The sequence below is a fragment of the Podarcis pityusensis genome (assembly GCF_964106645.2).
Source record: "Podarcis pityusensis genome assembly, chromosome: 3".
Lineage (NCBI taxonomy): Eukaryota > Metazoa > Chordata > Lepidosauria > Squamata > Lacertidae > Podarcis > Podarcis pityusensis.
The window spans coordinates 71,482,249-71,554,337 of NC_138026.1; the positions used below are offsets into that span (position 1 = coordinate 71,482,249).

At 41.8% G+C, this 72,089-nt stretch overlaps 1 long non-coding RNA gene across 2 annotated transcripts; it reads left to right on the forward strand.

Annotated features, from left to right (window-relative positions):
* Positions 1 to 9,227: 9,227 nt before the first annotated feature.
* LOC308474468 lies at positions 9,228 to 57,895 on the forward strand. Of its 2 annotated transcripts, XR_013984751.1 has the most exons (4): positions 9,228 to 9,704; positions 34,483 to 34,604; positions 55,913 to 56,081; positions 57,779 to 57,895. It is a non-coding gene; the product is annotated as an uncharacterized lncRNA (long non-coding RNA). The 2 variants fall into 2 exon arrangements; XR_013984750.1 differs by lacking the exon at positions 55,913 to 56,081 and having other exon boundaries at positions 34,483 to 34,666; positions 57,775 to 57,895.
* Positions 57,896 to 72,089: the final 14,194 nt, after the last annotated feature.

Below are 72,089 nucleotides of genomic sequence, written 5' to 3' on the forward strand. Positions count from 1 at the left end.
TTTTCTGCTGAGGCCTCCGTTAGCTGTCCAATTGCTTGTGCATTCTGTGCCACTTGTGTGGTTAATTTATTTAGACATTCTGTATTTTTATCAATCTTTGCTGATTGCGCATCTGCTTTCTTGTCCAAAGCTTCCAATTTTTCAAAAATTTTGTCTAGTACAGAAACAGATGCTCCTGAGGCCATATCTTCCAGTTGTAACTGCTCTGCTTCGCCCTCTCCCTCCACTTCTGAGGGCAAAGTAGGCACAGATGATCTGCGTGTCTGTGAGGCTGAGGTTAGAGTTGTTAAAGTTGTTTGTTTAGCTCTCCCTCTTTTTCTTGTGCCACTCATTCCAACGTTATCTGTCAGTCAAGGTCACACTGAGTTGTTCCCATGGGAATGGAAAGGTCCAGAGCAAGCAAACAGCAAGGGAATCGAAAGTAAAAAGTGTATGTAAAGTCACTGTTATAATCCAATCCTCTAGAGGGAGCTTAATCTGTCTTTCAGAGTCTAATTTAATGTCCAAGAACCTTCAAATACAAATGTTTAGCAGAGTTTATAAATGGTCACTTTGTTGCAGACAGTGCTTATTTATCTCCAAAAAGAATGTTTCAAATTTAAAAGGTCTCAATACCCTCAGATTGTTTCAAGTTCCAATATACAGTATCCAAATCTGCAGTGCTGACAGCTCCCTTAGTACTCAGGCAGGTCCTGACTCTGGGTTTCACCTTCTAGTTTGTAATCCAATAAGAGGAGGAAAGTCAAGTGCAAATAGAAATCCCAAATCTTTAACTTAAAATCTTTACTTTAAGATGCAAGTTCAATAGATGCTTAGATCTGTAAAACTTAGAGTCTCTTTCTTTCAGCCTCCACTCCTCCAGCTGATTGCTTTTTTTTCAAGTTCAATGGCTGCGGAAGACGGACTTCCTGCTTCCACGTCTCTCCGCTCTCAGCCAAGTTCAAGCCAATTTAAGTTTCCCTTTTAAAGTCTCAAATTCAAGTGATTCAGTCTTTTACTCACAAGTTAGTTGCTTTTTCGTCCGGATCCGTAATTTAGCAGGAAAAGGGATCAGCGCTCACCGACAGTAGCAGCGCGGCTTCGCTCCTCAGGCTGTGAAACAGCTCACAGCGCCGCAACCCCCCTCCGTGCTCCGGAGCCCCTTACGGGGTTCCTTCTGCACTTGGAGGGTCGCTCTAGGCGCCCACCGAGCCTCAAGACCCCAGGCTCTTGCCGCCTGGGGTTTTCCAAAGTGGGTCTCCGCTTCGCCGTAGCGGACGACCCGTTGCCTGCGGAGCCTCCTCTCCCGTTCAGAAGAGGACCGCCATTGCCGTTCGCGCCGCCCCCGGAAGTCCGAAAATAAGGCTTTGAATGTACTTTAATCTTTACTTTCTGTATTTTTGAAAATTTTAATAAATATCATTTTAAAAAAACAACAAAAAAACAACAACAACAGTGTAAATAAGTTTTGATGGAAGAAATCATGGAATACTGAATGGTTTAGTTTATATAAAATAAGCAGGGATTTATGCTATGTAAAATGAACCATGGAAAGAGAAGAAGGGAAGTCATGGATATTCTAAGGTTGTTTAAATGAATATTCTAAATTGTAAAACAGGAAAATATCTCTCCAGAAGCCAGCACTGGCTTCTCCATTGGTTGCAAAGGCAGTGGGGCGCCTCTTGATCATCCACCATCTGAGGTGGCTGCCTCATCCTACCTCATGGGTGGGCCGGCCCTGCATGCCACTACTAAGCTTCTTCCTAACCTTAACGGCAGCAGAGGTGGGGACAGTTTTAATCAGAATTGTGGGAGGGGGAGGGATGGTTCCAAACTTTCTTCTCCCTGAAATCCCCAGCTGAGAGTGTTGAGAACAGGGTTGGATGGTGGAAGAAAGTCCATCTTTAGCTAGGCCCTTTCTTCCTGCTACTGAGCTGCCCAATGGGAGTGTTTGTTGTGAGCTATGTAAGATGACACAGCGTGCCAAAAGCAGCCTGGGGAAAACAGATGGCACACTTTTGAAAAATAAATGGAGGGGGGAGGCATTTTTCTTGGAGACAATTATGCTTAAGGGAGAATGCGCATTTTACCCGGTAAGTGTACCAAATGCAGTTGAGATCTGCACATTCTCCAAGGCCTGATGGAAATCCTTATCTGTGATTACTGTGACTGCACATCTTTGCTCCATCATGTTCCCAGTTTACGTCAGAAGAAAGAAAAAGAGGCAGACCCATTGGGGGCATCAAAATAAGGCCATTTCTTAGAAGGTCTCCATTGTATGCGCATGAGCATATGTATGCCTGTGCCCACAAAAGAGAGAAAAAGATTCATGAGCAGCACAATAACTTTCATCGACAAAGAAAATTCTTTTTGGGAACTACTGGAGGCTTCCCAATAACAGTAAAAGCGCTAGCAGCCAGGCACAATCATGTTAATGCATTCACTATCTTCCTCTAAAAGGATGAAGACATAATTTAATTTGGAGGCTCCTGGTGTTCTGAATTCCCCTTGCACACTGACACAGCACGTTGCCAGACAGCCTTTTGCTTGCCTCCCTTAAAGGTGACCCATTAAAGAAGCAAATAACCAATTCTTTGGACAACTGCAAAGACTTCTAATCAACTGATGGGTTTTCTGGTCTCGGATGCTAGGACTCTTCACAGGCAGTGGGAGTTGGGCTCAGTCCTTGGCGTTTGAAATAAAATTCCAGGTGCCTGGCTGTCCCTCTCTGTATAGCCAGCTGCCACCTTTCTGCGTCCCTGGGAGCTTACCTTTCTTGCTGTAGCTATTTTTGAACTGCCAACACTATAAAGCTACATTCACAGGATGCTAAAAATTGCCGTTCCATTATGGGGAGGGGGAGTAAGGTGCCAAGCAGCGCTTTCCAGATACCTCTCACTGTAGCAGCTACACACCAGTAATCCTCAGAGAGGATTCAGTGTATCCTCTGAGCTTTACCACCACAATTCATCATGTTACCCACACCACTGGGCTATCTATACCAGAATCAAGAAGAGAGGACAACAGAGGAAAGAGCAGAATGGGAAACAGTTGAGACTGATTTCCAGTCTCTGAGGAGACTTCCTGCTTTCATAAGTAGTGACAGGTGGTACAAACTGGAGGTGTGGTAAGCTCCTTCCCCAGTAAATCTATTGTTAAGAATACAAGGAGAAAGTCTTCTGACGGACTGCATTTAAAATAAATAAATAAATAAGAATAAGTTGTTGGTGTTATTTTAAGTTGCTTGTTTTCACCATGTGTAGGTAGGGACAGGGAGAAATTCAGTTCCTAATATGTACTTCCCAAAACAATACACAAACCAAAATGCAGCCGTCCTTTGAAATTTTAACTTCTCCAAATTTTGCTCTCCCAAAATGTGTACATTATAGGAAAGTGTGCCTAAGTATGTATTTGTCAGTGAAAATAGCATACAGAGATGCATTATATTTTGCAAATTTGGTATACTAGGCATCAAAAAATGTGCATGTTAGAGGAAATGTGCAATAAAAGGATGCCCGTTTTTTTGGCGAGGGCTTCTTAAAATAACAAATTGCAAACAAATACTGAAACATGCCAAGGTGAATTCAAGACTAGAAAAATGAGCAACTAAAATGGAGAGATTTGTTTATCCCTCCATGTGAGGCAGCCTGAGCTCGTGAGAGCAGACATTCATTCAGATCATGCCAGAGCAACCCTGGCTTCAACTCTTCCTGAGCAGCAAATGGTTTGTATTGGGCTGCTATTTAAAAGTATCTAAAGGATAGAAAGACTTTGCTAAAATATGTCTTTCTCTTACTTATTTTATATATCAGATGCCATGGAAGAAAGCTATGAGGGATTTGTTGCTGGCATCCATCTGTGTCGAGAGACAATGGAGTGCGCCTCCGGGGGTGAAGTCAAACTATGAGTGATACTTAAGAATAAAATGCAGTAGAGACAGGCATAAAAATGGATAAAATAAGAGCCAAGAAGGGGAAAAAATATGAAATTGATAAAAATTGCCTCCCTTTCTTTGTTATTTTCAACCTCAAATATACCTGCTTTGTTTGGTGTGTGTGAACGTCCTGTTGCCTCTGTCCCCCTCATCATTAAAGCCTTTCATTTTCTGTTTACACAGAATCATAGAATTGTATTTTTTAAAAAAATAATTTTTATTGAATGATTTTATATTACAAAAAACATTACAACCATACTACCACAAAATATAATTGAGAAATAAAAATTACATACATCAATATTTTGTTTGTTATTTGTTATTTACCATCTTATTTCCTTCCAAACATCCCATACAACACACACACACACAAAGAAAGAATAATAATGATAATAATGAAAATAAATATTTTCCCCCTTTTATCTTAAAAAATATTTTCTTCAATTTTGACTTCCTGTCAAGTCCCTTCGCATATGTTTTATCATACAATTGAATGTACACAAAACAATAAACCTTTCTATATAAATTTTCCAATACATTCAGAAAACATAATAAATCCTTAATTGTTATCCACCTCCTGAATCATAGCATTGTAGCGCTGAAATGTACCTAGTCCAATTCATCTAGTCCAAGCCCCTGAAATGCAGGAATCACAGCTAAGTGATTCCAGCGTGATGAAGGAACAAAGTTATGCAGATGAAGAGATGGAAAATGGGCTATGGAAAATGGGCAGGCTGATTCTCAATGGCTGGAGGAAGCAGGGGCGGGGACCAGGCCCCACACCCATGTTTCCTTGAACCATATCCCTTGGTCCTCTGTAAGTAAATTGCTGTCATTCATTTCAGTGGAAAGAGAAAAAAACAACTGTTGCACTGGTCAATCTGCTCTCTGCACAGAACATATAGAGAACATCCAGCCCTGGGAGGCTTTGTAGGAGAGCTGCTCCAGAGGAAGAACTGTGAGAGGAGAGAGAATTTCTGCCGGCCACCAGGCAAAGGCTTCTCCACCTGCCTTGCCCCAGCCTCCAACCCTGAGAGCCTTTCTCTGACCATGACTTTGAGAACAGCAGAAGCAGCTGGAAAAAGAAGAGTTCAGGGATATATTTTTAAAAATAATTTTACAAGTTGTGTGTCCTTGTTTCTCAATTTGATCCTTTTACATGGTTTTGTATGCTTTGTGGTATTTTATACATTATGATTTGCTGTTATTTTTATTGATTATAAATTAGTAATTTTTTATTGTAACTGATAAGTGCAAACTGTTTAATTATTATTTGCTGATGTTGAATTTTACTGTTTACTATCAGATTTTAATGGAGTATTGAATATTGCTTTATTTAATATAAGTTCCTTATTTTAAAGTAATTGTGATTTTTTTATTGGATCAGATTATTACTATTGTCTGATGTTTTATTATGTTTTTATATGTTCTGGAAGCCGCCCAGAGTGGCTAGGGTAACCCAGTCATATGGGCGAGGCATAACAAAAAATATTATTATATTATTATGTGCTGTAGCCTGCAATAGTGGGGTAGGAGAGCTGAAAATAATGGCAATATATTTCACATCTGGCAACCAATGCGCCCCTTTGCTTTCAGATAGCACATGGGTAGACGAGTCTAAAAATCCTGGGATATCAATTTTTTCATCCTTCTAGTGGCTATAGTGGCTCATTTACCAGAAGTAATGTATTTAGTGTTAACTCTAGAGGTGTATACTCAATCCTGACCAAACTAAGCCTCCTAGGGCACAATATACACTTCCATAGTTAATGCTAGAGGGCTGAGAAAATTTGTGTCCTGGGCTTTTTAGACTTGTCTACCCATGTACTATCTGAAACCAAAGGGGTACATTGGCTGCCAGATGAGTATTTTTCCAGCTCTCCTACCCCACTAAAATAGAGTCCTTATAGTATGTAAGGTGGTCTTTAAGGTATTATTCACAGCTTTATACACTAGTATAAGAACTCTGAACCTGACATGGTAGCAGATGAGAAGCCAATGCAGTTCTTTTAACCCCAGTGTCAGGTGTTGTCTGTAGTCTGTTTCCATCGCCAGTCTAGCAACAGCAATCTGCACTGGCTGAAGCTTCTGGGCCAGACCCAAGAGCAGCCAGAGAGTATGCTATAATATCAGAGTGTGTTATAATAATAGATTCAGTTAGGTAGCCGTGTTGGTCTGACGCAGTCAGAAAAAATTAAAAAATTGTCCAGTAGCACCTTAGAGACCAACTAAATTTGTTCTGGCTATAAGCTTTTGTGTACATGCACACTTCTTCGGATACCTCTAAGGTGCTACTGGACAATTTTTTAAAATTTGTTATAATAATAGTTTAGCTATTTTAGCTCTTTTAAGTTTCAGAACAATTAACATGCATTATCTGAGTTAAACACTAGAATGCTTAACATTCCCTATAGAGAGAGCAGACCACATCACTTCCACAGCACCTTGCAGCCCTGAGGTTATTAAATAGCACCAAACAAATCCATAATCTCAACCACAAGCCCTTTGCTCAGCTTCTGGTTCATCTGGTGAGTTTTCTTCTGATACCAGGAGCAGGAGGTGGTTGTTTCTGGGAAAGCCATGCCGGAATCTCAAGAGTTAAGCATTCTCGGCGGGTTTAGAAAAATGCCTGGAAACCTAAACTAAGCAATCTCCACCACCAAAAAAAAAGATTGATAATAAAAAAAGACATTTGGGCCATTTGATCATAAATAGTAGAGTTCACTAGCACAAGAAATCATGCAGACTGTGCAGGGAGACATAAAAACCACTGAATTATGTATTAATATGTCATATAAAAGGAAAAAGCACTAAAGAAATATTGTAGGAAAAATAAATAAAACAGCATTAAAAGTGAACATGTCCCATTTGGTCAGTTATTCCAAACATAAAACAACAAAGAGCACAGTTTGGAAGTTAACAACACTTTTAATTTTAGTACTGACTTCCCCCTTGCAAACCGTGCGGAGGTGTGGTCAGAGCGTAGTCCTGAGGATTGATTTTCTGTCAGAGCTCATCTAAATCAGCGTGCGTTTTTTTCCTGGTTTTTTAATACAACTTGGAAGCCGAGAGATGTATGAGCTTGCTGACATTAAATTAGAACTGACACAACCACAAAGGGGATTTCTGGATGAAAATAGCCTCAATTGAAAACTTCTGGCACCAGTGTGGAGCTTGGCTTCCCCCGCCCCCGATGTAAGGTTAGCTGTGTGGGGAGGTGTTCTGAATGGGTGGGTATGAAAAACGGCATGCAAGTTTATCCAAGGCTGTCTGCACAGAGACAATGATATTAATGAGTTCGTCTATACCAGACACAGATAAAGTAGCACTGGAATAACGGAGTTTGACTGATGTTGCTTCATCATGTCTATGCTTGTACCCCAATCCAAAGCCCCACAAGTGCTTGAGTGCATATGCAGATGTTCTTTGGTGGATGAGGCAATTTCACAGGCATGCAAATCAAGGGTGGGGTAACATTTTTTTACAGCCTGAGGGATGCATTCAAGGTTGGCCAGTTCTTCTGGGGCCACATGCCAGCGGCGATTGTGGCCACAGTTGTCACATGGCTGTCACAACACATAAGGATTACATACCCCTGTAAACCACATGTGCACACTCACCACACACTCTATACACACAGAACCAGAAATAAGACACACACAGCACACATTATCAGAGAAGCAGGGGGTGTATTTTCCTCCCCATTGCAGTGCTGGCCTGAGATAAAAGGTTCCTAGTCACCCAGCACAATGCTTTGGTGAGCAGGGAAAATGTTTACTATGCCCAAGACCAATCTCTGAAGAGTGGACTGTTTCCTCTCCTTCCAATCACAATGCCGAGACCACAGCTGGGCCCTTAGGTCTGGCCTGAGGATCAAAGGGCCAGAAGCCAATGGCATCATTGAAAACGGGCTGGTGATCAGGTTTTGGATCAAGCAGATCAAGAAGACGAGGCAGTGAGTCATCTGACTTTGGGGCAAAAAGGCCTGGCATGTCACAATTGGCTCATAGGCCAGCTGACAGTATTAAGACTGGGGGCGGGGCGGGGGGCGCATCTCATTTTTATTGTAAACTTGCCCTGTGATCCTTGGATGAAGGGTAGTACAGAAATTTAATAAATAATAATAAATGCCTAATTGTATTCAGGTATAAAATTCAGCGTCTTGATCCACAGAGCCTAATCTGCTCATGCCCTGCCTAAATCTGTTCTAGGGGTTCACCCTCAAACCTCCGGAGCACATTTGGGGAGGGGTCATTGGGAAAGCTAGTTGAATACAGCCCTCAGATTCATTTTACAAGCAACCCCCCCCCCCATACGCACATTCAGTATGAACATGGCTTTGTATATGTGCATTGCGCTGAACCTGGAAGTGACCCAAAAATGTCACAAAAATGTTACAAAAAGAGGCAGAACGGGGCAGGGCAGGGTGGAGGTGGAATGGGGTGTTTGCAGGCTTTTTTATTGGTGTTTCAAATATACACAATTTCACTAACGTATGCAGTGACTCGGAACATTTAACATGGGGGTTGCCTGTATGTTTGGCATGCGGTCATCATGCAAGTCCAGTACAGTCTACGTATTAGCAGTGGAGTACCTCTGCCCTGAGAATTTCCCCCGTTTTCTGAGTGACCAGATCCAGGAGGTAAGGTGTAAAGAAGAGGCAGGGATGCATACAGACTGGCAACTGGAAGCCCTGGTTTAGCGCCTTTCCCTCCTAGTGAAGCTGCTTACTGACTAGCTCAAATCCGTGCAATGAATTCCGTGAGTGGATAGGATTTTAATTCCAAATTATGGATGTACATCACCATTTCAACTGAAGTTCGGGAAACAACATTCCCTGGCCCTCTGAGTGTGTCTCTGCAGCACTGAAATTGGAAACGGAAGAATCAAATTAATTTGAACAATCTGTTCTTGTCTCTTCATCTGTTATGGCTAATGCTGAAGGTAATTTAGGCAGGGATCATTCAAATAAGGCAAGCGCTTGTTAGTTTTTTGTTTCAATCGGAGTGGCACTCTTGTCTCTCCTCAAAGGGGAGAAGGTGGTGATTTATAGGGAAATGGAGATGCGCATGTGGGAGGGGCTGCTTTCTGTCACGCGTTCTCTGACTCATCGGGCTTAGGACTGTATAGGTGGGAGGCATACAGATTCCCTTTCTAGACTTGAGCTCATAAGTGTATGTCTGCCTGGCTCTGGCATGGAGCCGGTGTATTTATTATTGCTCTCTGCACTTCCTCCTGGAAATGACTCTTATTTTTAACTTTGGCAAGGCTGACTCTCTACCTCCGGAAGCAGATATGTGGGTTGTCGAGTGCCACTGGACAGATGTCAGCGTCTATTGTTATTCCACTCTAACTGCCCCTGGGATGAGATTAGGGGCCATTTGTGGATATTCTTCCAAGGAAGTTGCCAGCTTAATGTCTGGATTCAAGGGAAAACTGGATAGGGCCAGGCATCAATAAAATAACTCGGTTGTCTTCAGTCTTTGTTCATTGAAACAGAACTGGCAGGGTTCTTCACCATATGGTGTCTTCCCCCAGTTCTTCCACTGGCCTGTAATTGTCTTTCCAAGTAGCTTCTGCTGTTCTGTATTCTGGTTCATTTGACAATCTCTCTCCAGCACTTTTCCAACTCAAGTCTACAATTCACCAATCTGGGCCAAGTTCATTTAGGGAAGAAAACTAGTAAAATGCCTGGGTCTTTAAACTTGGCATTTTACACTTACAGATGGAGGACTTCCTGCAGACTGCATCTGGCTTGATACTCTTATTGCTGGAGTGAGGCCTACGTGCAGTAAGTATTACTTGGCATTCTTTCTTGCTCGTTGGAAATGTCTTTGTGTCAGTGCAAGAAAATGTTCAGAGTCTTGGTTTTGATTGGAAACAAAGCCTGGGTTTAGAAATGCCTTGCCACTGGGAGTGGCCGGAAATGGTGATTCTTTTCAGCTTGTTGTGGAAGTCCTGCAGAGGGATGACTCAATGCCTTTCAGTAGTCAGCAAATCCTTTCCCAGTTCTGGCACCAGACATCAGGAGCAGCCAAACTCAATGAGTAAAAAGAAGGCAGAGCCGTTGCCATGAAAACTAAGTTCGCCTCAAAAGCTGTCTTGGGTATTGTAGTGTGAAAGGCGAGAGGAAAGATGGGAAACTGAAGGTCATAAATCAATAAGGAAGAGGATAACCATCTACGAAGACAAGGGGCTGCAGAGGATATCAATTCAGGTGCGGAAACTAGAAGCTTTGAGCACATCTATAGGGCTGGGCTGGACATTAGGACCATAGAAGACTGCTTTATCAGACTTAGCTCTGTATTATTTACAATGATTGGCAGTGATACTTGAAGGTTTCATACAACTGTTCTGAGTTTTTTTTTGGGGGGGGGGGATGGAAATGCATAGGCTTTATGCCTGAGCTCCCTTCTAATTCCCGAACCCAGCACACATACAATACCTGGAATAGCCAGGTTAGCTTCTGGGTCAGGTTATGGCCCTCTAAGTATGGGCCATTAAGGCAACAAGGAAAGTGGCTCTGTGCCAGACAGCAATTGGGTTGGTCCCACTCCCTCAATTTGCTGGTAGTTTAAAAGGGCCAGTGCCGAGAGCTGAGGTGTGTGTGTGTTAGAAGATAGAAGCAAGGCTGTTGGCTGGGCAGCTGGGAGACAGAAGCATGCCTATTTTTTGCTGGAATCCAAGGCTGTGGCTGTGGGAGAAGCAAGACACTGTTGGAGTGCTCATTCTGTGAACCCCTTGCATTGTAGGCTCAGGTTGTATATATGTGCCAACAAACCATATTTCCTAAATACACCACAGTCTCCACTGTCCCTTATTCAAAGGAAACTGAACCCTGAATAAGCACCTGGAACCCCTGGAATCTCACACCGCTCAGAGGTAGGGTTGGCATGCAACACAGGGGTCTCTTTGAGCCTTACTTGGATATGCAATTGTTTGAACTGGGGACCTTCTGTATGCAAAGCAGATGCTCTGCCACTGAGCTATGGTCCTTCCTCTAACACTGGGATGCCATGCAACTTAGTCTTCATTATGATGTATGGAAGTGAGAGCTGGACCATAAAGAAGGCTGATCGCTGAAGAATTGATGCTTTGGAATTATGGTGCTGGAGGAGACCCTTGAGAGTTCCATGGACTGCAAGAAGATCAAACCTCACCATTCTGAAGGAAATCAGCCCTGAGTGCTCACTGGAAGGACAGATCGTGAAGCTGAGGCTCCAATACTTTGGCCACCTCATGAGAAGAGAATACTCCCTGGAAAAGACCCTGATGTTGCGAAAGATGGAGGGCACAAGGAGAAGGGGACGACAGAGGATGAGATGGTTGGACAGTGTTCTCGAAGCTACCAGCATGAGTTTGACCAAACTGCGGGAGGCAGTGGAAGACAGGAGTGCCTGGCGTGCTCTGGTCCATGGGGTCACGAAGAGTCAGACACGACTAAACGACTAAACAACAACAACAACATTGCTTTCCCCTCTGCAGGCATTCCTTATTTTTCTCGTCCTGCCAATGCTGCCATCATCCCGGAGCATAGTTTTCTTTACTTCACCCACCAAAATGAACTATGAATATTTTCAAGAATGGAAGTGGATCAAGGTCAATCGGATGCCATCTTACTTCTGACCATAAACACAAAGTAATGACGCAGTGGGGTTTTCATGCTTTATTATAAATTCTATATTAAAATATTTTTGGATTCATATACTTTTGGTTGTTGTTAGAAAAACCAGATGCCGACATTCTTTCGTTACAATGCAGAAATGATCACCATCATGTGACACAATTGAAGTAGTCATCTGCCAGCTGTACTGTGTGTGCTGTTCCTAAATTAGCACAAAATGTTGAATTTGCAGCATTTAATGTGTGATGATTGTATTTCCTAGAGACATGTGACGGTGGAAGGACATGCTGCAAAAAGACGCCAGCAGTCTGGAATTACAGTAAAAGCCACAGTCCAGTATCTGCAGAGTGCAGAGCATGACCTGGGCAACAGGGAACCAAAACCTCAATTAGTTGTATTGGGGAGTCCAAATTGAGCAATGCTTTAAAAATCAACAGGATCTTAAAACGAATCCCACACGTAACCTAGCAGCGAGCAAGAAAAACCCTTAGACGCAGCAAATAAGTTGTTTGAGAAGCTTCAGATTGCATTAAAGCCAGGACAGCTGGATCCTCTGCCACTTTCCGTCTGCACAGGAAGGTATTTGAGCAATCTGGTAAATGCTTCTGCCTGTTTCTTTTGCTATCTTTAAATAAATATTGCCTCAGCAACCTTTTTACCCACCAATTTAATAGTCACAGAGGGCCAATTTGCACAACTACTTTCCTCACTTCCTTTTTGGGTCCAGATTCCATTTTATTGGCATCTTGTCTAAGACAGTGGTCATCTGAGGTCACAGAACGCAATTTGGCTTGCTGTCACTAGTAAATTCTTCCAAATGTCAGTTGAGTGATGGTTTTATGCACGTGAGCGCCATCTACAGGCTAAAGATGGGGACAACCCCTATCCATGTCGCATGGATTAGCATTTAGAAATAATTCTAACTAACCAGCAACTAAGGAAGAAAATCTTGTTTCTCACTTTAGAAGTTGTGTAAGAAAGATTCAAATCACAAAACCATTGTGGGTCAATATTCAAGATCCAAGATTCAAATAATTGTTTGGGCATCAAGATTAAGCAACAACAGGGTTGTTTTGTGTGTGTGTTTACCTTGTTGGAGGGTCTTAGTCTGTGCTGGTATACAGTGCATAGTACTGGGGGAAATGCTGGAAAGGGTAACCAAGATCATTAAGAGGTTGGGACATCTTCTCTGCAAGGATTGTTGTGGGCATCCGTCTGTCTTGCTCTGCAAGGATTGTTGTGGGCATCCGTCTGTCTTGGGAGACAATGGAGGAGTGCACCGTTAGGGATGAAGTCAAAATGTTGCAAGGTTGTAGCACCTGCTGTGGCTGTAGAGACTGATAGGGGAGAGACATGTTTTGTTGCAGTTGGGGCAGATGAAGGCTTCTTCTCTCTCTCTTCAATGAAAGGTTAAAGCATTTAAAGAAAAGACTTTTTAGAAAGAAAGATGAGTAAGAAGGGACGTGATAGATGTTTAAAAGTTTATGCATGGTGTGGTGTGGAGAAAAATAGATAATCTTCTCCCTCTCTTATAATATTAGACCTTAGGGTGACCCAATGAAATTGAGTAGCACTGGATTTGAAGAAAAATACGTATTCACAGGTCCACATAATTAACTTTCTGAATTTGCTACCACAAGACAATAATGGCCGCTCCACTAGCAAAGATGATCTTGAAAGGGGATTAGAGAAATTAGAGAAATTGATGGAGGAGAGGTGTATCAGTGGCTATTAGTGATGACAGCTGATTGGTTCAGAGTCCATAGGCCTCTGAATACCAGTTGCTGGGAGGCAAACAGCAAGGAAGGAGGCTGCCTTCCTGCTTTAATTATGGGCTCTATACCAATCTTGGTCCAAGACTGCAAGTAAATCAGGATGGCCAGTGTTGGAAAGAGGATGATGGACTTGATGGGCATCTGCATTGATCCAGCAGGGCTCTTCTAATCGTCTGTTTATTCTTGCATAGTGACAGCTCACAGGGCACCTGTCTTGGCTTGCCAGTTGCAGAGTCTGTAGTCAAAGTATGCAAAAGTTAGGGAGTACAGCAGTGGGTTCTAGCAAACGGAGGCTGTATTGCATTGGTAGAACATCTGCTTTGCATGCAGAAGGTTCAATATGCATTAGGTCCAGGCAGAGATATACAAGTTCAAAACATCTGTAGAATACCGGGGCTAGATCTAGACACATCAAAGAAGTGTTTCAGAAAAATGCGTTGTAACCTTTATAATGAGAAATCGCGTTGGCAAAAACGGAACTCCACAGCGCTGTCTGGTATCACATATAAAACACATATAAAGCACTTTTTCTTTACCAATCTAGCTGAGTCCTGGGTTAGGGAAGTCTGCTGTGCAGCATCCTACACTATACAGCTTTCTACGGTATCACAGTTGCATACAGCAATACTAGCCATTCTGGCTCAACATCTAGAAGGCCTTGGAATAGGTAGGTTTTCTGTAGCCCTCAGAACGTCTGCTTCCTTGCCTCTTCCAGGTCTGCATAAAAGCTTTACATTGCCATTACACTGCATCCAGTAATGATGACGCATGTTGGGATGTTTCACTGGCATGGTAATTCTATTATCTGACCCGGCACATTTATTTCCCACTATAAAGGCTCAATTTTCAGGTCACAAGATCTCATGCTTACTATAAAGTAATGCGTTTATAGCAGCATATGAAGTGATATATGTGCAGTTGAAGCTCCATACCCAGATTTATTAAGAGACATTAATTTTTTCTGTAAGAGCATGGAATATGGTCATAAAGGTCGTGTTCCACATCTCTCTTTTTCTCTGTGCTCTATACCCCCTGGTGATGCAGGATTGGGGAGAAAAGGGCATAAGACACAGCAATAAATCTTTAAAAATGTGTGTGTGTGTGTGTGTGTGTGCGTGTGCACGTAGAAGAGCTAATATATTATATTGTTTTTAAATCAATTTAAAATTGATTGAACTTCAGCTACAATTCAAAGATCCTCTATGCGAACAAATGAAATGCTGAAAAGTTCCATATTTAATGCTACAAAAATTTCACTTAAATGTGTTTGGCAGACTTTTGCTCTGTACAGGAAAAAATACATTAGAATTTGAGCACTGTTTGCTTTTAATCTCTCGGCTGAACTGCTTCAGTGACATGGCCAGAAATCACTATCTGAAATTGACAGTGATCACGACATCTATGTCTCCCCCTACTTACCTGTATTTTCTCAACTAGACTCTGGGGAAAACATTCAAATCCAAGGGAGAGAGAAAAGGGAAAACATTTCTCACTGATCTGCACTGTAAAAAAAATCCCTGTTGAATATGTGAGGTGCATTAGGTATATGAAGCTTCCATTGATGGAGAAGTTCTGAAAACAGTGTAATGGTTTCTTGCATCCCACACCCTGTAAAAACAAATTCTGCCCTTGAGAAGGGTCAGGTAATGGAATTACCATGCCAGTGTAACATCATATCGTGTTTTGTCAAAATAAAACATACATTTGAGCTCTCCCGAAAAATATATCCTTGATCTAAGAAAAAGTGTGTCTTGTAGATACAGTTGTAGCTCAGTTTTCAAATGTAATCTGTTCTGGAAGACTGTCTGAGTTCCGAAACATTTGAAAACTGAAAACTCAGTACGGAAGCCACGTGGCATGTTTGACTTCCGAGACAAGTTCAACAACCAAAGCATCTACTTCCGGGTTTACTGCGTTCAAAAACCGCAATGTTCGTCTACCAAGGAACCACTGTATATAAATATAATGAGATAAAAAATGATTGACATATCAAGTTTCTCATTTCATGGTGGAGGAAGAATGTATAGTTAATTCTACATTACTGATGTGGTACTGTGATGTACAATGATTTTGCATTTGATGACCTTTAGTGAAATTATCATTATGAACAAAACATAACTGACCAATTTCTACATAGTAGATAAGCTAAATTCCATAAAAAATTATTCAAAGGAAAAAAATGTAGACCATGTATTTTATTGAAAATGCTGATATTACAGTACTTGACATGCACTGAATGTTAACACTATGCTTGGCAGCAGTACACAGAGCAGTGAAGTGACAAATTCTCTGCCCCAGGGAGTCTGCAAATCACAAAGTAAGAAATGGCACACATTCAACAAGGGTGTTGAAATTAGGCAACAAGACTTCAAGCTCCAAGCAGACAGGTATAATATGAACTGTTTCATGGGCCACACTGGCAAAATTTTTCATCATCCATCTCAGCTGTTTCATATTGGGCTCTATTTTGCTAGCTGTCTAGTTCATTTCGAGGCCTGCTGTAGCCTAAAATCTCCTCACTCTTGGAGCATGGGGCTTATGCCTAAATGCATCAGTGCAACTAAGCCAGATTGCAAGCTAATGCAAAATAGATGAACGCACATCATGAGTACATGCTTGTGAAGGAATGGACCTGCATAATCAGTTATACTGCACAATACTTATTCTGACCTTCCTTCAAGAAAGAAATTAAAGTTCTGTTAATGTACAACACGTTTGACATGTACTTGATCAGGCTTTTTGCCATGCCAGAGCTGAATTCCTGAGTTTCAGGCCTAAATGAATTCATTTTTTACATCTCTGTTGATTCAGCTAATGGGTCAACTATTGAAGGAGAGTTTGGGGCTTAACTCCTGGGGGAGGGTACCTAATTGGGCCAAATCAATGGTCTAAGTTCATATCAAGTGCGAATTAGGTAGGGTCTCATTAAAATGTGAACCAAATGGAATTTCCCTCCGCATGCCTACAGGATATGTACGGTATGTGGAGGGGCTGGTAGTAAGGAAAAAATGGCACCATCTTGTCAGTTCTTGGAACTTTCTTAGAGATCCTCCTCCTACTTTGAGAATCACACACCACTCCTGAACTCCAGAGTATATTTCTGCGCTATTTGATCAGCATGAAATAATGTCCACTTTGCCCACTAACTTGCAACTAAATGGGAAACTGTCTTTGAAAAAAGAGGGGAATTTGGAATTGACAGAATTATAGGCACCTGTGTGGTTCTTTAGTCAGTTGTTCTGTGTTAAACCTTTTATGATTCTTCTAAAAAATAAACTGCACACATTTATAGTGCTATGCACTGGTGAATACTTTTGTCAGAGTTTAAAGCACATAAAGTGATCTTTGGGATCAAGTTACCCTTGTGAAAGTACCGTGATCAAGTAACCCATGTGAGAGTGTTGTGAAGTGTATGTGAGTTTCTATGAGGTGAGACACATTGATAACAGCAAGGGACTTTATTGAACTAACAGAACAGAAGAACAGGGGCAAAGCAACTGCTTATGTATTTTTTTGAAGGCCTGGGCCACTCTCTCTCTCTCTCAATGTGATTGGCTGTCTAAACTCCAAGCTGCGAATCATAACTCAGGGCTTAAGAGCCAATGCCAGTAGCCCAAACCTTGAAATGTTCTGTGATTGGATATCATGAATCAAATCAGAACACAGGGGCTCAGAATCTTTAGTCCAGACTCAAGCTCAGGCAAACACAGACCACTGAATACATAACAAAGTGACTAATTATTGTCGACCCCCATGACATTCTCTCTGTATGAAGGGAGTGGGTGGTGCTGTGGTCCTAACCACTGAGCCTCTTGGGCTTGCCAGTTGGAAGGATGGCAGCTCGAGTCAACGTGACGGGGTGAGCTCCCATTGCTCTGTCCCAGTGACACTCTTTCCCATTTCTTTTTTCAGTTCCATATGCTTTTCAAGGCTCAGATTATTTCCACTGAATCCAGCTTTTACACAGAACCCTTGGAAAAGCAAACTAAGTATGTGTGTACAGTGGTACCTCTGGTTAAGAACTTAATTCATTCCGGAGGTCTGTTCTTAACCTGAAACTGCTCTTAACCTGAGATACCACTTTAGCTAATAGGGCCTCCCGCTGCTGCGTTGCCACCGCACGATTTCTGTTCTCATCCTGAGGTAAAGTTCTTAACCCAAGGTACTACTTCTGGGTTAGCGGAGTCTGTAACCTGAAGTGTCTGTAACCCGAGGTGTCAGTAACCTGAGGTACCACTGTTTTTTATTTCTGTCACTCATGGAGGGAAGACTGATTGGAGCCGGGAGAAATGCACAGAATGGGTAGTGCCCACAGCACTTGGTAAACAATCCAAATGTGTCCATGGACCTAAAAAGGTTGGCAACCATAAATGAAAAAAGACAAGCCTATGTCCAAAGCAGATCACAATCTGAATTCCAACAAGGATGAAGAATATGACAAGGGTTGCAGATGGATAGATGCCAGCTAGTTAGATGTACTAACCTTCCTTTTGTTTGACGTCAAGGAATATGTTATAGTCCAGCCTAAGCAATGTTTGTATAAAGTGTTTGTAAGACAGCTCATGCTAAATACCGTTTTTTAAAGTCCCTAACATGCATATCAATTAAGTGTTTGGGAATTGTTCCCCCTGCAAAACAAATATATCTATAAAATTTGATATTTATTTAAGGTCTAATTTCTGAATTCAGCTTCTGGTAGGAAAGAAGCTTGATTTCCTTTGTTTCCCCCCAATTATTCTTAGACTGAAACTTCCCAAGTGTATAATTGCAACTGAGTCATTGATGCATTGCAAAGTGACAGCCATTGAGGCTTATTATGGGCTAGAATTAGCCATAGGTCTCATTGTTTGAGTTTAAAAGTAACATTTTAAATTGAAAGTCCCAACTATTCATTTAATGTAGATCTAATATGACAGATATTTGTTCATTAATGAAAAATACCCACCACTACATATCAAAACATATTGTTTTGAGTGTGTGGAGAGGTTAGGCTGAATGCCTGTAGCCACTTCTAATTCCTGGATCTGGCACAGATTAAATTGCTGGAATAAGTGGACCATCCTGATAATGGCCTGCTAAACATGGGTCAGTAAGGGAACAAAGGAAGTGGCTTAGTGGGAGAGAACAAATGGGTGGGCCTCCCTCTCTCAACTGTCTGCTAGTTAGAAAGACAAAAGGTCAGAGGGGGGAGTTGAGTGATGTGATCTAGAAGCTGGATGCAAAAGCCACAGGATGGAAAGGCAGGGCAGATTTCTCTTTGAATACAAGGCCATAGCTATGGAAGAAGCAATACCCTTTTAGAGTGTTCATGCTGTGAACCCCTCCAACACAGGATCGGGTTGTATATATATGTAAATAAACCTTAAAGCATAAAGACACCACAGTCACCACTGTGCCTCATTTCCAAAACTAAACACGAATCATGGGTAAGCACTTGGAACCCCTGGAATTTTGCACTGCTCAGAGATTGGAGTGGGGTGCAACAATATTAATGTTGGAGTTCAGAGAGATAGATCTACAGTCATACCTTGGTTGACGAATGCCTTGCGACTCAAACGTTTTGGCTCCTGAATGCCAAAAAGCTGGAAGTGAGTGTTCCGGTTTGTGAGCATTCTTTGGAACCCGAACGTCCGACACAGCTTCCACAGCTTCCAGTTGGCTGCAGGAGCTTCCTGCAGCCAATCAGAAGCTGTGCCTTGGTTTCTAAATGCTTTGGGAGTCGAACAAACTTCCAGAACGGATTCCATTCAACTTCCGAGGTACCACTGTAGTTGATTGACCAACTCTCCATTCAAAATTGGCATTAGTAAAAACTGGTAATTGAAAAAACACTTAAGGTTACATCCGAGGGAGGAATTCAGTATGGCTCTATGGCAATTGCTCCATCAGCGCAAGCATTTCTGCTTGCCAGATAAAATGATCCCCTTCTCCGGGGGGGGGGGGGGATGATTAATCACATTCAGGACCATGGAGCATAGCAAGGTATGTGTGTGTTAAAACTTCCTCTCATCTATGCCAAGGTCCCAATTAAAACTGCTCCTGAATTTGCTCTTTGCCCTGGGAGAGAAATTGCCTCTTACCCCAAGGTCAGATTCCATCCCAGAACAAATAGTTTCAGGAACAGGGGCAGTAATTTTCAAAAGGGCTGCGGCAGATAATAATTTAATTATTTAATATTTATATCCCGTCCAACTCCCATTTCTCCATGCTGTGGTCCTGATCCTGACTGTCCCTCCCCTCTGTGTCTGCTATTTCCTCTTTTTAAAAGTGACATGTAAAATTGAATCAGGCTCCTGTCATTCAGCTTGACCCTTGGTCTACTCTAAGAAAGGTAAAGGTAAAGGACCCCTGACAGTTAAGTCCATTCGCAGACGACTCTGGTGTTGCGGCGCTCATCTTGCTTTACAGGCCGAAAGAGCTAGCGTTTGTCCGCAGACAGTTTTTCCGGGTCATGTGGCCAGCATGACTAAGCCGCTTCTGGTGCAATGGAACACTGAAACCAGAGCAGCGCATGGAAACACTGTTTACCTTCCCACCAGAGCGGTACCTATTTTTCTACTTGCACTTTTTGGCGTGCTTTCGAACTGCTAGGTTGGCAGGAGCTGGGACAGAGCAATGGGAGCTCACCCCGTCATGGGGATTCGAACCACTGACCTTCTGATTGGCAAGCCCAAGAGGCTCAGTGGTTTAGACCACAGCACCACCCACGTCCCTTTGGTCTACTCTAATGGAAGCTAAAGAGGAATTGGGGAGTGAAATTAGGGGACGTTTTTGAGCTTGGGTCCAGCTTAACTGGCACAGCCATTAGCTTAGACCATTATCTTTCCTTGCACCTGAGAAGGGCTTGATTAAGGGAACCATTGTGTGCTGTGATTAACAATAGCCTTGCGTTTCGTTCTACAGCTCCATTGTTCTTTTCTAACCCTCAAAACCAGTGAGGAAGGAAGAGAGCCAGGGGAATTGTGCAGTTTCATGCTTCCTGTCAAACATCCCCTGCTGGCCTCCTTTCCCAACTTATGCTGAGGCATCTGCTGCAAAGGGATGAGTGCCCTGCTCTGTCTCAGCAGATCAGTGAATGCCCCAGCAGTTTCCTGCCCTTGTATTCAACTTTCCATCCTGCCTACTTACTACCCAAGTTCTAAGTCAATGCTGGGGATGCACAATGAATCTGATTTGATGACATGGCCATTCTCTTGTGTTCTGTGAGCCGCCAGACAAGTGTTTCGCATGATCTTGCCTCAAGGGCTGCAATGCACTCTTGTTGTACCGTCTAGTAGGCCTGTATTATTATAGCTTTTTTATCATGTTTATTTCACTTTTCATTCACATCTCCTCCAATCTTTTTGATTGTTAGCCTCTGGGCAGATTTCAGTTCTCTAGCCAAAGATGCAGCTTTACATTGAATTAATGGGTGTCTCTCTGCCAGTTAAGAAGTTAACAAAATAAAGGAGTAGGTGTCACTCTTTTGCTTATGGTGGGGAATTGACGACATGCTGAACCAAGCGCAACCACACTCCCCGAATCTTAACCAACCTGATTGCACCGTCGACACTGTTATTTCGACAGCCCTGCTCTCCCAGCATCTGGCATAATTGGAAGCAGCAGCCAGCAGGTATCAAATGTCAGTATGAATTGTCTCCTGCTGCGTGAGCACTGACTATGAAATTGATTTGCTGTCTCCCCCCCCTTTTTTTTTTTGCAGAGTTTCGTAATGGCAGTAATGCAAAAAGTCCAGCCTGGGCAAATTTACTATGGGGTAGATGTGGTTAAAAATACTTGCATGGTAATGAATTAGAGGCCAACCTCCTGCACTCAACATGTTGTCATAATGAAATTGTCATAAACAAAAGTGGTGTTAGGATTTCTGAACATGACACATCCTTTTTGCTCACTAATAAATTGCACCAATGAACCTCCAAACAAGTCCGGATTAATCAGTACACTACATACGCTGTGTATCACAGGTGTTCTGCAAAATCCATTGAGGAATTGAGAGCTGAATATTGAAAGAGAGTCTCCCTGCTCCTCTCACGGAAGAAAGAGAGAAAGAAAGAAAGAAAGAAAGAAAGAAAGAAAGAAGGCTGTGTTGTGTTTCAGAGAACTGGGAAATGAAGGAAATAATGAGTCTAGAAACAGTCCCAAAGAGACATTATTATTCTTATTATTTATTTATGTTGTATACCGCCATTCATCCAAAAATCTCAAGATAAAAACACAAAATAAAAACACAAAACGAGCAAGAACAAGAACAAGAACAAACCAACAATCCCCTCCTCCCACAAACACATTTCAAAGAATATAGGATCTCAATCGGCCCAAGGCCTGGTGAAAGAGAAATGTTTTCACCTTGCGCCGAAATATATGTAATGAAGACACCAGATAAACCCTGGGGAGAGCATTCTACAAACAGCCAAGCTAGAAGGCACTCCTAGCCACTGAGTTAACTTGTGCATCTGGCAACACTGATGGAACAAGGATCAACCCATTTACATACCTGTTCCTTCAGAGGGAGTGCAACCCTATTCAGGATGGGCCAACCTCAAAGTTTGTGGATTTGAGAGCCACCGTCCACAGCTGCACCTGTTATGGAATTCTGGTGTTTACAGGAGTTTTTCCAGCTGTAGGCCTGGGGGAAAAGGTTACCTGGCAGAATACCTCCCCACTGCACAGTCCATTCACCATAGGTGCCAACTCCCTGTGGCCCTGGGTGCCCGAGCACCCACAAAGTTCCCTATGAAGGAGCCGGGCATCCACAAATTTCGGTGCCAGGGTCATGCACACTACATGGCACCCACAGTTGTGGGACCTAGTTGGCACTCCTGCCATTCACTAAGATCTTCAGAGGAGGCTCACAACGACTTAGATTAGGGCTTTAGATGTGTTGATGAACCAGGTCCACAGTATAAAACCATGTTGGCCCCCAGGACATCGTTCTCCAAATCTCTCAGAGTTCAGCAAAAAAGAAAAAAAAAAGAAAAACAACAACAACAATCCAATCTTTTTTGCTACCTCTGAAGTGTTACAAATTATCAGATTTCCAGTGCAACCCAACACAGAAAGCCAGATACAGTCAAACCTCAGTTGTCCATTCGGCTTCCGAAATGTTCGACAACCGAGGCACAGCTTCCAATTGGCTGCAGGAGTTTCCTGCACTCAAGCGGAAGCCGCGTCAGATGTTTGGCTTCCAAAAAACGTTTGAAAACTGGAACACTTACTTCTGGGTTTTTGGTGTTCAAGAACTGAAATGTTCCAAAATGGAGGTATTTGGGAGCTGAGGTTTGACTGTAGTAGGGTTTGTTCTTCAGTAAATGAGTACCATATCGAAACCTTATTGTCTGCAGCTGCAGCTGCTTCCGTGGGTCTGAGATTGCCATGAGTGGGGCAGGAGGAATCCATATTGCAACCTTAGCTACTAACACAAGGGGAGCCTGTTTGGCCTATTATGCATATATAATGTATGATGGGATATCTAATGTATCCCATCATGCCCTCATGTATTGCTTTGCAACTGATTGTTGGAGCAGAAACACAATTAAACTCTGGCAGCAAGACCCCGCTGAACACACCAGATGTTCTCATCACTTTTCTCCACTGTTCTCATTTTCTAAACTGAGAGGAAATTCAATTATCAGTGCTCGCTCTCACTTTTCTGAGGCATTTTATAGCTGTTCCTGTGGAATTTGATTTGTTTCTATTTGAAGGTGATTTTTTTTATTTTTTTAAAAAATTCACATCATTCAAAATATAACAATGCACATTTGTAAAGTTTCCACATGAACCAAAATAATGTGTTTTATACAAGAGAAGATATTGGTTTCTGTCTCTTGGAATACAAATTGGACTAATGTGTAAAAGAGTTTGCATAAACTATGACTCCGAGTTCATGTTATGTCACAGAAATCGGTGTTTCAGAAAGAATGGGGATTCCCATAGTTCTCTGGCTATCTTACAGGTCTGTGAACTAGAATGTATCCCTCACTTCTTGCCCTTATGTAAGGTCTGTGTCCTGGCCATCGCTGTCAGACAAAGAATTCAAACTCCCACCTGTGTTTCTGCAAAAGGCTTTAATGCGTAAATCAAAGCAGCACCTAGGGAAGGCACAGGTTGCAAGGTGCACCAGGTACATCATAGGTATAAACACATGGCTAAGCACAAGTTAAGACATTGATCCAATGAGCGGCATCTCCTCACCTTCACCTTCCATTTGAAGAGCAGGGTGGGCAGAGCTCTCAGCATGGCATGCAGCCAGAGTCCTGGGACTGGGCAAACAAATAGACACTCCTTGGTGTAGGCTAGTTCTGTGAGGTTTGCCCATTCCAGCACTGGAATCTCCATATCCTTGGAAACAGAGGTGGTGTCAGTGCCAGCCCAGCACCTGTTTTACTATTTTACCCAAAAGAGCAAGGCTCCTCAGTGAGAGGAGGAATTAGGGGTGGGTCTTTTCTGCAGTAGCTTCCCCAAATTTAAGAAATAATAATAATTCCCCAGTTAAAACTGATCCTGGACCAGGGTTGGTTAGCCATGCAGACCCTTGCATGGCCAATCCCAGGCCTGGACTATTGCAATGCACTGTATATGGAGTTGCCGTTAAGGTTGGTTCAAAAGCTATAGCTGGTGCAGAATAGAGTAAGCAGGTTGCTAAGTGGAACATCCTCTTGTACATATAGGACACCTGTGCTGAAAGAGCTGCACTGGCTGCCAAGTAGCCAGAATGTTTATGGGTTTTTTGCTGACATATAATGCCCCAAACATTTAGGAATAAGGTTATCTCCCCCCGATACAGACCTGCCCATCCATTAAGATATTCAGAAGAGATTCTATTCGTTGTATTGTAGCCTGTGGAGGTTCATCTCACAAAAACTTGGAACAGGGCCTTTTGTGTGGTAGCATCTTGTCTGAAATGAGCTTCCCTTTGAGATATGACCTCTTGCTCTAGTGCCAGGATTCCCAAACTGCTCTGTGGATCACCAGTAATCCGCAAGCTTTGTTCAGGTGGCACGCAACATACCTGTTGAAATACAATTAAAAAAAATAATAATCACACCACTTCTAGCACAGAACATTACAATTGCTACAGCAGGCAATTTTCAAGTGGTTCATAGGGGAGGGAAGTTAGGGAACCATTGCTCTAAGTGTCTTTTGGTTGCACTGTTTGCTCTTCAAGTATCGGGACAATCGAAGAGGGGAAAGAGGGAGGTCCTCCAGCCCTTTTCCTCCTTGTCCTCCTCCTTTGTAATGGTTTAAGGTATCCAGATCTTTTCTAAAGGGATTTGTTTTAGAAATGTTTGTTATTACCAAATGATGAAAAAAGTCCCACAGCAGAAGTACAATAAGCAGCTAGGGTGAAATTTATAAAGCAATGAAAGAAAAACAAATTTAAAAGCTCAAAATGTAATAATCCAGCAACAGCAAAAAGCAAGCAAGCAAACAAACAAACCCTGTACGATATTTTATAACCCATTTAACTTCAGTCACATCTTAATACACTTTTATTATTTGTTTCACTGGGTTCTGATTCCGGTCAGACTCGTTATGCTGCAGCTCTTTGTGAAGTAGGACTGTCAAATAAGCAACTGGTTTTATAGCCTGTCCCCACTGCTACACCAGATATTAATTCAGTAGGTGGTTACTTGCTGGTTCAGACCAACATCACAAAAGTGACTGTCAGTGCCGCTGCTCTGGGGACCTTACAGGGGAATTCACATAAGCAAATGCTTTGATGAGAATGAGGGATGAGTGGGTCTGTGCTGGAATTAAATATGGAACAGAGCTGTTGTGTAGGAGTTTCATCACATACCCAGCAAGCAACTCAGCCCATATTTATTGTGCCGCTGAAGAACTCAAGCAGTATGATATGTGTAGGCCAAACTGTATTTATCAGTTCTGCTCTTAGCCCACCCATCCTTCGGTAAATTAATGCTCATGTTATTCTCATACCAACCCTGCAAGCTAGATTAGGCTGAAAATGAATGAGTGGTCTAAGGTCCTCTCGACCCACAGTCAGCTTTATTGTGGCTGAGGTAAGATTTCAACACAGGTCTCTCTAGTTTGTGTCCAATTCTTTGTCTAGCATATTTGGATTCAGAGGTACAAGGAGACCAATTGCCCACATAGCCAGTACAGGCTACCCTGACAGGCAAAGGTTATATAAAGCAGAGGTGGGCAACCTGTGGCCCTCCATATTCAACTCCCATCATCCCTGACCTTATGTTATGCTGGCTGGAACTGATGGGAGTTGGTCTTCAGTGATATATGGAGGCCCACAGATACCCTGCCCTGTTCTAGAAGATCAAACAGGCTCCAGAGGCAGGGTGGTCTGTACTAGGAAAGGGTCTGATTCTGTATGAGACAGTTAGTTGTTGACATTTTAACCTATGTTCTGCTTTGTTCCTGTGTAGAACAAATCTGCACATAAAAACGGTCAACTCCCCTGCCTCAGCTGAGGTGTACTTATAAGGTATACTAAGGGCTGTTCTTTCTTTTTTTAAATTCCTTTAAACAGTGTGAAGCGCTTGGAGCAGCTTCAGATCACAGCACCTCCACCATGCCAGGTAAAAAAATGCTTTTAAAAATGATGCAGGAAGTGACCATACATTACTTCCTGTGTAATTCTATAAACAAAGGACCATTGCATGTGTAACAAAATGTTGCCCCATGTCATACAGTTGGTGGCAGCCATTTTGTTGTATGTTCAGTGGCCCTACACAGGAGTGTCGTGGACACTTCCTGCACCATTTAAAAAACATGTTTACTATTCTATGAAGCTGTTCCAAGCAGCTTCACATCTATAAATACAGGAGGGGGAATACAGAACAGCCCTCAGTACATCCTGTAACTCAACGAGCTCTCCAAAAGATCTGAGGACTAACGTCACTTCTACACCATATATTTAATGTACCCTTATACCTCATGCCATAGAAAAGAAGAATCCTGGGAACTGTAGTTTGTTAAGGGTGTTGAGACCTGTAGGTCTATGGTGTTGTCAGTACCCTTAATAAAGTAGAGTTTCCAGGATTTTTGATGGAAAGCCATGACTGTTAAAGTGACACAAGAGTGCATTAAATGTATGGTGTGGATGTAACCGAAATCTCAGATCTGCAGTCCATGCTGATGACTGGTTTGACAGAATGAATCGGGGGAGAGGGGGTGTCACCATAAAATCTGGCCTGGATTACAATTGTGTGCCATCCTTAGCTAGCTGTATTGGTACTTTTTGAGAGCCTCTCACTTGGGATGCCAAAGACTTTATTCATTTTCCCTGTCCCTGAGTGATGTCCCCTCCCTTTCACTGGAACATTTTACTAGCAGAAACTAAGTAGGTCTCACTCTCTGGAGATTTCAGTTCTATTTTAGCATACAGTATGTGGTATTTTAATGGATAGTTTAATCAGCTGGTGTTATTGGATTGCTATTTAATGTTTTGTTGCTCGTTCTAAACCTTTTAATTCATTTATCAGATTTATATACCACTTCCCGTCCTGAAGGCTCTGAGTGGCTTACTTAAATATTTAAAATTGTGTGTTTCTTTTTTTAAGAAAAGAAAAAACAACAACCAAGAAATGGAATCTCCCTGAATATTTCTGGACACCCTCCTCCCTAAATAGCCAATGCCAGTTGAGGCAGTTGTGTCACATATTCTCAACTGAGAGGAATGTGGTGTAACCTTCCAGTAGCTCTTAGTCCTCTGACCAGTGACAGAAGCCAGCCTGTCTTTCCCCCTCATTTATAGAGCCACAGGGCAGGTGGAATTCTGACAGAATGCTATCTGAATTCTCCCTCAGTGGGAGGCTGAGAAAGCTCACAGCAGCTATTGCTCCTCTGACCAGTACCCTGGGCCTGCCCGATCTTTCCCTGGCTCTAAGGGTGAAATGGAAAGCATGCCCTAAACAGCTGGAGACCAGGATAGCCTGCTGGTCTATTCCCCTATGAACCCTTACAATAATGCTCGGAGCAGCCTCCACCTTCTGAGGTGTGATAGGTGGCAGGCAACAAAGAATCACTCTTGTGAAGCCTGGCCTCTTGACTACCCATCCTCCATCCATTCCCCAGCCCCCCTGTTTGCCATTCTTCAGAATAATACAGGACCTGTGAGGACTTCTTCATTTCACAGAATGGATTTGGATCCCACAGAGGCTTCTCCTAACAGAACTGGATGGCAGCTTTCACTGATTCCCCAATCTGTCCTCTGTGTCACTTTCCACATAAGGAAATAAGAAGAGCTTGCTGGATCAGGCCAATGAACCCTGTCACCCCCTGTGGTTTCCAGCAACTTGTATTCAGAATCATGGCTGCCTCCAACTGTGGAGGCAGAACATAGTAACCACCATGTGTAGCAGCTTTTGATCGCCCTCTCCTCCTCCATGAACTTGCCGAATCCTCTTTTAAAGCTAGCTAGGTTGTTCCCACACTGTTCGTGAGGGTCCCCCAACATTCCAGAGCAGATTCTTGTTAGGGGTGTGCGGGTGGCTGCAGGGGAAAGCGTGGATCAGCAAAAATTGCCGGCCCCCTTCCACGAATGGGAGCTTCTTCTGAACCCAACACCCTTTTGCAAATGGAGAGGCAATTTTGGATCAACCCACTGTCTCCCCCCGCAGCCTTCAACACCTTTTGCTGCAGCAGCTGAATCCATATGATAACATGTCAGGTCTTTCTACTGCAGAAACGTCTGTCGCTTTATGCATTTTTATGATTCTTAGTCACCTTATGAGTCAGTATGATGATGAGATGGGGCATAAATATTTAACACACAAAGCATTATTATAGGATGCCACCTCTCATTTCCCTCTAGCCTATCCTTGTCTCCGCTTCTGCAACCACAGATTTCTCTTCCGGGAGGGAGGTGGAAGACGCTCCCTGCAGCTGCCCCATCCTATGACCCTGGCAGGGTTTTCTTTCCTTCTCTTTATGGGGCAGCCGGTTAGAAATCTAAATAGAATAAAATGTGTTCTCTCCATGGACCTGTTCCCAAAGCGCAACTGGCATTACTTTCAGAATCTCTCGCTTCCACCATTCCGTATCCCTTCAAACCTATCTGGGTAATAATTCCACAAGCAACAAATTGGATCAAATTCAGTATTTAAATCTATCATGGCAAGTAGAATAATTTCTAACAACAGCCCTGGAGAATCTTAATGCCTCTTGCCCTAATTCTCTCGGATGACCACTCAACTGTTGTTCCTCTCTTCCCATTGCAAGATTTGTGGAGAAGAATAGCCCTTCCTCACTTGCACTGCCTCGCCCTCTTAGATCCTTAAAGGCAGGCTGTCAAGGGGATTAGCCTTAATGGAAGTTGCACAGCTGAATACGCATCTGTGCTTCTTGCTGAAAGCTTACCCCTCAGCCATTGTTTCTCTCGCTGTGCAATTTCTCCAAGTGCAAGGGGAGATTTCACACACACACCTTCGCTCCTTCCAGATTCTTAGTTCTCTGGGGCACATTGGCAGCACATGTGCTTCATTTCAGATTCCCCTTGTAAGCATTTGATTCCTGGTGACATAAATATGACACATACAGATGCAGAAGCTCTTGACCTTTTTCTTTGTGTCTGTGACCGGAGCGTGCAGTACAAAGAGCTTTCTGCTGAACTCCATGCAGCTGCCTTACCAAAAAACCATGCAAAGGGAGCTTTATTTGCCCTGCTTCCCGTCTAGGATTGCCTTGGAACCGCCCCACAGCATTCCTCAGCAGGCTGTGGTCTATGATATCACCATTCAGGCTTCTGAAAGATCCCAGCCTGTTTGGACATGGCATCCATGGAACGGGACTATATTTCAACGTGATGTTGGTGGCGTTTGTTACTCCAAATAAATCACTTTCATAACTGGCCATAATCTGAGCCAGTTTATTTGGGTTTAGTTCCAGGATTTATTTCTCAGCTCTGGATTTCTGAAGTGCTCAAAGCCACCCTTGAGCATGTGCAGAGCGCCTTTCGGTTAAGTGCAACAAGGTGCAGCAACATCTGAATTATAGCATCTTCCAGAATAGAAATGAACTGCTGCTTCATAATAATCTGGCATCTGGTGTATTAGAGCAGCTTCTGTGATTTAGAGCCCCTGTGGATCCTGCTGCCTGAGGTGGTCACTTCAACTTGCCTCATGGGTGGGCTGGCCCTGTCTCAGTGCTCCAAGTGGGATGGAGGAGGGCTGTGGGGTGGTTTTTCTTTAGATTACACCAGATTTGAAAACAAGGGAGATGGTTTTGGGTCTTTTTAAAACAAAGTGAGGCAACATCAGACTCCCTTCTGTCCCACTTTCAGCACTAAGTGTACCATGCAGATGGGTTGACAGGAACACCGACCAGTTTTGTAGCACCTTACAGACTAATTTATTATGGCAATATGTTCCATAAGCTGCATTTTCTAGCATTTTAATACAATTTTAGGAATGCAACCTCAAAGACTTGACAGTGCACTAGATTTTCCAAAGATCCACACTAGGCCTAGTCCTCCTTAGCACCTGTCTTCTAATTCCCTATTTAGAGATGCTAATGAATTAGCCTGCAGAAGAGACGACTGGGTGGCAATACGGTGGCTAGGTTCAAATATCTTAAGGGCTGTCATATGGAAGATGGAGTAAGCTTGTTTTCTGCTGCTCCAGAAACTGCAAGAAAGGAGATTCTAACTTAATGTTGGGACTAACTTTCTGATGGTGAGAACTGTTCAACAGTGGAACAGACTACTTCAGAAGGTGATGGACACTCATTCATTTGAGTTTTTTTAATGGAGGTTGGATGGTAATATGTCTGGGATTCTTTAGTTTTGATTCCTGCATTGCAAGAAGTTGGACTAGATGTCCCTTGGGATCCCTTCCAACACTACAGTTCTATGGTTCTATGCATTTCTTCCAGGCTACGCTCAAAGAAGAAACTTGGTGCCTAGTAAAAAACCAGCCATGAATGAGGTGAGACCATCTTGGCTGTGAGTCTGGAAGACCTGCTCCATGCCTTGCAGGCCTTTTCCCCATGTGGCCTGCAAAAATGGGGATCTGGACTGACTCCGTCTACAAAACCTGAGGCTGCTGAACAGACTCTTGGGCTGGAATGTTGTTTGCTGTTGTTGCTGTACGTTTTTTTGTCTCTTTATTTTAGATCTTCTTGTGATTTATGTGGAAATGTTTCAGTTTGGCTGTGTATTGTTTCAATGTTTTATTTACTGTTTATGACTACCTTTTGTTATGCTGTAGTTATGCATTATTTCATGCTGAAAGCCACCTTGAGCATGCTTTGAACTGTGGAAAGGCGGTATACAAATAAAATTATGTATGTATGTATGTATGTATGTATGTGTGTATGTATGTATGTATGTATGTACAAGTACTGGAATTCTTCTGTCTTGGAATAAAAACTGATGGCAAAGCGTTCTTGGTTTCTCTTCCCCTTCTCTCTCATTCAGCCCCCACCAAATCCCACACACCCTTTCCTTTCCCGATCTTTTCTTGAATTTCAGGTTGCATAAGAAAATTATCTGTTTTGGGAAAGAACCCTGATCCATTTCTGATGTGTTACAAGGTTAGCAGGCGAAAGCGATCTCATATCTGTTCACTGTATTGAGAAACATGATGCCTACCTGGACATCTTCATAATCGCATTCCCACTGTTGTTGTGGCAGTGGCTAGCTGGTTATATGTAAAAAAGGTATTCAAAAATTGTTTGGTGTAATTTTAGATGATATGATGTCCCAGTTTAAAATGCAGAAGGGAGCCAGCATCATGTGACAAAGCAGCTGCCTTCAGACCACAATTTGGGAACCTCTGTTTCAGGGGATTGGCAAATAGTGCTGGAAACTTTGAGGTCAGTGGCTGAAATCTACACAGCGGTGTCATCAGATGTTGGTCTGCAAATTTTGCTAATCATTAGATGTCTCTGCCCCTTTACGCCTGAAGAGTTTGTTGTCTGAGACTGTATTCTTTTTTTAAAAGTTTTTATTTGATTTTACAAATTCATTCACATTCATAATCACAAATAATAAAAATTATACAAGATTCTTCTGAATCTTGAGACTTCCCTCCTCCCCTCCATGGGTTCTTCAGGTAGGTTTTTAAACTGCCTATTATAAGTCCTTCTAATTTACAATCCTCCATTGTATCCAAGGTTAATATATCATTGCAAGAGTTATTTAAAACCTGCCAAAGAGTTCAAGTGTTTACTGTGATCTTTCAGATATGATATAAATTTATCCCATTCTTTACTGAAGTTTTGATCCTCCTGATTTCTGATTTTCCCGGTGAATCTTGCCATCTCTGCATAGTCCAAAAATTTCATCTGCCAATCCACCCTGGTAGGTATCTTGTCATCTTTCCAGTTCTGGGCAAGGAGCATCCTTGCAGCTGTTGTAGCACATATAAACGGTCTTTTCAGTTCCTTCCAGACTGAAAAGTCTGGGACTGTATTCAGATGAACAAATGCAAACTGCATTAGATGCTTTTGCATGGGGGTTTGTGTGTGTGTTCAGGAGCCATGCAACTTACCTTCTGTGCTGTTCACATGTGCATTCTATATACAAGCATATTCCCTACTTTTTCATCACAAACAGTAAAAGACATGGGAGTCCTGCTCCAGATGGAGCATTTCTGTGTCTTAGATATCAGAACGGGGCCTTCTTTTTAATCTACAGTTTGTGGCCTCTATCCTTTATTCTACCCGTACAAGGCATTTTGTACAATGTTCCTTTCTGTTCTGAGTCATATAATCAAACCCACTTTTAATCTGCTGTTTTCGCATTTCACCCCCTGTGGCTAGGGAATCTGAACACAATTCTCCATCCTACCCATACTTTTGGTTCCAAGCTAATCTACAGCATGTTCCAGTTTTTGGAATGCTTATATATACTTTATATATACAGTGGAACCTTGGTTTTTGAGCGTCTTAGAAGCCAAACTATTCGGAACCTGAAGGCTGACAACCCGGAAGTGAATGCTTCTGCTTTCAAATGCGCCTCGGAAGTCAAACAGCTTCCGAGGTGGGTTTCTCCATTTTCTCAATGGAATTTGTCAACCGCCCATTGCATCTCGGTTGTCAAACATTTCAGAAGTCGAACGGTCTTCCAGAACTGATTATGTTTGACAGCCAAGGTTCCATTGTATATACAAATGAGAACGAGCGAGCGAGCGAGAGAGAGAGAGAGAATGCAGTACGTGTACACTTTTGAGAAATGAAAACTTATTTAGGGCAATTTGACTACAAAAATCACTAAGTTAATTTTGTGTAGCTGTGTTAGATATGTCAATGGCAATTGCTTAGTAAACTGACTATGGAAAATTAAACTATTGACTGTGGAGGGATGGCCCCACGTATTTCTGCTTTGCCTCATTTTCTAAAGTTCTCACATTGGCTTTGCAAAGATCTACTACTCACAGATCCTTGTCACCTTCTGTCTTTCCCAGGACTTGCAGAGCAGGCAGGCAGGCATTGCCTACCGTGTATGTTCTACTTATCTTCAGCATGCAGCAGTCAGGCTTCTGCCTGATGAAGATGGCAAAAAATACTTCAGCTAGTGGGTTCTTTTTCTGTTCCCTGCTTAAGTATCTATCTTGTCAAATGGGACACTATCAGAAGAAATAAACCAGATGAAAACCAAACAGGTGAATTTTCACTTTAATTCAGAAAAAATACTGAACTCTTCCTTTTTTAAATTCATCATGACTGAAATATTTTAGCTTTGAACTTTTCTTCCTTCCAAACCAAACTTTAGTAGTTCTGATTTAGGGATCTCTATTCAGTTTCCAAGAGCAGATTTAGGTAAGGGTAAGAATTTTTTTGCACCCCTTTAAAAAAGAATACATATTGGAATACATATTGAACTATTCCACTTTGGAAGGGTTTTTTTTTTTTTTTTTTAATGCTTTCATCTCATCAGATCTTTGGTTTCTGCTTCTTCCCAGGACCTTTTGAATTCCTGCTCTCTGGAAGCACAACCCATTATGAAATCACACAGCCTTCATTCTGGTAGCCTTTCCCAAAAAGTATTGGCTCCAAGACACTTTCCTCTTTGAAGCATGAAAATATTTAAAGAATGACTTCAGCGGGACATTTTTAAATGAAAGAGCTTGCTGAGAATCCATGCAACCATGGAAGACCATAATTACAACAGCAGATTTCAGACCAGTCAATTTTTACAATCAAGGGTCCACAAATGCAATTATTGGCAGGAGCCAGGTGTTTCTAAGAACATCCTCAAACTGTGCTCAATGCATATTCATATATATATATATATATATATATATGCATGTTTCTGGTTTTTTTCTAGTATTTGTTTGCTTGGATAAAGAATGTCTCCATCTGGTTATTTTTGATAGCCTGATTATATTTATAGCTCAAAGGAACTTCACTTTTGAAAGTCGGATGACTTCACAATTTGCATGAATTAGAACTTGAAAAACCATCCATCAATGATGACAATATCAAGTGATGATTTCTAGCATGTGAAACAGCTATTGCTGTTAGTGATGAACAAATCTGTTTCATCCCATTTCTGAATCAATCTGCATGAAAATTCAAAAAAAATGCATTGTCTCACAAAATACGCATTCAGATATGTATCTTATCTTAATATATACATTCATAACCTATTTCATTCTAAAATACACATTTTAAATAACATTTTGGTACATTTTTTGAGTTGAGATCTGTTCACCACAACATTCAAAGAATGAAATCCAAAGCGTAATTATGATCTGATCCACACATTATTCCAGGAGCTATAGATCAAGTCAGTATGCATCAGAGTTGACTTTTATTGAATTCTTCAAGCTTCCCTATTGCTAGTCAACAGATGAAATGTCATGACTGATGGTCACCGTTTATCATCACTTCTCATTGCATAGTGATTCTCCCATGATAGACACATTTAATGAATCAGTATCATTGGCTGGGGTTATATACAATCACCACAGCATTGTCCTCTCAGAAGAATATTCAGGAGAACCTGAATAGGCCCCAAAGAGGTGAACACCACCTCTCTTGTCCTGAAAACCCATCTGAGTTTTGCAAGCTGTTTTGGTTCTCACTCATGCAGAAGGCTTTATTCCACAATCTGCTAGCATCCAAATGTAAGTCTGGTCACAGGTTACTAAGTCAAAAAGCATGGCAGAGCTCTAGAATATATGGCTATGCAGAAGCTAAGATGTTGACTCAACATTTCTCTCTCTCTCTCTCTCTGCCATACCTGCCATCAGCAATGACTGTTCGCCCGACACACCCACACACACCCCTTTTGAAGAGCAGAGTGGGCACCTTCATTCATGTGGCTGACGTCCTGAGGCTCAGATCTTGGCAAGCAAGCAGCCTGCCAAATAGGGTGAGTGTGTGGAGGAGGCAGTCTGTGCTGGTGCACTCATCTCCTTGTCCTTGATGATGGAGGTAGGTACGATGAGACCAGCTCACTGTAAGATTTATCTTTTAGTCTCTCCACTCAAGGGAGTGATTCTTTACTGGCAGAGGGGTGGTGCTGAAGGCAGTGTTTGATCAGCTGGGATGCTGCACTTGGAGTATCCAGTGACAATGCAACCTATTTGCCCCTTGCCCTGGGTCAGAGATCTCCAATGAGTTCTGCTCACTGCCCCCCCCCCCACTCTGCTGGTCCCCTCCCCTGGGTTGAGTCCCTTCAGTTCTCCAATCTTGTCCCACTTCTCCCTGTCTGACCACTCTCACCAAGGCACCTCCCCGTGGCCCATGACACAAGCACTCCTTGTCACAAACACTCGTAAACTCCCTACTAATCTGCTTCACAGTATTCAGCAATCTGCCAGTAGTTCCCTATCCATCTCTCTCTCTCTCTCCCTTTCCCCCATAGCTAGTGCAATAGCTAGTAGAAGTTCTCTCTGGCCTTCCCAAACCTTGCAGTCCTTTTAATGGAAGTTATCAGAGAATGAACTGGGATTTCCTGCAGTCCAGGAATGCATTCTACCGCTAAGCTAATCACCATCCCAGATGAGCTAACGGTATAGGATAGTTTACTTGCTTTAAAATGCTCTAATAATTTGTTAATATTATGTAACATTAGTCAGTCCTCTACACATCTTATTAAAGCAAAAAACAAAACTGCAGTAATGCACAAGCCATTCTTCCTCTGCTACACCAGAAATGCTGCTGATGGACAGAAGAGCATGTTACTGATTAGATCTGGACCAGCGACTCACAGCCTGGGATTATAGTTTCGGCAATTTGCTTGAGTTTGTACAACCCAAATATCAGATAACATTAAGGTTTACATTTTCCATGGAACGCTGTCTCGAGAATATATTGATTCCTAGAGTATCAGATTACTCCAGAGCCAGAGTAGGCCAAAAGGAGAGTTTTGCTTTCCCCCCCCTGCTGACCTTTGAAAAACAGAATTGTATGACTACATACAGAGACCCGAGTGACCTTCAAGAATCCAAGCAGGGCCTCATGAATTACAGTGCACTTTAAGTGAGATTGTAAACAATAAGGTGAGGAGGGAAGAATAAAAACCCCAACAGAAGCAGAATTTTAAAGGAATTCCCCAAATAAGAAGAAACTGCAGATTAGCAGTGTGATGCTATATACCCCCACTTAAAATGAAGTCCCATTGAGTCCAATGGGGCTTACCCCCAAGAAACCAGGTGCAGAATTGAAGCCTAACAGCAAAATCCTAGACATGGTTAGTTAGAAATAAGCCCCCTTGAATTCAAGGGGGCTTACTCCCAGGTTAGTGTGCAGAGGATTGCACGGGCAGATTTTCCAACTCAGACGCTTTTTATATGCAGCCCTAGGAACAATTCAATGGGGTTTACTTTTCACATTGTTTGCAATTTTGTTAGTGCTAAGATTCTTCTTTCATCTCATGCAGAGAACCTCTGTTTTGCATGTTACCTCACATCATGATATCTTATTCTTACCTCATCAGGAGACCTTTATAAATAAAACTCACAGTTCACTGGGTCCACTTTAAATTCACTTTGGTAACTTCTCATCATGAGCCATTTGTACGAATTGCATGGTTATGTGCCAAACCAGACTGATGCACACTGTTCTGAAGCTTCAGGTAAGTTGACAGTGCCAGGGAAGAGAGCTGGATTTTTGGATGTAGTATACATCTCATAGAGATGCCTTTAAAGGCCTACACATCTTGGGATGTAGGCAGCATATACACCATACATTTAAAGCACCTGGCTTCTCCCAAAGAATCCCAGAAACTGTAGTTTAAGGGTGCTGGGAACTGTAGCTCTCTGAGAGGGTGGACTATAGTTCCCTGGATTCTTTGGGAGGGGAAATGTGCTTTCAATCTAATTTCAATGTGTGGTTTGTAGTCAACCTTAGGTACCGAATTCCTACATCAGTCTGCCCCTGTGTTAAGATGATTGGCAAAGGCTGTTCTTCAGATACCTCCACTGTCTGAGATGAGGCAGCTGGTGACCACAGGTATAGCCTTCCAGTAGTGACAAGGAACATTGTTAAATACCTAAAGGGCTCAGGGCATGAGTCCATGATGCAATTTTCCATAAAATCTGCACATCTGAATGTATATGTAAAGAGGCAAAGGAAACAAATGCATAGTCCTAAATGCTTTTGAAATCACAGTCTTGCACTGACTTAAACAGAAGCTCTCCCATAAGTGCTGCAGACCTGTATTTCCTATGGAAATTCAGCTTAGAAGAGGTGCAATGCGGAGCTTCCCAAAACAGAGCCATCTTCATTAACGTGGCTTCCCTTTGGTCTGCATATGGAGAGTGTTGGCTTCTTATATTGTACACCAGGGTGTCTAGCAGCAAGTGCTTTGTTTAGAAGTCACAGTGGGCTCCTTGTCAATGTGCAGCTATGACTAGATCATGATGCAGTTTCATATCCTCCGAGTGTCCCAAATATGCTGGAATGGTCATGAAAACCGTTAAGTCATCACGGCTTCTCATTTGGTCACAGATAGCTTTCCGGTTTAATTCCCGAATAACAACTGAGGTAGTCATTGCCTGAAGCAATGACTAGGGCTGGCTGGGGCTGATGGAAGTTGTAGATCAAAACATCTGGAAGGCATCTGGTGGAGGAAGGGTGGCCTGGAGGAATGCTCAAGCATCCAACATGTTTGATAGAGATGTTTGAAGGCACATCATGGACACAGCTCCATTAGGCATTAGCAAAACAGCTTGAGCAGTAGATACAACACCTTCCATAACATTGAAATGAATTTCATGAATTTCAATTCATGAAATTTCAAAGCATTTTCCAAATGGAAGTTTGACTTGAGTGGTTAGATCTCTAGTTCTTGCTCTTGGTGGATTGCAGATCCACCATCTGGCAGAAATACTCTGTGGGTGAGGGATGGAATTGGGTGTCACCAAATCACATGGGTCCATTGTCAAGAGCTGGGCATTTCCTACCACCACGAAACTCTCATTCAACATCTCATTCCGCTTTTGAAAGTTCTGCTATGTATCATATAATCAACTGCATTGTGCAACTTGTTAAAACTAATGTGAACTCTTAAAGCTTGGGGGGGGCGCTGTGCTTTTTTTATTATTATTAAGGCATCTCAGGGTGGTTTTTTTTGTCATTTCAATTTATAATATTGACTTTCTACCCGTTGTCTAAGTATTTTATTTTTTTCTTCAGAGGGCTGGCACTAACTATCTCTGCAGTTATCTTTTTTTATATTATCGAGTAACTGCTTTTCCCCATAATGATGTGCTGTGTATGCCACGGCTGGGCCTGAAAATACAACAATGCCATAAATTAGAGAAAGCCAATGATTGATTTAGGAGTCCTATTATTTTTACCATAACTCTGCTAGTGGAAATCCAGGACTGCAGTCTTCCACTAGACCTTCCACTGCTATCAATGTCTTTGAGATAAGCTTTAAATAACCACGGGATAAAAGCACACACATGCACCCTGGACAGCTTTATGAAGATAATAACAGCAATTAAACCATGATTCTTTGGGGAATCTCAACCTTCTGCAAATCACTGATGCAAATTTTTAAGTGAGATATCCTTGGAAAGATGTAAATTGCACAAAAAATAAAAACCAAGCTGATGAGCTTCCGGAGGACAAAGCCGTGTGTGTGTGTGTGGTGGGGGAACAGTCATTGCTGACGTCTGGTCCCAGCAGGTGTGGCAGACTTGCTAATCAACCTGATCACAATTACAACTCAGTCATGTCCCTAGAATTCTTCCCTCTGTTTTCCTGTTGCTTTCCGACAGCTGCTATGCTTAGCTGCCCTGCTGCTTCCCAAGCTACCATGAAGCCCTTCTGGCAACTGAAGGTAGGCTCAGAGGCTGTAGGTCGGTGCATGAAATTGGAGCAGCTGAAGACAGCAACTGTTGTGAGGAAGCAGGGCTTTGATAGCCATGGTTTCTCAAAACTCACCACTCACTGTGCTTGCACACAGAAAACTGTTCAGTTGATGATGGCTGGTGGGAAAAGGTCCCATATTTTTATGTTGTGAACTGCCCTGATATCTGCAGGCTGAAGGCTGGTGTACAAATTTAATAAATAAAATAATAAATAAAGGCAGAGGGGATGGAGAGATCTTTGTTGTTGGCATCTATCTGTCTTGAAAGACAATGGCGTGCATCTCCAGGGGTGAAGTCAAACTGCTGTGTTAGCAGCACTGAAGTGACGTCCCTGTGGCACAAGCCCTGGCAGAGTGTATGAAGGTCCTGGGCTGCCCCCTTTGGCCTTGCTGATGTAGTTCAAAGGAAAGCAGAGCAATATGTTTGGTACCAGCTTGGCTACAGGAGCTGTTGGGAGGTGGCATCCAAGATGCCATCCAACCATCTTAAGACTCCATTCAGGATTTGTGTAGGGTCTACTGCTTAGATCTTTCTTCTTCCGGAGATATCCCATGAGGCAGCGGAGGTTTAGGATTATAGTTTTCCTTCTCCTAGATTAGCCACCTTCCCGGGATGATGACCTCATCTGCCCCTCACTTCCCTCTGCAGCATGTGTAGAAACCACTTTCTTGACTATTGGACCCACTATTAGTCCGGTCTGCTTAATCCTCCAGAGCTTGGGGAGTCCCTAGCTCACTGAGTGTTTGAGACCCATCGGCTACCCTCACCTGGTTTAGCCAGCCAGTCAAATCCATTCCCAGGGTGTGGCCTCTGTCACATGCTGACAGCTTCTAAGAGCCACAGGTGAGAGCTGAGTGTTGGATGGGGACTAAAGGTGGGCAGACTACCCCAGAAGGAGCACAACATGTCCCCTAACACCCCATACACCCCAATGGAGAGACCATTTTATATTTAAACTTTTCTGCCTTTTTCCCTAACAGGGACTCAAAGCAGCTTACAGATAAAAACAAGAATAGCTAAAAACATAGGAAAAGCATGAGCCCTTTCATTAAAACCAATTAGTTCCCCAAAACCTGTTGGAGCAAGAAAGCCTGCACCTGCTGGCGGAAGGGCAACAAGGAAGGAGTCTTGATGGACAAGTCTTGAGGACTGGTTATTTCTTCACACTTGCCCATCAATTTCTTGAAGTTATGTACAGTGATGATGATGCCAAACCAGTTAATTATAACTGTTTGTAATGCGAATCTAGCCTGTTCTAATTCCCATATGTATAACGACCCCTGACTCTAAAGTTCCAGAACTGTAACAGGCTCATAATTAAAAATGAGGTTTCTTGTTCTGCTTTCCTGTTTTATGGTGGCTATATGATGGTTCTCCCTCTTTGTCTGGACTGCTGGAAGAGAAACAGATCACTCTTGCTGGAGATCTGAGCCAATCACTTATAGAAAGCTTGCCCCCCCCCCCGCTAAACACACATTTAACCAAAGTACACTTCAATAATGTACATGTGTATAAAAAACAACCACCACCATGATTTGAAAGCTAAAAAGAAAAAGAAGCACTTTTACTTTTTCATTCCACTGGGCTTGTAAATATGTCTAATTCTGAATCCCAACATGGTTAGTTATTTAAACATACTTTAGAGAGCATGGCTGTTTGGGAAACAGTGGTCTTTGTTCCTTGTGTTATTTGTTTTGACCGTTAACTCATTAGCAGGAAGATATATATATCAAATAAAAAGAATTATAGCAGGCAACAGGCAGCAGATAGGATAAAGGTACAGATAATTTCAGACGATAGTTTGGTAATTTCCTTGACAGAACTAGTAGAGTCTTCAAAAGAAGTATTGAATGAAATCCTCCGCCAGTGTAGCAAAGCATCATGCTATTTATTAAATGAAACCAAATTTGAAAAGCTAGGTTTGCGATACAAAAAGCTCCAGGAGACAGTCCTGTTCTATTCCATCGAAAGAAGTCTCAAATAAACATTTGGGCATTAACTTATCTGTGGATTTAAAGACTCTGAGAATAATTATGATCCATAGTAAAGAAATCAAGAAGGATATCAGGAGATGGAATGAGATGAATTTATCATGGATGGCTCAGATAGATGTAGTAAAATCTAATGGCCCTTTGAAATTGCCTTTTCTGTTTCCCACATTACCTATTAGTGTATCAGATAAAATATGTTTTTAAAAATGGAATAAGATGTATTAAATTTATAAATAATGGGAGGGGGTAGAATTGAAAATTCTTGCAAAAGAGAGATCAATATAGGAGTTTGAATATTCCTGACACCTGGAATTGGTGGCAATCATATATTGGATTAGGATGCTGGATTAGATATCGTTGATCTGTGGAACAAAAAGGTAATGGGATACCCTTGGAATTCACATTCATGGTCAGAGCAAAAGAAAAGACCAAGGAATATTGATAATAATCTAATACTATACTTCTTATTTTGGAACTTGGATGAGATTAAGCAGAAAATTGCTTTTGATTTATCTCTAAAAATGATAATATCTTCAATGAGCACTCTAAGATAAGAGGTAGTTCTATATATATGATGAGTTATGTGTTAAAATTATGGAATTCCCTCCCAAAGGTTGTTCATCCAGCTTCTTTTATGGTTGTTTTCGAAACCTGGGAAAGGCAGCACTATTTTAGAGAATTTTGGAAGTTCTTTGGACGGGGAGAAGGGTTGTTCCATTTGGTTTGATTATTTCCTGGATATAATGCTATGTATTTTTTAAAGTTATATTGTGTACTTCTCTGTTCTCAAGGCAGCTTGAGGATTCCATGATTCCAAAGGTGAGGTATAAGTATTTTAATTTGCAAATAATGCCCATTGGTTTTATTTCATTTCTTCCCACAGGTCAGGGAGTGGTGGTGTTTGGAGACCCAGAAAGCGCTGGATCCTTTGCATCCTTGCCTACTTTTGTTCTGCCTCCCACCAACATGCCCTCTATCTGCCCATGACATGCACCTTTTCTGCCTTACTGATGTTAATGCTCCAACAGAAGATCAAGGACCTCTGAAAGTACCATGGTGTAAGGAAAAGGAGACATCCAACACTGGCTGTTCTTCTCTAGAGTTTAACAACTTTTTGTGGCCTTAGAGAAGGAGATCTAATGTTTCTAGCACCCTCTGGGATGGCTGGGCCCATTGAAAGTATTTTAGGATCGAAGGCTAAATCTTTAGCTGAACATAAATTTACACCTGAATGGGGAAGGAACTGAACTATAATATCATGTTGGATATATGTATATATTTACTCAAGAGGGTAAAAAGTATATAGCTATTGCTTTAAGAGAAAAATAATTTAAATGATGAAAAATGAAAAATAAATGAAACAATGACCAAACAGATCTTAGCTCGAGAAAGATATGTATATATCATCAGCCCTTTGGGGCTCTCTGCATTCGTTGAAAAGCAGTAAATAAAGAAACATTAATTATTATAATATTATACAAAATAATCCTTGTTGAAGATTTGGACAACCTCAGGCAGACAATGGTTATATTTGGTGGGCCTGCCCTAAAAATGTCTGGTTTCAGCAAGCTATAACTGTGATAATAAAAGACAGACCAAAAGTTCTCATTAAATCCAATAGTTCTTCTATGTTATATGAAGGAATCTTTTGAGACAGTAAAATGAAAAATAAATGATTAATTTTTTCCTAAAATCCAGGACTGAAACAGAATCTAAATAGAATACAGTGGTACCTCGGTTTACAAACTTAATCTGTTCCGGAAGTCCACTCTTAAACCGAAACTGTTCTTAAACCGAGGGGCGCTTTCCCTAATGAGGCCTCCCACCGCCAGTCCCCTTCCACAATTCGGATTCCATTCTTAGACCGAGGTAAAGTTCTCAAACCAAGACACTATTTCTGGTTTTGCGGAGTTTGTAAACCAAATAGTTCTTAAACTGGACTGTTCTTAAACCGAGGTACCACCGTACTGGGGAAAGGCCATAGCTCATTAGTAGAGCATCTGCTTTGCACACAGAAGGTCCTGGGTTCAATCTCCACCATCTGCAGGTAGGCTTAGAATAGATCCCGGTCTACTGAAAAGCTACTGCCAATCAACACCAACAAAACTGAGCTAGATGATCCAACTCAACAGAAGTCAGCTCCCCATGTTCTTATGTTTTATCTAGTGAAGCTTGGCTAGGAAGATGATGAACTACATTGCTGGTGGCAAAACTTACCCATTTATGTACTCAGATATAATCCCCATGGAATTCAATGGGCTTACCTCAATGTATATAGGATTGTAGCCTTCCAGAGGGAAGGGAAATAAACTCATACATGGAGAACTGGATTTAGTTTTTAGCCCACTGGAGATTCAGAAGAATTGTTAACTAGGGTGAAATTATTCTGTTGATTTTCATCAAGGGATGTGCTTGTTTATGTACTATATGTACACATATGGAAATATTTGAATAATTTTCAAAAGCATGTGAACGATGTGGATGGGAGAAGGGAGCTAAAATCAAGTGGGCGATTCCTTGTGAATGGCATTGAAACATGTCTACTTCTGAACAGCCTGCACTGAGTTCTGTGAGGTTGTCCCCCACCCACCCAGGATTAAGATGAGTAAATAAGAAACGCTTCATTGGATGAAAAGGTATTTGTGTGTCCCAATCACCTCTGACAGCTACAGCCCAATAAGCTAGGTGCTAGCATCTGAAACCAACTTGCATTAGTGATGCTCAGTGGGTGGCAAGTCTTACAGCTGGTGCTCTACTTGAGGAAGGAAACTAGCAGTAAAAACACTTTAAGCATCGCAGGAACGTAGCCCACAGGAGGGCTGCATGTCCCAGGTCCAACTGTCTGGTCCCATCTAGGACTTTATTAGTGGCCACCCACTGAGTATTGCTAAGGCAATTTTGCTTTTAGCATTTTGAAACTCTTTGTTCGCCAGTGTGTTGATTCAGCAAGTCATTTGAAAGAATAGGGCAATAGTGGTGAGGAAATTAAGAGTTCAGTGTTTGGGTTGAATAATTAGCACAGTTTCCTTTGTGATCTTTTGGCAATCGATTATTTCCTGCTCTTCATCCCTCTTGGGGACCCAAACTGTAGAGTGAAATGAAGGGTATGGAGGCAGCTTTGTAGCACTGCTAATGGTGTGAACCAGGCCTGATCTACATTTCATTCCACTTCTGCCCGCTTGATAAAGCAGCTATGTACTGCCCCATAGATAAAGATAGCAAATTAGCCCCTAATAAGCTTGAAGCAAATATTTTATGTCTGTATTTACACAATTTATAACCCTCATAATCAACAGCTATTTAGTGTCACTATTTAGCATCTACTGATAAATACAAATATACATTAAAAATACATATATCCTCTGCAGTGGTCCCACTCTGGGTTGAGTTCTCCATGCCTGCAATTTGCATTGGGAGAAGAAGCTCCCATTGGAGTGAATAAGCAAATAAGTTGGCTGTACAAAGCTGCAGGCGCCACTCTGTTGTGTTCCTCATTAAATCTGACAGGATTCTTGGTCTATCCTGTAAATCTGTTCCTTCATATTGCTACTGGTGTGGAAACCCCCAATACATTGTGTCCAACCCCCCCCCCTTGCATCAGCGCTGCATGACTTCCATTTATGACTCACGTTCTTTAATAGGCCTGTCATGTTTCCACTCGCAAACTCTTTCGACAGCCTCTTGCTTGGATTCTGCTTCATGCTTCTATGGACTCACTATGATCTCACCTCTATCAGGATAAATGTAATATATACATTTATATGTATTTTAAAATTGTGCTAGTAGTAATAAATACAGGCAATACAGTTGACATAATGATGGTTAACAGATGAGAAGGAAAATGCAATTAGCTGCAGCGAACCTCATGAAAGGATAAATTGTCAAGAGCATTTAGAAGAAATTAGCTGTTCACATGCCTCAGAGTGCAATCCTATGGTTCCTCAGAAGGCATCTCAGGAACGAAAGAGATTTTGTTGATCTCTCTCCCTTTGGGTGGTGGTCTGCCCTAGGAAGCCCCCTCCTAGCTGTTGAGGAAAGTATCTCTGCTGCTAGTGTCCCACCATTAGAAAAGGTGAAAAGAGGGTAGAAAGGTGGCAACCCAGGGGCATGTCAAGGACTGAGAGTTGTTAAGAGCCACCTGTTCCCCTTACAAAGCTACAATTCCCAGAGTTCCCTGGGAAGAGGGGTTGACTGTTAAACCACCCTGAGAACTGTCATGCTATAAGAGGAGCAGGGATCTCCTAGCAATTTGCAGCACCCTTAGCAAACTCCAGTTCCTAGTACAGTGGTACCTCGGGTTAAGTACTTAATTTGTTCCGGAGGTCCATTCTTAACCTGAAACTGTTCTTAACCTGAAGACCACTTTAGCTAATGGGGCCTCCTGCTGCTGCCATGCCGCCGGAGCACAATTTCTGTTCTCATCCTGAAGCAAAGTTCTTAACCCGAGGTACTATTTCTGGGTTAGTGGAGTCTGTAACCTGAAGCATATGTAACCTGAAGCGCATGTAACCTGAGGTACCACTGTATTATTTGGGGGAAGCCATGGCTGTCTAAAGTAGGATCATAGAATTGTAGAATTGGAAGGGATCCTGAGGGAATGTCAACTTTACATGGATAATGCAGATATGACCTGAGTGTTAGGTTCATCACTTGCAACATTGCACTGGACTTTGAGGCTTAATTTTTTTCATTTCACTTTTAATTTGTGTGCCGTCTTTCTAGTTTACAGTACTCAAGGCGGTTTCCAAGCTGAAGAAACAAAGAATGTACACCTTACAACAATCTAACCCAAGACAAAAATGTGATAATAAAACAGTTGTTTATGGAGTTTAATTCCTGCCCCTACAGGCTATGAATATTGTAGACCTTAGGATACCTGGGTGATCTCTCTGTTTCCTGATCTCTCTGATGCAGCATAAATATGGCTAAAAGACCTATATGGTCTGGAGGGATCAGAGAATCTAAGTGAATCCTGGCAAAATGAACCAAGTTCAACACAGGATAATGTGGGACTTCTGCAAAACAGGGTTTTTTTCTGAATTGAGTATCTCCTCTATTTCCACCACATTTTTCACTTTTATAATATTCAAACCGGGCTGGGCTGAAAGATCCATGCCCCTTGGTATTATAAGGTCACTTGAGAAGACGTTTAGAAGTTTTAAAAAGAGACTTCCAATATGACTAAATAAGCAGGAGAAACTTCAAATGGGTCTTTCAGGGTGGTGATGAATTACTGTTATGCGTTTGTAGGGATGAGATGCTGTCTGTTGATTAATGACCAAGTGTGGTGCATCAGATTTAGTTATTGGAGGGACTGCTTCATAACCACACTCCACTCTTGTAGAAACGGGCCTTGTTTTGCCCCCTTATGAGATGAATTCATCCATCAAGAGGGTTCTTTTTGTCAAAAACTTAAAAGGAACATATGCCAAATGGCTGTGGGAAAGTGGTAAGTGCACTCTTTAAACTGATTTATTCAGTCCCGTGCATAATCAATGCAGTGGACATTTTGTTCTAAGTGTGCCTAGCTGGGTGACTATGGATTGCCAGGGTATTGAACTCTGGTATAATAAGAATTTCCCAAAAAATAAATTTTAAAAATAGCCTCTTAAATCTTCCCGTTTTCCAGGCTACCACTGAGACGCGAGACCAGGAGCATTCAATTTGTGTCAGAATCAATTCCAATCAGCATTTAGATGGCTTCGGCTGTAGGACAGTGAGTGGAGTATGGAAAGGATTCCCCCCCCCCTTTTTATTGATGACTTGGTTATGAAACATGGGCTGAGATCCTAAGTACACTTGCATCAGGAAAAGCATTCTCCTGAAATCAATGGTGTTGACTTCCAAGCACTGGCAGGAGTGCCAGAATATTTAAAGCTAGGGTAATAGTACCACTGCCTCTCATTACATCCAGTAAAGTCAACAGTGCCTCTGGATAATCCATTTGGACAGTAAATTATCGTGCTTTTCAGGGCATGTCAAAAGTACAAATCTAATACAATTTCAAACCTGTTTAAATGTTGCGTTACAAGTTGCCAGCATGCAGCTCTGTGCTGGGGTTAGAAACCTCTCAAATAAATGCCTTAAAATTCAGCAGAACGACAGCAGGTAAAGGGAAAGTTAAAGGACCCCTGGATGGTTAAGTCCGATCAAAGGCGACTGTGGCGTTGCGGCACTCATCTCGCTTTCAGGCTGGGGGAGCTGGCATTTGTCCACAGACAGCTTTCCGGGTCATGTAGCCAGCATGACTAAACTGCTTCTGGCGCAACAGAACACCGTGACGGAAGCCAGAGCACACGGAAATGCTGTTTACCTTCCCGCCATAGGGGTACCTATTTATCTACTTGCACTAGTGTGCTTTCAAACTGCTAGGTGGACAGGAGCTGGGACAGAGCAACAGGAGCTCACCCCGTTGTAAGGATTCAAACCGCCAACCTTCTGATCAGCAGGCCCAAGAGGCTCAGTGGTTTGGACCACAGCGCCACCCGCATCCCTAGAACTACAAAACACACACACACAGAGGGAGGGAGATTTGAGGGCTGGGAAGAGAACTTTTATTTGAGAAGGGTGCCAACTGCTACAGTACGTCTCATGAATAGGAGTCTTACTAGCTCCAAGGACAAATTTGGGAGAGATGGTCAGACAAAAGATGTGTTGGGTTTGATAGTGCAGAACATTGTCTTGAATTTTTCTAAAGAGCTTTTTAGACTAAACCAAATGGTCCCACTTAAACACAAAATGAAGAATCTCAGAACATTTGTGCCTTTGACAATACAACATAAATGATCTTAAACAGATTATTTCCAGCTTCATTTTAAACTTTCTTGCATTAAGAATTGTGCCAAAAAAACCTCATATCAAAACAAGGTTCTCCTTTGATTTACTGTTGGTAAAAGTGTTTGTCAGAATCCAAAGATGTGGGAAGGGTACATTTTCCCAAGGCCTAGAGATCTTGAAAAACCAAGCTGCCACTTCACTACAATGGAAGGAGAACTGAGGGTGAATGGTAGATTAAAACAACCATATAATTTGTCTTACATTCAGTTCAGTCCTAAAATGTGTGACACTAGAGGCTGGGGAAATGGAAGAACCTTCAAGATATCTACTTCGCAAATATCCTACAGCTCTTTTAGAGAGGTTTCCTTGTGAAATATTGAATTTTAAAACAAAATGAAGTCTACTTTGGAATAAGATTTGCAAAAAAAGAAAAAAGAAGAAAAAAAGAATTACAACTATTTTTTTAGTGAACTGTGCATAACCTACAGATCTTTTGCACACTGCCAGTGTTTCTGGCAGAAGCTAAAAGGAGCTTTAGTAAACTAGAAATCATCAAATACTACAGGAGATCTACTATGGGCAAGAGCAGTTAAGCTGTCTAGCTATTTGTCTATCAAATCTGATCTTGTAAGGAAAACTGACTTGGGGGGAATAATCCATGATTTTGCAGTGAAGGTCAGAAAGCCCTTTCCTTACAATGCAGTTGTTTATTTATAAAAGGTTTGCAGCTGCAATAGTATAATTTTTTTTTTAAAAAAACCAAAACTTTAAAAGGATAATCATATCTTTATTAGGAGCAAACAAATTACAAGGTAATCTGTAAACTCATATTCAGGCTAGATGTTATGTTAAACAAAAATAGCATGAGAGAAAAAAGAGTGTATGAGAGAGAGACAGCAGGGATGTGTTGGGACATAATAGAGAAGCCCCAGTAGCTTCAGAATTAAAATAGAAAATTTTCTTTCAGGACTTTCAAGATTGAATGTGTACAGAATGGCATTGTGGCAGGCAGCACTCTCTTTAGGATATGTGGCGCCAGGGTGCAAAAATCTGCCCGGCGCCCCCAAATTTAGTTTAGCCCCCAAATTAACTTTTATTATGCTTATGTCAGACACCTGCTTACGCCTTATCTCTTGTTTGCGAAAGTTTATTTACAATAGACTTATATTTAAGTATACAACACCATCAAACTTATAAGCATTGTTGAGGCACCTGCTTAGGAGAAACACCAGTTGTGTCAAAGGTGCTGCTGACCCCGCTACCGCATAGCAGCTCAATATAATACGTAACACAATTGTTTGATGTAAGAGTTAATTGCAACGTGCACGGTGCCGTTGTGAATGACAAGTGTCGCTGTTGTGAATGACAAGCGCCGTCGCTGGCGCAGCGAGTCTTTGGTAAATGAGTGCACAAAGTCAAAAGTCCTTTAGTGAAACAGTAGGTATACATTTTGGTAATACTTATGTATATATGTGTTTTGTTTTCCTAGCTTGATCAAAATTAAGGTATTTATTATTTCATAACAGGTAGATAGCTAAGAGCTTAGGCGGCTTCAGCGGCGGGCGCCTGGCACCCCCCAGGATTCGGTGCCCGGGTGCCCCGCATCCCTTGCACCCCTAGGTAAAGACGGCCCTGGTGGTAGGTCCAGCCCACAGATGAGGCAGGGTGAGGCACCTGCCTCAAGTGGCAGAAACCTAAGGGGTGGCACCTCCCTTGCCTCCACCACTTGCCCTGCAGCCTCCGCTGCCAGTGGTGAAGCAGCAGCAGCAGTGGCACTGGTTTCTTGTGAGACGTCGTGAGACTTTGGCAAAATCTAACGAGATCTTGCCAGAAGCTGCTGTTGCTGCTAGCACTTCACGGACAGGCGCTACCTCCACTTCACAGGTGCCACCACACAATGCAGTCGAGAGAGCTGCATTGCCAGCAGTGGGGTGGCAGCAAGGGGGCAGGGAAGCAGCAGGGGGCACATTCCCATTTCGTCTCAATTGACAAAATGGGACGCATCCCCCTGTGGTATGTGTGTAGGTTGGAGCTCATGTTACAAGTTTGTAAGGCCCCTGAAAACAATCCCTTAAAAACTGATGTGTCAGTGATGATGAGTCAATTTCCTGATTATCATTTTTAACTTGAATTGAAACAGGTATTCATCAGAAGTAAAACACAATCTAATTGTTATTCAAGATTTATAACTGACTGAAGTATCCTTTATGAACCCTGTTCTTTAAAATGATTCTAAGTTTCATGAAAAATAAGATGGAAAATTCCTTGTTGAATTCCACCCCTGAAGAAATCAGAGCGAATAACAATGATAAAGAAGGTAGCTGAGACAATTTGGATTACATAATCTTTCTTCTTTTTGCTACACTTTCCTTTGGCTCAGCCAAGCCACAAATACACTTTCTCCTTGCATTCGTTTAGCAGAGCAATCTCTGTGCCGCATTGATTTTCAGCATGTAAGTAAAAGCTTGGTAAAATATCACCGTCTCTATTAGATCCAACATTTTGGCTTCCAGTCTTGATTAGAATGAATTTGTGGGTAAAAGAGGCATCGTTGCTGGAGAGATGGAAGAGATACTGTATTGGGGTCTGATAATAATGGCGTGGGGATAGAGATCATTACTGCAGAGGTGATGAAAAAAATACCAAAATTGGTATGATATTAGAGGAAATGAAGCAGAAATTCTAATTTATGTAGGAACGATCTCAGATGGATAGGAGAAGAATGAGTTGTTGCTGCAAGTTCGAACATGAGTTACAGATTTTCAAAGCACAGTCAAAAGACCCACAATAAGTGTGTGTGAGAGAAAACGAGAGAGAGAGAGAGAGAGAGAGAGAGAGAGAGAGAGAGAGAAAGAGGGAGTTCAGATGTAACAATGTTGGTATGATAAATCAGGTACCAACATGATAACCCTTTGGCTCTCCGTATCCCTCCTCTACTTATGTGCCAATATGGGAGTCTCCTAACAACTCTCAGCATCCTTAGCAAACTACAGCTCCCAGAATCCTTGGAGGGCTGTTTAAAGCAGTATCATAGTGCTTTAAGTGTATGGTGTGTGAATGTGGCCAATGTAAACTCAAAACACAATGGATGGAAGTTAAAGGTGGTCTTCTGTTCTCCAGAGGCACTCATCCATTCATAGAAGGTTCAGTTCCATCCAGGCTTTGATGCTATAAAGGTTTTTGCAAATGAGACGGTATAAGTGAATGTGCATAAATATCTCTCTCTCTCTGTATTTTCATAATTCCCCCCCTTCTTCCTGAAGCTTCCCCACCTTGGAGGAAGTGTTCAAGGGTTGCAGAGACTGCAGAGAGAAGGAGGAGCTGAAAAAGGAGAGAACCTTGTTCCATGAGTTGAATTCCCCTCACCAAATGGATTGATAGCCGTCTATATCACTTCATTTCTTATCTACTTCTGATTACTCTACCCATGAGTCCCTTTCAGGTGTTCATTCATGCAGAACGAACATGCTGATTGGATTTATTTATACGGCCATAGACCCATTGTAAAATACAACTGGACTAACAGACCCCAAATAATGTGGAGTGTTTGCTTTTGGTGTGAAGCATAATGCAAGCAAGACATACAAAACTTTACATCTGTTCACTCAGACTCTCCCTTTGTACAGAATGTTAACATAACATCCAAGAGTCTACCAGTGAAATGCGTTAAAAGTGGGAGGATCAAATCCTTCTTAACTCTATAATATCTATTATGTATTTTGGGAAATGGTTTGTCTGTTTGTTTGTTGTCTGTAGGTTCAGCCACCACACTTGGCATGAACTTTCCTGAGGTCGTTACAGCTCGTGGTTTGGGAGAGCTAGACCACAAGCTTAGGTTTAGATGACACGCTAAACTAAGCTGTGACTTACCTCAGGGCATCCCAGCAGCAAAACGACCGCAGAGGAACAAAGTGACCACGATCTCCTCCCTGAGAGCTAGCATGCTTGTGCGTTAATGCCAAGCGTGCCAACTCTAGGGGGTTGAGGTGTCTTCGGCCCTCTCAGTATCTGTTGGAAGGGGGCAGGACCCCCTCAATGTTTAGGGGGCGGAGGAGGGCAAGTATGGAGCTGAGCACAGTGCAGCTTCAGTGGCTGGCTCCTCCAGAGCGCTCGGCCTTCTCCAAACAACGAGGCAACACGTGTGTATCGCACGTGTGATGTCACACACATGTGCCACATGTCACACCCCTCAATCTAGGGGGAAACTTGGTGCCTCTGGTTCACACTAAGCCAAGGTTTGGCTTAGAGCAGGCTCCTGCGTTTCTTTAACTTTGCCTTCATTTCTGTAAAGCTGGAGAAAAAGAATGAGGACAGAGCTGACTGTTTAGCATTCATTTGAATTAAGCTTTGGCAAATGCCAGATGTCGACCTCCTGCTTTACCTTTGTTTGGGGAAATGAAAAGGTGTTTCCCTTATGCTCTTCTTTTGATTTTCCTAAGATAATAGGTTTTATTTTTGTTCTGTGCATTGCACCCAAGAACTGTGGTTCATTTGCAAGAAGGCTGTCAGGCATCTCTTGCTCTCTCTCTCTCGCCTGACTGCAGGAAGGGGTTGTTATTCTCCCCCTCCATGGAAAGCCCAAAGGCTACATTTGTCATGCAGTCACTTTGTTGTGAGTGCGTAATTAAATGTACAGCACTTTGGGATGTTCGGAACTATAAAAAATTACCATAGAAATTCAAGTTGTTGAACTTCCTCCCCATTTCCAATAGAGAAACACAAATGCAAACAAAGCAGACCTAAAAAGGTTCCTAGGGATAAAAATGTGAACACTGGTATATAAATAAAACATTAGAAGGAAAAGAAAATACTTCCGGAAAACAAATCAATAAAGAAAAGAAGTCATTTGGGGAAGCTGATCAGAAGAGAGAGGATTTTTCCTGCTCCAATAAAATAAGAAAAATATGCCCATTAAAGACAAACTCCCCCATGGAACCAAATCTCGGTGCCTCAACTGGGTTGTTAAAATCAGGTGTGTGCCATGTTCACCCTGGGGGTGGCCACAAAATGCTCCATCTATAGACGCCAGTGCTAAAGCTCTAATTGAAATGGTTGGCACAGAGTTTCCTGTGAATGACTATATTGGAGAGACTGGGCAGAATCCAAAAGAAATTTCTCTGAATAGGCCTTGTATGGGACTTGCAGAAGTCACACCCCAACCAGCTGCCCAGGGCACACATGCCCCCTTGCAGAAAGTAGTGGATGGGCTGGTGTGTAGCTGCTGATCATTTCATGGCTGCTATAGCTCAGCAACAGAGCATATGATTTGCAGGCAGTGGCATCTATTGGAAACATGAGAATAACCTCTGTCAGGGTTTAGGTCCTGTTTAGGCACAGGGTTTAGGTCAGGTTTGGTCCCTGGCATTTTCAGGCAGGATAAGGAAAGTCTATTATTTGAAATCACTGAGAGATGCATTAAGAACATAAGAAGAGGCTGCTGGTTCAGGCCAGGGGCCCATTTAGTCTAGCATTCTGTTCTCACAGTGACTAACCAGATGCCTATGGGAAATTCATAAGCAAGATTTGAGCACAAGAGCACTCTCCCCTCTTTTGGTTTCCAGCAACTGGTATTCAGAACCATTGCTGCCTCCAACTGTGGAAACAGAGCATAGCCAACATTCCTCCACAAATTTGTCTAGTCCTCTTTTAGAAGCATCTAGGTTGGTGGCCTTAGTGCCTCCTGCGGGAGCAAGTTCCACACTTTAACTATACACTATATGAAGAAGTGCTTTCTTTTTCCCGTCCTAAATTTTCCCATGTGCATCTTCATTGGCTGAGTTGTACTGTAATGAGAGGGGGAGGATGGACACTTTCCTGTATCCACTTTCTCCAGGCTATGTATAATTTTATAAAATTCTGTCACGTCACCTCTTACTCATCTTTTATCAAAGCTAAAAAGTCCCAACACTGCAACCTTTCTTCACAGGATTATTGCTCTATCCTCTTGATAATTTTGGTTGTCATTTTCTGAACCCTTTTCCAACTCTACAATATCCTGTTTCAGGTGAGGTGACCGGAACTCTACATACATAGTACAGCCATACCTCAGGTTACAGACGCTTCAGGTTGCGTTTTTTCGGGTTACAGACCCATTGAAACCCGGAAGTACTGGAACAGGTTACTTCTGGGTTTTGGGGGTCACGCATGTGCAGAAGTGCTAAATTGCACTTTGCGCATGCACAGAAGCGCCAAATCGCAACCCACGCGCGTGCAGATGCTGCGGGTTGCGAACATTGCGGGTTTGCTAACGTGCATCCCACATGGATCACGTTCGCAACCCAAGCGTCCACTGTATTCTAAAGGTGGTCGCACCACAGATTTGTATAATGGCATTGTGATTTCAGTAGTTTTGTTATCGATTCCTTTCCAAATGACCCCTTGTCTTTTTCACAGCTGCCACATGCTGGGCTGACATCTTCATCAAGCTATCTATAACCACCCCAAGGTCGCATTCCTGGTCCATCACCTTCAGTTCAGACCCCATGAACGTATATGTGAAATTAAGATTTTTTTTGTCCCAGGATACATCACTTTACACTTTATATTTTGAAGCTTTCCCACCCCACCCCCCACTTTCTGACATAGTTTGTTTTAAGCTGGTAATGTGTACACATCCTTGGTTTAAGGCAGCTTTCCATGCTCCTATGAGTTCACTGGAACTTACTCCAAAATCAGTGCACATGATGGCAGCCTTTAAGGAGAATACTGATTTAAATCCTTCCCTCGGCTAAGCTAAAGTACTTGAATTTAAGTGGAATTAGTCCCATTAAACTGATCAATGTGATTGATTGGCTTCAGGAGAAACATGCTGGCATAATCGGTTTGTGGGTTGCAGGCATCAACATCATCTCTTATTGGGGGCGGGGGCGGAAATGCCCCTAAAATTACTAGGCATTGCACACCAGGAATTGAAAACCACATGGCCCTTCCCACAGGTTTTAAATCTAAAAATGACCTACACATACCAGGAATGAGGTACAGTAGAAATTTAGTAAAATGTTTTCATTTAACAATAATCATCCTTTGGACTGGCAGTTTTGTTCATTGTGCCTTGTCACCTGATTGTTCTTTGTTGTCATGACTACCATCACTCTGCCCCACCGTCTTTAAACAGTGGACCTTATGAACTTAAGGCCTTGGAAAATGCAACAGAATAAATTAAGCATTTCATTTATGATATCTGGGAAGATGTCCTACACAATTACCTTACTGGAAGGCAAGGCAAGGACATTACGGTGACTGCTACCCCAAAACGGTGTGTGTGGAAGCATCTGAATAATGGATTCCTAAACAGTTTCTCCCCTGACACCCACACCCATACTGCTTTCCTTAAAAGTCTTAGAGTGTCAAATTACAGCCCTTTGATCCAATGGAGTAGACAGACCATGAGTTCTCATGTGACCCGACTGATCTTAGGTCATCAGATTTCTCATCCTGTCATGTGCCAGCTTTAATAGGCATATCACTGCTGTTGCCCTAAAGGCTCGACATGTGCTGTCATTTAAAGCACAGAACAAGTCAGGTAAACCTCTACATAGTCTGATCATTTGCTAATGCTGCTTGTCAGAAGAGGTGGTTCAAGCAATAATGGGTGTTTTTCTCTCTCCATCCACTATGTTTATGAGGTTTTAGTCACATCATTTATTGACTTGTTTCATACAAAGGGTCCCACAGCTAGTGTTACAGGCCCTTGAAACCCCACAGGTGCTGTTGTGTGTGTGTCTGGAGATGCATTTTTTAAAACTTGTTTTATACAAGGGGTCGCATGAAATCCCACAAGTAGTGCATGTGGGGATGTGGAGGAGAGCACTGGCTCAATACAAATGATGTGCCTCCTAGTACTGGATTTAGGGTGGTACAGGAAGTTCCCCTGCACACAGTGCCAAGCCGAGGGGGCACATAATACTACTAATGCTACTAATAATAACAATAATCACAACAACAACAATAATAAAGCAATTTATATTTATACAGGTGCCTACTGAGAAGATGCAGGAAAAAGCAGCTGTACCAAAAGTATTTATTGTGAAAATAAGATTTTTTGGGGGGTGTGTGAATGCACCAAATTTTGCCCTTGCTCAGGACACCATTTTGATGTCAGGGACTGGGCAGATGAGGGGGCTGGTGGAGACCGCCACCTCAAGAGCCTTCTAGAGAGGAGGTAGTAGGAGAGAGTATGGAGTGGTGGTTTGAGACAGATCACACCCCAGAGGAAAAAGAGGGAGCTGGGAAATAATGGGTGACGACAAACAGGAGCAAGGTAGTGGTGAACACAGACAGGAGTTAGATGTGTTAGAAACAGTACATGAGCCAAGTGACATGCTGTCTATGGAGAATTTGCCAGAGCCACCTCTTTTCCCCAGGACAAGACGTGTACTGTGTGTCTCAGAGCAGAAAGCCCCAAAGAGAATTGTCCTCAGCAGGCAGCAGGAGGGATCTGATTGCTAGGAAGTATTTGCTGGGGATTGGAACGGCACTCTGAGCAATGTCAGCTCAAGCGAGAGGGTGTATTTTCCATGTCTTCCTGTGTACCTGTGGATTAAAATTAAAGAACTGAAAAGCTCTCTCTGCTTCTCTGATTTCACTAGGCAGATAGCCAGTGAACTGTTGACGGTACGCCTGACAATTACCCAAGTCCGTCCCTGCCCCTACCAAGTCATGGCACATAATACCCAAGGTCATGTTGGCACTTGAGGCAGAAAACCCCACAAGCACCTCTCCTCCTTCCAGGCAATTATCTAACAAGAAATCAAATAAGTAAAAATTTGCTGCCCTATTTGAGGGAGGCAGTGGAAGACAGGAGTGCCTGGCGTGCTCTGGTCCATGGGGTCACAAAAAGTTGGACACGACTAAACAACAATAATCATGACACCCAAAATTTGCCACCTGAGGCATACGTCTCACTCTGCCTGCTGGTCTCTAGTCATGCCTATAACAGCACTGGGTCTCCAGGCAATAATTGTGCTTATAATGATGATGTAAATATGAAAGATTATGCCCAGAACAAACTTAGTTGGACTCTAGGGTGCTACTGGACAATTTTGTATTTTTGTTCACTTATTTCGAGTGCAGCAGACCAACATGGGTACCTACCTGAATCTTTATCTGCTTTTTGCTACATATCAATAGGATGCCAAAAGTATACAAGCAGGCTTTGATAATTCCCCTCCATCAGTTGACAACCCCAATGTTTCAGTGGAAAGTTCCTTTGTGGGACTGGGAAGGAAGCAGAGGAAATATTTGTGGCATAATATTTGCTGTGATGGACAATTTAGTAGTAGTATACTGTATATTATAATCAGGATCATTCAGTCTCCGCACAAAGTACTAAATTTATTCCCATGGAAACTGGTGTTTGGGTATGAATAAATAGACTGCCTCTTGACAGTTTCCTTTCCTTTCTTTTTTTGTTAGGATGTTTTGTGGCTGCCATTGAGGAAACCAAACACACGCACACACACAGAAAGGGAGGGAGCTCTTTACCTCAAAGCAGCTGCTAACACTTTTCCTAGTCATAAGTTTGCAATTAATAGAACATCGAGTATTTGCCATTTTGCCAAGTTAAATCTGTTTAAATAAGAGAGTGATCAAAACATTAGATGGAATTATGTAGTGTGTGTATGTGTGTTAAGCATAAGATGTTTTCTCTTACCAGCATAATATATTTATTTTTAAATGATTCTTATCCTAGGATTATGAGTGTCTTTTTGCAAGGGGGAAAATATGTTTGGCATGTGAGGAAGGGAGAAGGGCAAGGAAACAGATTTAGACTACAATCCTAGGCATGACAACTGAGAAGCAATTCTCATTTTGTTCTTTCCTCTGCAAAATACACGGATGGGGAATCTGTGGCCTTCCAGAAGTTGCTTGACTGCAAATCCAGTCATCCCTGACTACTGACCATATTGCCTGGGGCAGATGGGTAATGAAGTCCAGCCAGACCTGGAGGGCTACTGATTCCCTCCCATTGCCCTAAGGAGCCCTTCTGGTTTTAAAATCTGGCCGAACCCATGAAGCATGTATTGTTTTCCTTTTATTTTATTTTAAAAGCAAACATACTGAGAGAGAAAAAAACTGATTTGGGAGGGGGATGTTATTAGTTTATTGTTCTTATTTTTACTATGAATTTTGTAGTTATTATATTGTCATTTTATGTTGTGAACCACCCTGGGATCTGCAGATGAAGGGTGGCTTACTACTACTACTGAGAGTGTAACATGCCATGTAAAATTTAAAAACTGGCAAACTTTATGGTATTGCTTGCACAACTCTTTGAAGTCTCCTATTCCCATTTGGATTGAGGGCCTGATCCTGAAGGGTACAGAGCAACAGCTGCACCTGCTGTATTAGTTAGATATGGCAAGTATCCAGCATCTTTCAGCTTCTGTTCCTTTATCGGCTACTAGCAGGTCACAGAAGGGTTTTTCTTCCTTCCTTTTCTGAACTGCAGCTAGTGGAATGGTTTCTCCTGGAAGAAAAGTGAAAAACTTCAGTTCTCTCTCTGAAGAAAAGGAAGAGAGGAGCATTCATCTCACCAGACTCTCCCTAATTAGCTATCCTCAACGTATGCAATGAAGTGTGGTGTAGTGATCTATTAATAAATAAAATAAAAGTAATATTTTCTCAGTGGCCTATCTGTCATTCAAGTCTGTTCAGCCGCAGAGCCGCATCCTTTAGATCCTAACTTGCTTCATGTTCTGAAGGACAGACAGCTGGTTTTGCATTTGGAATATTAGACGACACTGCAATGCATCCATTTTGCTCTGGGCTGACTCACCAAACTTTAAGCTTTCTCCGTGAGGAAAGAATACACTCCCTGTTTTTTACTGCTCCGTCATGAACTTGCATGTTGCTGGATTCTCTGAAAGAAAGTTGGTGCCATTTGGCAGTCTCAGTTCACGTTCATTACTTACTAATTTGAGGTGGGGTGAACATTTCTCATCATCAAGCCATAAAAGGAATTAAATACTGATTACTATTTAATCTTTTCTCAAGGGCTGTTTGTTGGCTTTAGATCAAACCAAAACACAATAGGAGCCATGCTAGTGACCTCTGTACAAAAATGCGTTGTTGTTTTTCAAAGGTCAGTGAAATGAAAAGAGAGTAACTCATTGAAGCAGCTTTCCTTTAGCAACAAATCTCACTGCACTCAAAATATTGAGTGTGTGACAAATGTATTTATTTATTGTATCGTTTTGTGAGGTCCTGATATGACCTTAAACTTAAGGGACCTTTTTCTTACAATGGGAAATGTATTCATTCTAACAGTTTTCCTTCATGTGGTGTTGGGGAGGGGCACTGAAATGTCACCTTAAGTTAAGCTTGCTATCTTTTTTCTTCTTCTGTCAGAACTACTGTGCTTTTCAGAGCTGTGTGACTTGCTGAAATTTCTACCCCATTACTGCATCTGCATGCCAGGATAAGATTCACCTGTTGAATTTCCATTTGCCATGTAGCTATTAAAGTCACACAAACCTTATTCTCCCTGCCCCTTGCATTTAAAAGCTGGCAAACCCTTAATTTAATGATCTGTAGCATACATTAATTTTTGAATTTTCCAGGTTTCCTGCTCTGGTTAATTTGGCTTCAAACCTGTACTCAGTTATCTGCACTCATTTACCTGAACAAGACTAACAAATGTTCAGATATGCTCTATGATATATACAAAGTTGGAAGGGCTGCAAGCACATGTACTAGTCTTCTGGACTGGCTAGAGATGCACCTGTCCTGAAAGTGGCATATTCAACATAGGAAGTAAACTTTGCCCTTCAAATCATAAACACATTTCAAAAAGAAGCATTAGTTCAATAGTTCAATACTCCTCTCTCAGGCAGGTTTACACAGAATTACCATCCTAGCAAATTCATTTTATTTCCAAAAGTCAGGCTGAGTGTCATTGCCTACCTAGCCAAAAGGTACCACCCACACAGAATGTTAAAGGCATTAACAGGTTTAGACGAATGCCAAATTAGCAGAAGTGTGAAAAACTTTAGGGGGGAAACAAACCAATGAGGACTAAGCATGCTTGGAGGGCACAAAATGCTGACTGACAGGGCTGAGGTGAGAAAACTGAGTGGGAAGAGAAACTACTGCACTCCACACCGCAATGTTTTGTTGCTGGCCCTGCTTGTCGCAGAATTAACTCTTAAGGAATGGATGTGCAAATGATGGTTGCTAAACGTTGCAGCTGGATGCTCCGCCACAAAGTTGGTGCCATAGTCGCTGCTGAAGCTGCTTGTTCTTATTCACAGATGAGAAAGATAAATAAAATGCAAAAGGTGTGACTGTGACAGGTCAAAGTCTTTTAAGTATCCTTGAGCCACATGCTGAGGTTTGTCCCTGTGAAATGAATTATGACTGCAAGCAGTGGGACATTGAAACTATAAATAAGTGAAATTGATATGCATTTTTAGTTCCCAAATAGGAGCTCTCGGGTGGGTAGGAGGTAGACTGTACAAGAATGAAGTCAGTCCATCTCCCCCTGGACACATGTCTGCCCCAAGGGAAAGGTCTGGCATATTCTGGGGTGTCAAAGATGAGAGAGATGCCAAAACACTATCAATGATCAGAAAGGGAAAGTGTACTCCTGTCAATTGGCTGAAGATGAAAACATGGTGTTGATTTGCACTAACAACTCTTATTACAGTTTACTGAAGCCGTGGGCTAGTGCCCTTCACACATTCAGAATAACCACTTTATGAATGTAGCGCCAATTGGTGACTTATGTGAATGAACCAGCACAAATAAAAGGCCACATACAGAAATTTCATACCCACTCCCCTTCCATCAAACACAACAATGTTCTACAAATTCAGTTCACAAAGACATCTGAGGGTCCTCAGGCATGGGCATGATCAAATGATAAGAAATTGTGGGCTTTGTGAACCAGCTCTGTATGTTCACACAGACCAAGGACTCAGCTATACAGCTGCAAATAAAATGTTTTAAGTGTGTTTTAAGTGCAATATACAATGTGACACTAGATGGCGATGGTGAGCCTTATGGAAAATTCAATGTATTTTTTTATTATTAAAAACACACACTAAAAAAAAAGCATTTTCAGAACGGTTTTTTATATGTGTGTAGATTCCATCCAAGTCAATGCATGGATGTAGTATTGTGCTGGAAACTTCTCCCTGCACTACACTGATTGGAAGTGCCTAAGTAAAATTTAATTGGCAGAAAAGCCTTGCAGTATTCGCAATACATGAAATGCAATTCAGATGTCCTGGGTGTGTGACAAAAACAGTTGCAAGAATAGCACAACATAGTCCACTCATATTGTGTCTTCACCACCGATTCTGAAACTGCAGTTACCATGCATAAAAACCATGTGGGAGGAGGAAGCAAAGGAACTTCTATTTTCTGTCCTAAAGCTTAATGTTTTACAATTTCCTGTTTTCTTTGCTTGAGAACTAAACAAAACTGCTTGCTGTTTTGTCCTGAAATAAAAGGGATCTGCTTGCCTAGAAATACCATGATTCATAAGCTTCTTGCACCTGTCACACTCCCTGTTTTGCACCCAGTGGGAATACATTCTTTTCCTAAGCTGGCTTCTTCCTCTATAACCAGAGCAGGAGATAAAGTTACATGTGTCAATTAAGTCTTCAGTACTGCTTTGATCTTTGCTGGTTATTTTTATTACAACGATCTTTTCAAAATGTTTTAGCTGGGTGATGTAGCCTTAAATCAAAGCAACTTAGTGGGTGGGTGGGTGAATAAAGAGTTTATCTTTTCTTAAATCCATAAGGAATTGAGAAACAAAACACCATTAAAATGAAAGATGGACTAAAATCTATGCATAATGTGGAAGTCAGGTGTGTTTTGTGCCAAACCAGGCAACTTAAATTACCTTAAAATAAAAATATAGGATTGATTTGTTTGATTTATTTACATATGAAGAATTTATTCAGTTGAAAATTAATGTGCTAAAATACTTTCTTTCCATTTTTATGGAGCACAATTCCAAACGCTAAGGCAATCTAAGTCCCCTTGATTCCAATACAAGAGATTTATGCATGTGTGCTTAACTCTGCCATAGAAATCAATGGGGGATAAAAGTAATTAACTTTTGCTGGATTGTGGCCATTGAAATATTTTTTTTGAAAATTTAGTTGGTATATTTGCTCCGAGTTCTGGTATTTGTGTAAAAAGATAGCCATGCTTGAAAATCGCTAGTGTTGATTTCAATAAGAATCTATGGTCCTTTCAGCTACTGATTATGCCATCTGTCAAAAAGGCCGTTGTGTTCTGAATTTCCACACTGCAAGGAAATATTTTAAAAATTAACAATACTTTTTTTGGGGGGGAAACGAGTAGCTTTTTAATACACGTATATTTTATTCTAAAGTTATATCACATTAAATCTGCAATCCTATATCTAGCAGAAAATCCAATTGAATAATGGGACATACATCTGCCTAGATTGGTCTGCTAATCTATCAGCCTCTAGCCAATATTTTGGGATTTGTGTGCAATACATTAAAATAAACAGATTTCGTTAATGAACTTCTTTCATTATGTGAACGTTTAATGTTGTAGTTTTGAGATTTCAATGTACAGATAGCAATCTCAATGCAGTGTGTTCATTAGTTTCACTATCATGCAGAATATGTATGGAAGTACATCCCCCATCACTCCTGACCATCAGGCAGGCTGGCAGGGGCAATGAAGGTTGGGGGCCCATAACATCTGGAGAGTTCCCCACTCCTGCTGTAAAACCCTATGCACAAATTTGGTTGTGTACATAGAAGTTTTCTGGAACTGAAGTGAATTGAAACTCTTCATTTTGGAGGTCTACAGCCCTTTGTATTGAGACATCTCTGTCTCTTTCTTTTTTAAAAATAATAATATTTATTATTAGTTTCAGAATTATAGGAAAAAAATAAAAAACAAAAAACAACACTACAATACATTAAAAAAAAAACGCAAAACATAAAAACCAATACAGCAATACAGCAAAAAGATAAAAAAAGAAGAAGAAGAAAAGACACAAATCCCAAATTACATATCTTTAACTTCCATTTGCTTGTTTCATTGACCTCCTCACACCTCCCTTTCTGTAGTCTAGTTTAATTAGTTATTTCAGCAAATTCTTTCCATCTTTCTCAATTTTTGTTAATTAATTTATCTTAACAATTTAACCTAATAATTAGCTCAACAAATCCTTTCCATCTTTCCCCATATTCTGTTATTCAAATTACCTTAATTTATTTAACCTTATCTTACCATAAAATACCTTAAAGCTTGAATCTTATTACTCAAATATACATAACTCCTGATATCATTTCTGCTAGAGTCATATAGTTTCATTCCAACATTTTCACTAATATTCATTAATTTTAGGCTAATTCCCTAAATAAAAAATTTTCTTTATAAATTTTCTTCCAATCTTCATCCAACGTCTCTTCTTCCTGGTCTCGGGTCGTGTCAGTCCTTACTGTCCATTCCATCTAGTCCATCAACCTGGAAGTCTTATGTCCAAGGCCCTTAAGTCTCTTCCATGTCCCTTCTGCAGATCTTCTTCTTCTTGTTTATACTTGCCCTTTTCCTTGTCTTTTGTTGGTCTCTTTCTTAATTTCTTTCCTTTCTCATTGAGGAGTAGGTCTCTGGGGGATTCCAACCCAAAATTGTCTCCATCTCCCTTCATCAGACCTGCCCATTCCCCACGGTCCCATTCCCCACAGTCATCAATGTAATCCAAAAAGTATTTAAAAGCATATTTCAAGGTCTCTCCAAAGTTAGGAACCTCCTCAGCTCCAGACTCCCCCTGGCCCGCTCCAACTTCAATCTTCAATGACAGCGGGTTATGCTCCTGTAGGGCCTCGGGTCTCTCCATTTGTATTATTTGAGGTGCAACCGCATCCTCCTCCATTATCTTCTGCACTTGCCTGGTCAGTACAGGTTCATGAGTTGGTCCCTGAATAGTTTCTGTATCAATGTTCCCTGTTTGTCCACAGTTATTAACCACAACAGTCATCAAGTCCATTTTCTCATTCATCAAATCCATCTTCTCGTGCATCTGTTCCAGCAAGGCACTTGTCTTGCATAAAGCAAGCACCCAATCTTCCTCCCAGCTCATCTTTAGTCAAGGTCAGAAAAGACTGGTCCCACGATCTTAATCGCACAGCTGTTGAGTCCTCAAGTAGACTGCAGCAACAATTTAGCAAGCTCCCTCTAGAGGAGATAATTTCTATTTGTATCCATTTTTTTTAAGGCAAGTCCAACAAAAGAAAAATTACTTTCATTTTCCAGATATTTTGTTTCTTTAGAATGCAAAAGGCAACATTGGAATCAGTTTATTTCTCTTCTTTAGCTATCTGTCAAAGTATTCCATTCACAGTCAATGAACCTCTCCAACTATTTCTGTCTCTGACACCCCGTTCCCAGGTTAGAGACGGTGGAAACTTATCCTTCTTCACTCCCTCTCCTGCAGGGGTTAAACAAAGTCCCCCCCCCTTTTCTCCTGCTTCCAAGGGGGTTTCAGTAATTATAAATGAAGGAAATTTAGACTTTTTTAACGGATTTCCAGGCTTTAGCTTACAAGGTTTTTGCTTTAGTCTATATACAAAAAGCGGAAGGCGGACTTCCTGTTTTGAACCTTCCCGCTTCGATGCCAAATTAAGATATTTCTTGATCCAATTTTCCGTTTCTACTCACGGGTACTTGTTTTAAATCCAATTGTCCACAGGAAAAAGTCAGCGCTCTCCGGCAATGGCTGTGCGGCTTCACTCTGTGAAAGTAGCAATCAGTTCGCAGCACCGCTCCGCTCACCCCACTTCGCTCCGGCGCCCCAAAATGGGGTTTCCGGTGAGTAGGGGAGGGCGTTCCTGGTGCCCTGCCGAACCCCACGTTCCCAGGCTTCCTCTGCCTGGGATTTCTAGCGGGTCCCCACCTTCACTGCGGCGGGAAGACCCAGTTTCCACGGAGCCTGTTCCTCCGGTCGGAGGAACTCCGCCATTCACTGATGGCCCTGGCCCGGAAGTCATCTCTGTCTCTTTCTTGAATATGTAATATGATGCAGTTCTCACTGACAATGAAGTTACAAAATATTGATGCTAAAACCTCAGTTGATTACGGCACTAAATCCATTAATCATGGGTTAAAATGGATTTATCCCTTTGCAAGCTTATTTGGAACATATAGCTTCATGGTGACTGATCTATGCCCCATATCTTAATTGAGGCAATCACTCCAATGCAGTATTTTCTTACTGTTATAACAAGCAGTGATATCTGCTGGTGCTGCTAACAATAGTTGCTCCATTTTGGATTTGTTAGTGAACACCCCCACCCCCATGCTAATCAATGACTATTCTATCATCTATCTATCTATCTAGCTATCTATCTATTGTGGCTGGGGCAACCCAGCCAGATGGGTGGGGTAGAAATAATAAAACAACAACAACAATCGGCGTCATCATCTCTATAGCATTGACAGAAGTTGGCAACTGCCAAACAGCTCCCTGCATATCAGAGCTTCTTTGGCCTCACCTGATGAAATGTATGGATAATTTCACACTCCTTTTTTCCCCTGCCACAGTTCCTGTTATGTCAGCACTAGGATGACATCATAGTTTTTACAGTATGTAATGGAGGGGAAGAGAAAAGATGGACATTTCTGATGGCATGACTATTCCCTCACTGTTCTCTTATTTCTCACACTAGCAGCAATTACAAATGCAAGCTCTTTCGGCCTAGAGACAGGCCATCTGCTAAGTCTAGTTTGGAGGCAATCCGTTGTGAGTCAGAGCCACCCATATGATGGCAGTCAGGAGGAATCCTGACAATTAAAAATACTGAGAAGCACAGAGTGGGTGGGATGAGAGTTACAGAAAAAGGCATAAAAACCAGGGGATCTGTGTCTTTGTCCTGTGGTGCATTTCGGAACATGTCCCATGAAGAGAATTTCTGCTTAGCATCAGGAGACACCTTCCCTTCCATGTACTTTGAGGATGCTATTTAAAATTAGCAGGAGATAAGATTGGTGGGGCTATGTTAGATATTTGTAAAGGCTGGTCAAATACTGTGGTGTGTTCTCTTTCTGATAAATGCCTAGATCAGCCTTCGCCAACCTGGTGCCCTTCTGATGTTTTAGGACCTCAACTCCCATAAGCATCAGTCAACAAGACTTGTCAAGGCTTTGCTAGATAGATACAGGTCTAGGCATACACACTCAGGGTTTGTGAAGAAGCTTTGAAGAATGTTTAATTGTTGTTTGGATAACATTGTCAAGTGACATTGTTGGATTGCATTAGCATTCTCCACCACGCAGCCGAAGAGGGAAGAAGTGATGTAACGCGATACGCCTGCCAAAAATCTAACACGCTTCTTTAAAAGTCAGAAGGCATTAATGCACTTACTGAATAATTGACCCACGGAATTTATGTCAAACAGCACTAAATTATTCACTGGCCCCAAACGTGCAGGCAGTGCCCTTAAAAATGTACGGGGAAATGTCAAAGAAGCACTTGCAATTATGTACAAATGACTTTATTTATTCAGCCTGCCTGGAATTTGTCTACTGGGGAACAAAAGTGGGCTTGGGATAGTTAAATAAAAGTCCTAGCTGTATTCCAATCTCCTGTCCCAAACATACCTAGGAAGTGAGAAAGCGAGAGTTAATTTCAGTTTGGATGTCATGAAACCTAATTTTACATGCTTACTTTGTCCAGGTTCTCCTCCCCCAGTGTTTAAAGGACTCGTGCTTAGATATTTGGTTTTCTTTTTCATGTTAATTCCATATCAGCATCAAGTCGCTCAAGATTGGGGTATGGCATCCCATAATGCACTGCCAAAGTTGTTAAGGGCCCTGATATTCTATACCCTGAGGCCTCCAAGCATCTCTCTCTATGTGTGCATTATAAGATAACAACCTTGCAGGATCAATTTTGGTGTGGAAAATAGGTTTCCTGAAGAGCGGGGCACCCCAGTAGCAGGAGTCCAGACCTCCCAATTACTGCGTCTGGCTCCTTTCCCCTTGAAGGGCAGCACGCTGAACAGCCACACCATGTGTGTATTTTTAGATGGTTTAAAAAGGATGAGGACAGGTTTGAGATAGCTTACCTTAATTAGTCCCATTCCTTCTCCCCTTCATGTATTTCTATCCCCTAATTATACTGAATGCCACCCCAGGAGAATAAGCCAGAGCCCAGAGATTAATACAAAGCCACAGGAGGAAGGCAAAGACCCTTTGCGAGCTTAGACACATTGGCAAACCTACTCCGATAGGCTTTGGATGCTAATATTTTGATACATTCATCAACTCCTCAGCATCTGTGGCAAGCAATATTTACACTTTTCAGGCTCTACCAGGAGCAAGTGCTCCTATTACTCCTATTAGTCCACTCAATTTTCCACCTGAAGTACCACATTAGTTTAGCTGTGGGTTTGACATCTATTTTTCAGGGGGTTCTGCCTTTTAATCACGAGTTTTATTTAATTGTATGTTCTCCTTCTCTCAAAGAATATGCTAGGAAATCTGTTATGCATTGTCAATCAGGTCCGATTCACTTGGCTGCCCTCCTTGTGTTTATTATCTCGGGCCTGATAAGAAAGCATTTCTGAGTGTGCATCTGGGTGTGTTGAAGTGTAATTGTTTATCTGTTCCACAGCAACTTTATTTAGACTGGAACACGCTGTAATGCCCTCACAAGTACAGGAATGTTGTACAGATTGTATGCAAGCACATGCTTTCAGGGAAATGATTAGCATTTTTCACAAGGGTGTGCTATTCAGAGCTCTCCGTCTTGCCACTGTTGCAATAGATGGAGACAGTGGGGGTTTTTTTTTACACACGGCAGCTGAAAACATCTTTAAATCTCTTTCACACACTTCGTATGCCTGAATGTGATCAGTTTGGGTTAGAAAGTTTATTTTTTTGTAGAAATGCTTTATTGAAATTTTCATATTACATATATATATTTTTTTAAAATGATATTTATTAAGCATTTTAAAGTTACAAAAAAACAAAGAAACAAAGAAGAAGAAAAACAAAGGAAAAGCAAACAGCAGTCAAACCATACAAATCAATAAAAATAAAAAAAGACAAAACACATCAAAATCCAAAAAACAAAAGTAAACCACAAACAATTAAAAACAGATCCAATATTCCCAAATCCTTAACTGTCATTGCCTTATTTCATCGACCTCCTCAAACCTCCCTTTTTTGTATTCCAGTTATTAATTATAACAGCAAATCCTTCCCATTTTTCATAATATTCTGTTATTAAATTACCTTAATCTATTTTAACCTTATCTTACTTTAAAAGACCCTAAAACTTAAAACTTAAATCTTATTTATACCAATTTCTCATAACCATAACATATTCTTGCATAGTTCTTTTTAACATTTCTGCTAAAGCCAAATAGTTTCGTTCCAACATTTTTCTAATACTCATTAATTTTACAAAACAATCCTAAATAGAATTTTTTTAAAAATAACTTTCTTCCAATCTTCCTCCAACATCTCTTCCTCCTGGTCCCGGGTTTTGTCAGTCCTTTCTGTCTCATCCATTTAGTTCATTAACCTGGTAATCTTATGTCCGGGGCCCTTAAGTCTCTTCCATGTCCCTTCCGCAAATCTTCTTCATATTTATACCTGTACTTTACTCTGTCTCCTGGTCCTTTCACTCGTGGAAACTCCAACTTGACAGTATTTTTGTCCCTTCTCAACAGATCAGCCCCTTTTCCATAATCCACACTGAACTCCATGTGGTATTTAAAAGCATGTTTCAAAGTCCCTCCAAGGTTGGGGACCCCCACAACCCCAAACTCCTCACGGCCCATTGCCAGACTTGGAAAGTCAAGACATCCCTGCATAGGGGGGTCTATCCAGCCCCCCATCTCCAAGCCCAACAAAACTTTATCTCTCCAAATCTGGCTTTTTCCAAGTTCATTTGTCAAATCCAACAACTCATGTTCCTGCTGGGCCACAGCTCCCTCCATCTCTGCCACCCGAGGTCCAACAACGATCTCCTCCCTCATCTGATCTGTCAGAGCACACTCCTGAGTTGATTCCTGGGTGGGTTCTATATAGATACCCACTACCTGTCCAAAATTTCTAATCGCCACAGTCATCAAATCCGTCTTCTCATGTAACTGTTCCAATAAAGCACTTGTCTTACAGAAAGCACGCACCAGAGCCTCTGAATACATTGTTATGCAAGGTCAGAAGTCTGTTCCCACGATCTTAAACTGTTTGCAGCTGCGAAGCTCCCCAGTTCAAGTTTAATAACAGTTTCACAAGCTCCCTCTAGGGGAAGAACTTCTATTTGTATCAATCTCTTTTCTTTTTCTTTTTTTTAAAAGCAGATCTAACAACAAAGTTTCCTTTTTCAGATATTTTGTCAGTATTTGTTCCTTTAAAATGTGAAAGAGAACAATGGAATCACTATGTTTCTCTTCTTTTAACTATCTGTCAAAAACATTTGTCTATAGTCAATGAACTTCCTAAAAAGTCTGTCCTGACATCCCGCTCCCAGGTTCAAGATGGTGGAAAATTACTTTTCTTTACACTCTCTCCTGCAAGTTTAAACCATCCGGGAAAAATCCCCCCTCTTCTCCTGCTTCCGAAGGGGGTTCAGTAGTTTTAGATGATGAAAGTTGATCCTTTACAAACGATTTTCTGAACTCTAGTTTGCCATGTCTTTGCTTTAATCTATCTACAAGAAACGGAAGGCTGACTTCCTGTTTAGACCTTCCCGCTTCAGTGCCAAATTAAGAAGAATTTCTAATCCAATTTTCCCTTCTACTCACAGATTGTTGTTTAAAGTCCAATTGTCCAAGTTTGATCTGCTCACGGGTAGTTGCTTTTATAACCAAATTGTCCCAGGAAAAAGGTAGCGCTCTCCGGCAACGGCTGTGCGGCTTCGCTCCACGGAAGAAGCAGTTGACTCTCAGCACCGCGCCACTAACCCCTCCTCGCTCTGGAGCCCGTAGTTGGGTTCCTTTACGGATTGGGGGGGCGCAAAAGGTGCCCGCCGAGTCCCATGGTCACAGGCTTCCTCCGCCTGTGATTTTTTGAAGGGTCCCCGCTTCGCCATAGCGGAACAGACCCGTTTTCCATGGAGCCAGTCCCTCCGGATCAGAGGGAGTCCGCCATTACCGATGGCGCCACCCCGGAAGTCTGAAATTTTCATATTACATATATAACATATACTGTACATCATCTTACATATAGAAAAATCTCAACCATATAAACAAAAACCTTATACCATTAAGATATTTACAGAAATTAAATTAAAGTTGTATTTTGATATCTCTTATATTCTTGTCTATTTGTTAACATAAATTAAACAGAAAGAATAAAGTTATACTTCCTGTCATTTCCTGATGCTTATTCTCTTTCTAATAGTGAATGTACATATCATTATTAGCTTGCTCTTTGTATTTTTATTAATACATTCTTACAACAATTTGTGCCTTTTATCGTTTTTCTCATATATATCTTTAAACAAGGGTCCACTGAATGCTGTCATAGACATTATACTGCTGTTGTGGTTTTGTAGATATCTCCTATACTTACCCCACTTCTGAACAAATATTTGCCTTGAATTGCCCCTCAGGCTGTTAGTCAATTGTGCCATTTCTATATATTCCTGAAGCTTGCTTTGCCAGTCCAATATAGTTGGAACAATTCATTTTTCCAATTCATTGCCACCAATGTTTGGGCTGCAGTTGTGGCATATATATATATATATATATATATATATATAAATTCTCTAAGGTTTTTGGGTATGTCATTGCCTAAAATGCTTAACAGAACTGAATGTGATCAGTTTGGGATAGAAAGTTTCCTATGTGGTATAGCTGCCATAAGGACAGCCTTCCAGATTTTGTGGGACAGCAACCTGCCCTGACACATGGCATAAGTTTTTGAATCCGTGTATTGTATACACCTACATATCCATTGCCAAAATCAAAACAAACACTCAAAAACCTCTAAAATATGAGGAAAACTTGCTTCCAGATTCATGCGGTTTCTTCCACTCCCTCAAAGAAAATCAAGTTCACTTTTCATTATCAAAATCACCTTTCCCCCTCTAAATTAAAAGAATAAAGTATTCCTACCAACAGACCAAAAAAAAGAAAAGAAAAAAAAGATTGTTTCATTTGAGTCAGGGCACATCAGAGCACAGCAGAACATATTTGCAGTGCATACCTTTGTCCTAAAAATGTGAAGCAATAATCTCTATATCGCACCAGTCTAATCATAACCAGCCTCTGTTATGTTGCCTGAGATTAGAGAGAGTATCTTTCCAGGTTTGGGGAAGGATCAGAAGTCATAACCAGACAGGCACAGAGCCCAAATTTTTCATTTTAGAAATTCACTGACAAACTCACAGGAAAGCTGTGAGTTTGCCTTGCAGGGCGCTGCCTTGCAGGGCGCTGGACTAGAGGATGCTTGGGGTCCCTTCTAAGTCTAAGATTTTATGATTCTAAGTAAGCTAGAAATAATAGTGACAGCATTTTTCTCTGTATTTGAGGTAATCTCTGTGTTTAAGCTCGGGAACAGCTTGCTGGAATCAAATCCGCACACCTTTCCTGGAAATACTCTGGAAAATAGTCTGGAATTGCATCAGATCAAGCTGCTCTGCCCCCACCCAGTAGCTGCTGCAGCTTTTAATGAGTGAATGTCGGGAAATGGTTAATACAGGTTGTTGCAACACACACACAAGCCACCCACTATTTCTCCTCCAAATGAATGAATGAATAAATAAATAAATGCAAAGCATAACAAAACAAGGCCCCTCAAAGTAGGAAACGCTCCCTTTTGCTACCTATGGGGAATCCCAGCCTTCAAGGAAACACATCTAAGCATGCTATAGTTTAAAGCTACATGGATCTATTCTTGATGCAGTCCTAATTTCTCCCATATCTGCTATAGTGGCTGTGCTGGATAATAATAATAATAATAATAATAATAATAATAATAATAAATTTTATTTATATCCCGCCCTCCCCAGCCGAAGCTGGGCTCAGGGCAGCTAACAACAATCAAAATGATCCAACATTCTAAAAACATTCATTATAAAATTAATTAAAATCAAATTAAAATCAAATTGATGGCAACCATTAAGCAAAATTCTGTGCAGATTGCCAAAGGAGGGGGTCAGGCTGCGCCCTGACCAAAGGCCTGGTGGAACAACTCTGTCTTGCAGGCCCTGCGGAAAGATGTCAGGTCCCGCAGGGCCCTAGTCTCTTGTGACAGAGCGTTCCACCAGATTGGAGCCGCGGCTGAGAAAGCCCTGGCTCTAGTTGAGGCCAGCCTAACCTCTCTGGATAGGCCTCATAACATCAGATGGAGTAGGAGCCTTCCTAACAGAGCTACAATTTAGGTAGCCAATTTAATCCCATGCCTTTTTCTGCTTAGAGACGCATAGGAGAGACCTCTTTCACATACCTCTGCTTTTAGATTGGGATTGGCTGAGTGGTGCAGAGAGCTGATTGGCAAGAGAAGAGGAGATTCACAGAAATACCTCTGTAGCTTTGAGAAAATATAAAATGTATGTGGGATAGGCAAGAGTATGTCACTTTGAAAGTTTAGGGAGAATTTGACATTTTCTGTGGGACGGTTGTGCCCCATTAGCCCCAGTGAGCCAGTCTCCACTATCTGATGGGACACAGGTTAACTACCCCTTGTCTAACTGAAAGGCTGTCTGGCCAAGTCTGGTTTAAAGAGCCATAAGGAAGACCAGAAGTATCAGGTTACCTGGTTACAGTCTTTCCTACTATGATGAGATATAATGCGTTTCTATTTAAATTA